The sequence below is a fragment of the Magnolia sinica genome, chromosome 16 (genome assembly GCF_029962835.1).
Source record: "Magnolia sinica isolate HGM2019 chromosome 16, MsV1, whole genome shotgun sequence".
NCBI lineage: Eukaryota > Viridiplantae > Streptophyta > Magnoliopsida > Magnoliales > Magnoliaceae > Magnolia > Magnolia sinica.
In genome coordinates this window covers 42,386,531-42,458,619 of record NC_080588.1, presented here as the reverse complement: position 1 = coordinate 42,458,619, position 72,089 = coordinate 42,386,531, and the positions used below count along the sequence as shown (strand labels likewise).

General features: G+C 40.1%; 2 non-coding genes across 2 annotated transcripts; one reads left to right on the top strand and one right to left on the bottom strand.

The window, feature by feature from the left end:
• Positions 1–28,122: 28,122 nt before the first annotated feature.
• LOC131229937 (small nucleolar RNA R71) lies at positions 28,123–28,229 on the top strand. The gene has a single exon (XR_009163672.1). It is a non-coding gene; the product is annotated as a small nucleolar RNA R71 (small nucleolar RNA).
• Positions 28,230–35,630: 7,401 nt separating this feature from the next.
• LOC131230109 (small nucleolar RNA R71) lies at positions 35,631–35,735 on the bottom strand. The gene has a single exon (XR_009163834.1). It is a non-coding gene; the product is annotated as a small nucleolar RNA R71 (small nucleolar RNA).
• Between the last annotated feature and the right edge of the window lie 36,354 nt (positions 35,736–72,089).

Sequence of the window (72,089 nt, the reverse complement as noted above, 5' to 3'; positions counted from 1 at the left end):
TGGATAGACCTTATACATTCACGGTGGGCCCAATAGAGTTTACTCAGTTTGATGAGAGTGTACTGAGTAACTTAGTACGCAATCACATTTCGCTGTGGGAAGAGTATTGCGTACTGAGCTAAGCGTACTGGGCAAACTATGTGGGGTCCACCATGATTTATGTATTTCATCAACTCCGTCCATCCATTTTAACATATAATTTTAGGACTTGAGCCTAGAAACGAAGCATATCTAAACCTCAAATGGATCACACCATAGGAAATAGTGTCAATTGAACATTTACTGTTGAAAACTTCTTGGGGACCGTGGAAGTTTTGGATCAAGCTTGTAGTTGTTTTTTCCCTTCATCCATGTATGTGTTATCTTCTGAACAGTTTGGATGAGAAATAAACATCATCGTGTGCCCTAGAAAGGTTTCAACGATGGAAGCCATTATTCCAACTGTTTCCTATGGTCTGGTTTACTTAATCTTTGGGTATGCTTACATTTTGGTATCAACCCCTAAAATAATATGTAAAAATGGTTGGACGGCATGGATAGACCAGATACATTCACGGTGGGCCTAAAAGAGTTTACTCAGTACAATAAGAGCGTACTGAGTAACTCAATACACAATCCGATTTCGCCCTGGGAAGAGGATTGCGTACTGGGTAACTCAGTACGCTAAGCGTACTGAGTAAAATATGTGGGGTCCACCGTGATTTATGTATTTTATCAACTCCGTGCATCCATTTTAACAGATAATTTTAGGACTTGAGCCAAAAAACGAAGTATATCTAAACCTCAAATGGATCACACCATAGGAAACAATGTCAATTAAACATTTACCGTTGAAAATTTCTTTGGGACCACGGAAGTTTTGGATCAAGCTTGTATTTGTTTTTTCCCTTCATCCATGTCTATGTGATCTTATAAAAAGTTTGGATGAGAAATAAACATCATCGTGGGCCCTAGAAAGGTTTCAACGGTGGAAGTCATTATTCTAACTGTTTCCTATGGTATGTTCTACTTGATCTTTGGGTATGCTTAAATTTTGGTCTCAACCGCTAAAATAATATGTAAAAATGGACGGACATCGTGGATAGACCAGATACATTCATTGTGGCCCCAGCAGAGTTTACTCAGTATGCAATCCGATTTCGCTGTGGGAAGAGGATTGCATACTAGCGTACTGAGTAAACTATGTGGGGTCCACCATGATTTATGTATTTTATCATCTCTGGCCATCCATTTTAACAGATAATTTTAGGACATGAGACTAAAATTGAAGCATATCTAAACCTCAAATGGATCACACCATAGGAAACAGTGTCAATTGAAAATTTACTGTTGAAAATAACTTGGGGGCCACGGAAGTTTTGGATCAAGCTTGCAGTATTTTTTTCCTTCATCCATGTCTGTGTTATCTTATAAACAGTTTGGATGAGAAATAAACATCATCGTGGGCCCTAGAAAGGTTTCAACGGTGGTAGTCATTATTCCAAATGTTTCCTGTGGCAAGGTCTACTTGATATTTGGGCTTAAATTTTGGTCGCAACCCCTAAAATAATATGTAAAAAGGGATGGACGGCGTGCATAGACTAGATACATTCACAGTGGGCTCAACAGAGTTTACTCAATACGATAAGAGCATACTGAGTAACTTAGTACGCAATACGATTTCGCAGTGCGAAGAGGTTTGCGTACCGAGTAACTAAGTATGCTAAGCGTACTGAGTAAACTATGTGGGGTCCACCATGATTTATGTATTCTATCAACTCCCTCCATCCATTTTAATAGATAATTTTAGGACTTAAGCCAAAAAACGAAGCATATCTAAACCTCAAATGGATCACACCATAGGAAACACTGTCAATTGAACATTTACCGTTGAAAATTTCTTGGGGGCCATGGAAGTTTTGGATCAAGCTTGTATTTGTTTTTTCCCTTCATCCATGTCTGTGTGATCTTATGAACAGTAAGGATGAGAAATAAACATCACCGAGGGTCCTAAAATGGTTTCAACGATGGAAGTCATTATTCCAACTATGTTATGGTCCACTTGATCTGTGTGTATGCTTAAATTTTGGTCTTAACCCCTAAAATAATATGTAAAAAAGGATGGACAGCGTGGATACACCAGATAGATTCACGGTGGGCCTAACATCGTTTGCAAAGTACGATAAGAGCGTACTGAGTAACACAGTACGCAATGCGATTTCGCTGTGGGGAGAGGATTGCGTACTAAGTATACTATGTGGGGTCCACCATGATTTATGTATTTTATGAACTCTGTCCATCCATTTTAATAGATAATTTTAGGACTTGAGCCTAAAAACCAAGCATATTTAAACCTCAAATGAAACACACCATAGGAAACAGTGTCAATTGAACATTTGCCGTTGAAAATTTCTTGGGGCCCACGGAAGTTTTGGATCAAGCTTATGTTTATTTTTTCCCTTCATACATGTCTGTGTGATCTTATGAACAGTTTGGATGAGAAATAAACATCCCTGTGGGCCCTGGAAAGGTTTGGACGGTGGAAGTCATTATTCCAACTATTTCCTATGGTATGGTCTACTTGATCTTTGGGTATGCTTAAATTTTGGTCTCAACCCATAAAATAATATGTAAAAACAGATGGACAGCATGGATAGACTAGATGCATTTACAGTGGGCCCAATAGAGTTTACTTAGTACGATAAGAGCGTACTGAGTAACTCAGTACCCAATTAGATTTCGCTGTGGGAAGAGGATTCCGTACTGAGTAACTCAGTACGCTAAGCGTACTGAGTAAACTATGTGGGGTCCACCATGATTTATGTATTTTATAAACTCCTTCCATCCATTTTAACAGATAATTTTAGGACTTGAGCCTAAAAACAAAGCATATATAAACCTCAAATGGATCACACCATAGGAAATAGTGTCAATTGAACATTTACCATTGAAAATTTCTTGGGGGCCACGAAAGTTTTGGATCAAGCTTGCAGTTGTTTTTTCCCTTCATCCATGTCTATGTGATCTTATGAACAGTTTGGATGAGAAATAAACATCATGGACCCTAGAAAGGTTTCAACGGTGGAAGTCATTATTCCAGCTGTTTCCTATGGGTATGCTTAAATTTTGGTCTCAACCCCTAAAATAATATGTAAAAATTGATGGACGATGTAGATAGACTAGATACATTCACGGTGGGCCCAATAGAGTTTACTCAGTACGATAAGAGCGTACAGAGTAACTTAGTATGCAATCGGGTCTTGGCACAAAATTTTCTGGGTCATTACAAAACTATGTGGGGTCCACCGTGATTTATGTATTTTACCAATTTCGTCCATCCTTTTTAATAGATAATTTTAGGACTTGAGCCTAAAAACGAAGCATATCTAAACCTCAAATGGATCACACCATAGGAAACAGTGTCAATTGAACATTTACTGTTGAAAATTTTTTAGGGGCCGCGGAACTTTTGGATAAAGCTTGTATTTGTTTTTTCCCTTCATCCATGCCTGTGTGATCTTATGAATAGTTTGGATGGTTAATAAACAACATCGTCGGCCCTAGAAAGGTTTCAACGGTGGAAGTCATTATTCCAACTGTTTCCTATGGTATGGTCTACTTGATCTTTGGGTATGTGTAAATTTTGGTCTAAACCCCTAAAATAATATGTAAAAATGGATGGACGGCGTGGATAGACCAGATACATTCACAGTGGGCACAAAAGAGTTTACTCAGTACGATAAGAGCGTACTGAGTAACTTAGTATGCAATCCGATTTCGCTGTGGGAAGATGATTGCGTCTTGAGTAACTCTGTACGCTAATCGTACTGAGTAAACAATGTAGGGTCCACCATGATTTATGTATTTTATGAACTCTGTCCATCCATTTTAACAGATAATTTTAGGACTTGGGCCTAAAAAGGAAACATATCTAAACCTCAAATGGATAACACCATAAGAAATAGTGTTAATTGAACATTTACCGTTGAAAATTTCTTGGGGGCCACGAAAGTTTTAGGTCAAGCTTGTATTTGTTTTTCCCCTTCATCCAAGTCTATGTGATCTTGTGAACAGTTTGGATGAGAAATACACATCATCTTAGGCCCTAGAAAGGTTTCAACAGTGGAAGTCATTATTCCAACTGTTTCATATGCTATGGTCTACTTGATCTTTGGGTATGCTTAAATTTTGGTCTCAACCGCTAAAATAATATGTAAAAACAGATGCACGGTGTGGATAGACCAGATACATTCATGGTGGGCTGAACAGAGTTTACTCAGTATGATAAGAGAGTACAAAATAACTCAGTACACAATCCGATTTTGCTGTGGGAAGAGAATTACGTACTGAGTAAACTCTGTGGGGTCCAGTGATTTATGTATTTTTTCAACTCCATCCATCCATTTTAACAGATAATTTTAGGACATGAGCGTAAAAACGAAGCATATCTAAACCTCAAATGGATCACACCATACGAAACAGTGTCAATTGAACATTTACCGTTGAAAATTTCTTGGGGGCCACGGAAGTTTTGGATCAAGCTTGTAGTTGTTTTTTCCTTTCATCCATATCTGTGTGATCTTACGAACAGTTTGGATGAGAAATAAACATCACTGGGCCGTAGAAAGGTTTCAACGGTGGAAGTCATTATTTCAACTGTTTTCAATGGTATGGTCTACTTGATCTTTGGGTGTGCTTATATTTTGGTCTCAACCCTAAAATAAGATGGAAAAATGGATGGATGGCATGAATAGACCAGAATCATGGTGGGCCCAACAGAGATTACTCAGTATGATAAGAGCGTACTGAGTAACTCAGTAAGCAATCCGATTTCGCTGTGGGAAGAGGATTGCGTACTGAGTAACTCAGTACGGTAAGCGTACTGAGTAAACTATGAGGAGTCCACCGTGATTTATGTATTTTATCAACTCTGTCCATCCATTTTAACAGATAATTTTAGGACTTGAGCCTAAAAATGAAGCATAGCTAAACCTCAAATGGATCACACCAAAGGAAACAGTGTCAATTGAACATGTACCGTTGAAAATTTCTTGGGGGCCACGAAAGTTTTGGATCAAGCTTGTATTTGTTTGTTTTCCCTTCATCTATGTCCGTGTGATCTTATGAACAGTTTGGATGAGAAATAAACATCACCGTGGGCGCTAGAAAGGTTTCAACGATAGAAGTCATTATTCCAATTTTTTCCTATGGTATGGTCTACATGATCTTTGGGTATGCTTAAATTTTGGTCTCAACCCCTAAAATAATATGTAAAAATGGATGGAAGGTGTGGATAGACCTTATACATTCACGGTGGGCCCAAAGAGTTTACTCAGTTTGATGAGAGCGTACTGAGTAACTCAGTACGCAATCACATTTCGCTGTGGGAAGAGTATTGCGTACTGAGCTAAGCGTACTGGGCAAACTATGTGGGGTCCACCATGATTTATGTATTTTATCAACTCCGTCCATCCATTTTAACATATAATTTTAGGACTTGAGCCTAGAAACGAAGTATATCTAAACCTCAAATGGATCACACCATAGGAAATAATGTCAATTGAACATTTACTGTTGAAAACTTCTTGGGGACCGTGGAAGTTTTGGATCAAGCTTGTAGTAGTTTTTTCCCTTTATCCATGTGTGTGTGATCTTATGAACAGTTTGGATGAGAAATAAACATCATCGTGGGCCCTAGAAAGGTTTCAACGGTGGAAGTCATTATTCTAACTGTTTCCTATGGTCTGGTCTACTTGATCTTTGGGTATGCTTAAATTTTGGTCTCAACCCCTAAAATAATATGTAAAAATGGATGGATAGCATGGATAGACCAGATACATTCATGGTGGGACCAACAGAGTTTACTCAGTACGATAAGCGCGTACTGAGTAACTCTATACGCAATCCGATTTCGCTGTGGGAAGAGGTTTGCGTACTGAGTAACTGAGTACGCTAAGCGTACAGAGTAAACTATGTGGGGACTTGAGCCTAAAAATGAAGTATATCTAAACCTTAAATGGATCACACCATAGGAAACAGTGTCAACTGAACATTTACCGTTGAAAATTTCTTTGGGGCCACGGAAGTTTTGGATCAAGCTTGTATTTGTTTTTTCCCTTCATCCATGTCTATGTGATCTTATAAAAAGTTTGGATGAGAAATAAACATCATCGTGGGCCCTAGAAAGGTTTCAACGGTGGAAGTCATTATTCCAACTGTTTCCTATGGTATGGTTTTCATGATCTTTGGGTATGCTTAAATTTTGGTCTCAACCCCTAAAATAATATGTAAAAATGGATAGACTGTATGGATAGACCAGATACATTCATGGTGGGCCCAATAGAGTTTACTCAGTATGATAAGAGCGTACTAAGTAACTCATTACGCAATCTAATTTCGCTGTGGAAAGAGGATTGCGTACTGAGTAAACTATGTGGGGTCCACCATGATTTATGTATTTTGTCAACTCCGTCTAGCCATTTTAACAGATAAGTTTAGGACTTGAGCCTAAAAGCGAAGCGTATCTAAACCTCAAATGGATCACACCATAGGAAACAATGTCAATGGAACATTTACTATTGAAAATTTCTTTGGGGCTGCGAAAGTTTTGGATCGAGCTTCTATTTGTTTTTTTCCCTTCATTCATGTTTATGTGATCTTATGAACAGTTTGAAATAGACATCATCATGGGCCCTAGAAAGGTTTCTACGGTGGAAGTCATTATTCCAACTGTTTCCTATGGTATGGTCTACTTGATCTATGGGTATGCTTAAATTTGGGTCTCAACCCCTAAAATAATATGTAAAAATGGATGGACGGCGTGGATAGACCAGATACATTCACGGGGGGCCCAACAGAGTTTACTCAGTACGATAAGAGCGTAATGAGTAACTGAGTAACTCGGTTCGCTAAGCGTACTGAGTAAACTATGTGGGGCCCACCGTGATTTATGTATTTTATCAACTCCGTCCATCCATTTTAACAGATAATTTTAGGACTTGAGCCTAGAAATGAAGCATATCTAAACCTCAAATGGATAACACCATAGGAAATAGTGTCAGTTGAACATTTACCGTTGAAAATTTCTTGGGGGCCATGAAAGTTTTGGATCAAGCTTGTATTTGTTTTTTCCCTTCATCCAAGTCTGTGCGATCTTATGAACAGTTTGGATGAGAAATAAACATCATCTTGGTCCCTAGAAAGGTTTCAACGATGGAAGTCATTATTCCAATTGTTTCCTATGCTATGGTCTACTTGATCTTTGGGTATGCTTAAATTTTGGTCTTAACCCGTAAAATAACATGTAAAAATGGATGGACAGCGTGGATAGACCAGATACATTCATGGTGGGCACAAAAGAGTTTGCTCAGTACGATAAGAGCGTACTGAGTAACTCAGTACACAATCCGATTTCGTTGTGGGAAGAGGATTGCGTACTGAGTAAACTATGTGGGGTCCACCGTGATTTATGTATTTTATCAACTCCGTCCAACCATTTTAACAGATAATTTAGGGACTTGAGCCTAAAAACGAAGCATATCTAAACCTTAAATGGATCACACCATAGGAAACAATGTCAATTGAACATTTACCGTTGAAACTTTCTTTGGGGCCATGGAACTTTTGGATCAAGCTTGGAGTTGTTTTTTCCATTCATCCATATCTATGTGATCTTATGAATAGTTTGGATGAGAAATAAACGTCATCGTGGGCCCTAGAAAGGTTTTAACGGAGGAAGTCATTATTCTAACTGTTTCCTATGGTATGTTCTACTTGATCTTTGGGTATGCTTAAATTTTGGTCTCAACCGCTAAAATAATATGTAAAAATGGACGGACATCGTGGATAGACCAGATACATTCATTGTGGCCCAACGAAGTTTACTTGGTACTTATACATAATATCTTTCTCATTATCCTATCCGTTTTGGTTTGTGGGGTCCACTGTGATTTATGTATTTTATCAACTCCATCCATCCATTTTATCAGAAAATTTTAGGACTTGAGCCTAAGAACGAAGCATATCTAAACCTCAAATGGATCACACCATAGGAAAAAGTGTTAATTCAACATTTACCGTTGAAAATTTCTTGGGGGCCATGGATGTTTTGGATCAAGCTTGTAGTAGTTTTTTCCCTTCATCCATGTGTGTGTTATCCTATGAACAGTTTGGATGAGAAATAAACATCATCGTGGGCCTTAGAAAGGTTTCAACGGTGGAAGTCATTATTCCAACTGCTTCCTATGGTACGGTCTACTTGATCTTTAGGTATGCTTAAATTTTGTTCTCAACCCCTAAAATAATATGTAAAAACGGATGGACGGCGTCGATAGACCATATACGTCCACGATGGGCCCAACAGGGTTTACTCAGTACAATAAGAGCGTACTGAGTAACTCAGTATGCAATCCGTTTTCGCAGTGGGTAGAGGTTTGCATACTGAGTAAACTATGTGGGGTCCACTGTGATTTATGTATTTTATCAACTCCATCCATCCATTTTAACAGATAATTTTAGGACATGAGTCTAAAAATGAAGCATATCTAAACATCAAATGGATCACACCATAGGAAACAGTGTCAATTGAATATTTACGTTGAAAATTACTTGGGGGCCAAAGAAGTTTTGGATCAAGCTTGTAGTTGTTTTTTCCCTTCATCGATGTCTGTGTTATCTTATGAACAGTTTGGATGAGAAATAAACATCATCGTGGGCCCTAGAAAGTTTCAACGGTGGAAGTCATTATTCCAAATGTTCCCTGTGGTAAGGTCTACTTGATCTTTGGGTATGCTTAAATTTTGGTCGCAACCCCTAAAATAAAATGTAAAAATGGATGGACGGCGTGGATAGACCAGATACATTCACGGGGGGCCCAACAGAGTTTACTCAGTACGATAAGAGCGTAATGAGTAACTCAGTACGCAATCCGATTTCACTGTGGGAAGAGGATCACTTACTGAGAAAACTGTGTGGGGTGGACCGTGATTTATGAATTTTATCAGCTCTGTCCATCCATTTTAACAGGTAATTTTAGGGTTTGAGCATAAAAATGAAGCATATCTAAAGCTCAAATGGATCACACCATAGGAAACACTGTCAATTGAACATTTACCGTTGAAAATTTCTTTGGGGCCACGGAAGTTTTGGATCAAGCTTATATTTGTTTTTCCCTTCATCCATGTCTGTGTGATCTTATGAACAGTTTGGATGAGAAATAAACATCATCGTGGGCCCTAGAAAGGTTTCAACGGTGGAAGTCATTATTCCAACTATTTCCTATGGTATGGTCTACTTGATCTTTGGGTATGCTTAAATTTTGGTCGCAACCCCTAAAATAATATGTAAAAATGGATGGACGGTGTGGATAGACCAGATACATTCACGGTGGGCCCAACAGAGTTTACTCAGTTTGATAAGAGCGTACTGAGTAACTCAGTACGCAATCTGATTTCGCTGTGGGAAGAGTATTGCGTACTAAGTAACTGAGTATGCTAAGCGTACTGAGTAAACTATGTGGGGTCCCCGTGATTTATGTATTTTTATCAACTCCGTCCATCCATTTTAATTGATAATTTTAGGACTTGAGCCTAAAAACGAAGCATATCTAAACCTCAAATGGATCAAACCATTGGAAATAGTGTCAATTGAACATTTACTGTTGAAAATTTCTTGAGGGACACAGAAGTTCTGGATCAAGCTTGTATTTGTTTTTTCCCTTCATTCTTGTCAGTGTGATCTAATGAATAGTTTGGATGAGAGAAAAACATCATTGTCGGCCCGTGAAGGATTTCAACGGTGGAAGTCATTATTCCAACTGTTTCCTATGGTACGGTCTACTTGATCTTTAGGTATGCTTAAATTTTGTTCTCAACCCCTAAAATAATATGTAAAAATGGATGGATGGCGTCGATAGACCATATATATTCACGATGGGACCAACAGAGTTTACTCAGTATGATAAGAGCGTACTGAGTAACTCAGTATGCTATCCGTTTTCGCTGTGGGAAGAGGTTTGCGTCTTAGCGTAACTTGAGTAAGTAAACTATGTGGGGTCCACCATGATTTATGTATTTTATCAACTCACCATCCATTTTAACAGATAATTTTAGGACTTGAGCCTAAAAGAAGCATATCTAAACCTCATGGATCACACCATAAACATTGAAAATTTGAATCATTTCTTCAAAATTGTTTTATCGATCAAGCTTGTTTTTGGTTTTTCCCTTCATCCAAGTCTGTGTGATCTTATGAACAGTTTGGATGAGAAATAAACATCATCTTGGGCCCTAGAAAGGTTTCAACGGTGGAAGTCATTATTCCAACTGTTTCCTATGGTATGGTCTACTTGATCTTTGGGTATGCTTAAATTTTGGTCTCAACCCCTAAAATAATATGTAAAAATGGATGGACGGCGTGGATAGACCAGATACATTCACGGTGGGCACAAAAGAGTTTACTCAGTATGATAAGAGCGTACTAAGTAACTCGGTACACAATCCGATTTCGCTGTGGGAAGAGGATTGCGTACTGAGTTAGCGTACTAAGTAAACTATGTGGGGTCCACCATGATTTATGCTTTTATCAACTCTGTCCATCCATTTTAACAGATAATTTTAGGACTTGAGCCTAAAAACGAAGCATATCTAAACCTCAAATGGATCACACCATAGGAAACAGAGTCAATTGGACATTTACCGTTGAAAATTTCTTGGGGGCCACGGAAGTTTTGGATCAAGCTTGTATTTGTTTTTTCCCTTCATCCATGTCTGTGTGATCTTATGAACAGTTTGGATGAGAAATAAACATCATCGTGGGCCCTAGAAAGGTTTCAACGGTGGAAGTCATTATTCCAACTGTTTCCTATGGTATGGTCTACTTGATCTTTGGGTATGCTTAAATTTTGGTCTCAACCCCTAAAATAATATGTAAAAATGGATGGACGGCATGGATAGACCAGATACATTCACGGTGGGCCCAAAAGAGTTTACTTAGTATGATAAGTGCGTACTGAGTAACTCAATACGCAATCCAATTTCGCTGGGGGAAGAGGATTGCGTACTGAGTAACTCAGTACGTTAAGCGGACTAAGTAAACTATGTGGGGTCCACCATGATTTATGTATTTTATCAACTCTGTCCATCCATTTTAACAGATAATTTTAGGACTTGAGCCTAAAAATGAAGTATATCTAAACCTTAAATGGATCACACCATAGGAAACAGTGTCAATTGAACATTTACCGTTGAAAATTTCTTTGGGGCCATGGAACTTTTGGATCAAGCTTGGATTTGTTTTTTCCATTCATCCATATCTATGTGATCTTATGAACAGTTTGGATGAGAAATAAACCTCATCGTGGGCCCTAGAAAGGTTTCAACGGTGGAAGTCATTATTCCAACTGTTTCCTATGGTATGGTCTACTTGATCTTTGGGTATGCTTAAATTTTGGTCTCAACCCCTAAAATAATATGTAAAAATGGATGGACTATAAGGATAGACCAAATACATTCATGGTGGGCCCAAAAGAGTTTACTCAGTATGATAAGTGTGTACTGAGTAACTAAGTACGCAATCTGATTTCGCAGTGGGAAAAGGATTGCGTACTAAGTAACTCAATACGCTAAGCGTACGGAGTAAACTATGTTGGGTCCACCATGATTTATGTATTTTATCAACTCTATCCATCCATTTTAACAGATAATTTTAAGACTTGAGCCTAAAAACGAAGCATAGCTAAACCTCAAATGCATCACACCAAAGGAAACAGTGTCAATTAAACATTTACCCTTGAAAATTTCTTGGGGGCCACGGAAGTTTTCGATCAAGCTTGTATTCGTTTTTTCCCTTCATCCATGTCTATGTGATCTTATGAACAGTTTGGATGAGAAATAAACATCATCGTTGGCCCTAGAAAGGTTTCAACGGTGGAAGTCATTATTCCAATTGTTTCCTATGGTATGGTCTACATGATCTTTGGGTATGCTTAAATTTTGGTCTCAACCCCTAAAATAATATGTAAAAATGGATGGAAGGTGTGGATAGACCAGATACATTCACGGTGGACCCAACAGAGTTTACTCAGTTTGATAAGAGCATACTGAGTAACTCAGTACGCATTCTGATTTCGCTATGGGAAGAGTATTGCGTACTGAGTAACTCAGTACGCTAAGCGTACTGAGCAAACTATGTGGGGTCCAATGTGATTTATTTGTTTTATCAAGTTCTTCCATCCATTTTGACAGATAATTTTAGGATTTAAGCCTAAAAACGAAGCATATCTAAACCTCAAATGGATCAGACCATAGGAAATAGTGTCAATTGAACATTTACCATTGAAAATTTCTTAGGGGCCATGAAAGTTTTGGATCAAGCTTGTATTTATGTATGTGTGATCTTATGAGCAGTTTGGATGAGAAATAAACATCATCGTGGGCCCTAAAGGTTTTGACGGTGGAAGTCATTATTCCAACTGTTTCCTATGGTACGATCTACTTGATCTTTAGGTATGCTTAGATTTTGTTCTCAACCCCTAAAATAATATGTAAAAATGGATGGACGGCGTCGATAGACCATATACATTCATGATGGGACCAACAGAGTTTACTCAGTACGATAAGAGCGTACTGAGTAACTCAGTATGCTATCCGTTTTCGCTGTGGGAAGAGGTTTGCGTACTGAGTTAACCATGTGGGGTGCACCATGATTTATGTATTTTTTTAACTCCGGCCATCCATTTTATCAGATAATTTTAGGACATGAGACTAAAATTGAAGCATATTTAAACCTCAAATGGATCACACCATAGGAAACACTGTTAATTGAAAATTGACCGTTGAAAATAACTTGGGGGCCACAGAAGTTTTGGATCAAGCTTGCAGTATTTTTTTCCCTTCATCCATGTCTGTGTTATCTTATAAACAGTTTGGATGAGAAATAAACATCATCGTGGGCCCTAGAAAGGTTTCAACGGTGGAAGTCATTATTCCAACTGTTTCCTATGGTATGGTTTTCATGATCTTTGGGTATGCTTAAATTTTGGTCTCAACCCCTAAAATAATATGTAAAAATAGATGGACGGCGTGGGTAGACCAGAAACATTCACAGTGGGCTCAACAGAGTTTACTCAATACGATAAGAGCATACTGAGTAACTCAGTACGCAATCCGATTTCGCAGTGGGAAGAGGATTGCGTACTGAGTAAACTGTGTGGGGTCCACCCTGTTTTTTGCATTTTATCAACACCGACCATCCATTTTAACAGAAAATTTTAGGACTTGAGCCTAAAAACGAAGTACATCTAAACCTCAAATGGATCACACCATATGAAACAGTGTCAATTATACATTTACCGTTGAAAATTTCTTGGGGGCCACGGCAGTTTTGGATCAAGCTTGTATTTGTTTTTTCCCATCACCCATGTCTGTGTGATCTTAGGAACAGTTTGGATGAGCAATAAACATCCCTGTGGGCCCTAGAAAGGTTTCAACGGTGGTAGTCATTATTCCAACTGTTTCCTAGGGTATGGTCTACTTGATCTTTGGGTATACTTAAATTTTGATTTCAACTCCTAAAATAATATGGAAAAATGGATGGACAACGTGGATAGACCAGATACATTCACGGTGGGCCCAACAGAGTTTACTCAGTACGATAAGAGCGTTACGAGTAACTCAGTACACAATCTGATTTCTAATAGATAATTTTAGGACTTGAGCCTAAAAATGAAGTATATCTAAACCTTAAATGGATCACACCATAGGAAACAGTGCCAACTGAACATTTACCGTTGAAAATTTCTTTGGGGCCACGGAAGTTTTGGATCAAGCTTGCAGTTGTCTTTTCCCTTCATCCATGTCTGTGTGATCTTATGAATAGTTTGGATGAGAAATAAACATCAACGGCCCTAGAAAGGTTTCAACGGTGGAAGTCATTATTCCAATTGTTTCCTATGATATGGTCTACTTGATCTTTGGGTATGCTTAAATTTTGGTCTCAACCCCTAAAATAATATGTAAAAATGGATGGACAGCATCGATAGACCAGATACATTCACGGTGGGCCCAACACAATTTACTCAGTACGATAAGAGCGTACTGAGTAACTTAGTAAGCAATCCGATTTCACTCTGGGAAGAGGTTTGCGTACTGAGTAACTCAGTACGATAAGCATACTGAGTAAACTATGTGGGATCCACCATGATTTATGTATTTTATCAACTCCGTCCATCCATTTTAACAGATAATTTTAGGACTTGAGCCTAAAACTGAAGCATATCTAAATCTCAAATGGATCACACCATAGGAAACAGTGTCAATTGAACATTTTCTGTTGAAAATTTCTTTGGGGCCACGGATCTTTCGGATCAAGCTTGTATTTGTTTTTTCCGTTCATCCATATCTATGTGATCTTATGAACAGTTTGGATGAGAAATAAACTTGATCGTGGGCCCTAGAAAGGTCTCAACGGTGGAAGTCATTATTCCAACTATTTCCTATGGTACGGTCTACTTGATGTTTGGGTATGCTTAAATTTTGGTCTCAACCCCTCAAATAATATGTAAAAATGGATGGACGGCATGGATAGACCAGATACATTCATTGTGGGCCCAACAGAGTTTACTCAGTATGATAAGAGCAAACTGAGTAACTCGGTAAGCAATCAGATTTCGCTGTGGGAAGAGGATTGCGTATGGTGTAACTCAGTACGCTAAGCATACTGAGTAAACTATGTGGGGTCCTCTGTGATTTATTTATTTTATCAACTTCATCCATCCATTTTCATAGATAATTTTAGGACTTGAGCCTAAAAATGAAGCATATCCAAACACCAAATGGATCACACCATAGGAAACAGTGTCAATTGAACATTTACAGTTGAAAATTTCTTGGGGGCCACGAAAGTTTTGGATCAAGCTTGTAGTTGTTTTTTCCCTTCATCCTTGTGTGTGTGATCTTATGAACAGTTTGGATGAGAAATAAACATCATCGTGGGCCCTAGAAAGGTTTGGAAGTCATTATTCTAACTGTTTCTGATGGTATGGTCTACTTGATCTTTGGGTATGCTTAAATTTTGGTCTCAACACCTAAAATAATATGTAAAATAGGATGGATGGCGTGGACAGACCAGATACATTCGCAGTGCACCCAACAAAGTTTGCTCAGTATGATAAGAGCGTACTGAGTAACTCAGTACGCAATCTGATTTCGCTATGGGAAGAGGATTGCGTAATGTGTAAACTATGTGGGGCCCACCATGATTTACGTATTTTATCAACTCTGTCCATCCATTTTAACAGATAATTTTGGACTTGAGCCTAAAAACGAAGCATATCTACACCTCAAATGGATCACACCATTGGAAATAGTGTCAATTGAACATTTACCGTTGAAAATTTCTTGAGGGACACAGAAGTTTTGGATCAAGCTTGTATTTATTTTTTCCCTTCATCCTTGTCTGTGTGATCTTATGAACTATTTGGATGAGAAATAAACATCATCGTCGTCCTTAGAAAGGTTTCAACGGTGGAAGTCATTATTCCAACTGTTTCCTATGGTATGGTCTACTTAATCTTTGCATATCCTTAAATTTTGGTCTCAACCCCTAAAATAATATGCAAAAATGGATGCACAGCGTGGATAGATTGATACATATACGGTGGGCCCAAAAGAGTTTACTCAGTACGATCAGAGCGTACTGAGTAACTCAATACACAATCCGATTTCGTTGTGGGAAGAGGTTTGCATATTGAGTAACTCAGTACGCTAAGCGTACTTAGTAAACTATGTGGGGTCTATCGTGATTTATATATTTTATCAACTCTGTCCATCCATTTTAACTGATAATTTTAGGACTTGAGCCTAAAAACGAAGCATATCTAAACCTCAAATGGATCACACCATAGGAAACAGTGTCTATTAAACATTTAAGGCTAAAAATTTCTTGGGGGCCACAGAAGTTTTGGATCAAGCTTTTATTTGTTTTTTCCCTTCATCCATGTCTATGTGATCTTATGAACAGTTTGGATGAGAAATAAACATCATCGTGGGCCCTAGAAAGTTTCAACGGTGGAAGTCATTATTCCAACTGTTTCATATGGTATGGTCTACTTGATCTTTCCGTATGCTTAAATTTTGTTCTCAACCCCTAAAATAATATGTAAAAATGGATGGACGGCGTGGATACACCATATACATTCACGGTGGGCCCAACAGAGTTTACTCAGTACGATAAGAGCGTACTGAGTAACTCAGATATGTATTTTATCAACTCTGTCCATCCATTTTAGCAGATAATTTTAGGACTTGAGCCTAAAAACGAAGCATATCTAAACCTCAAATGGATCACACCATAGGAAATAGTGTCAATTGATCATTTACCGTTGAAAATTTCTTAGGGGCCACGAAAGTTTTAGATCAAGCTTGCATTTGTTTTTTCACTTCATCCATGTCTGTGTGATCTTATGATTAGTTTGGATGAGAAATAAACATCATCGTGGGCCCAAGAAAGGTTTCTACAGTGGAAGTCATTATTCCAATTGTTTCCTATGGTATGGTGTACTTGATCTTTGGGTATGCTTAAATTTTGGTCTCAACCCCTAAAATAATATGTAAAAATAGATGGACAGCGTGGATAGACTAGATACATTCATGGTGGGGCCAACAGAGTTTACTCAGTACGATAAGAGCGTACTGAGTAAACTATGTGGGGTCCACCGTGATTTATGTATTTTATCAACTCCGTCCATCCATTTTAACAGATAATTTTAGGACTTGAGCCTAAACAAAGCATATCCAAACCTCAAATGGATCACACCATAGGAAACATTGTCAATTGAACATTTACCGTTGAAAATTTCTTAGGGGGCCATAGAAGTTTTGGATCAAGCTTGTATTTGTTTTTTCCCTTCATCCATATCTGTGTGATCCTATAAACAATTTGGATGAGAAATAAACATCATTGTGGGCCCTAAAAAGGTTTTAATGGTGGAAGTCATTATTCCAACTGTTTCCTATGGTGTGGTCTACTTGATCTTTGGGTATGCTTAAATTTTGGTCTCAACCCTTAAAAGAATATGTAATAATGGATGGATGGTGTGGATAGAACAGATACATTTATGGTGGGCTGAAGAGAGTTTACTCAGTACGATAAGAGCGTACTGAGTAACTCAGTACACAATTCGATTTCGCTGTGGGGAGAGGATTGCGTACTAAGTATACTATGTGGGGTCCACCATGATATATGTATTTAATCAACTCTGTCCATCCATTTTAACAAATAATTTTAGGACTGGAGCATAAAAGCGAAGCATATCTAAACCTCAAATGTATCACAGCATATGAAACAGTCTCAATTGGACATTTACCGTTGAAAATTTCTTGGGGGTTATGGAAGTTTTGGATCAAGCTTGTATTTGTTTTTTCCCTTCATCCATGTCTGTGTGATCTTATGAACAGTTTGGATAAGAAATAAACTTCATCGTGGGCCCTAGAAAGGTTTCAACGGTGGAAGTCATTATTCCAATGGTTTCTTGGTATGTTCTACTTGATCTTTGGGTATGCTTAAATTTTGGTCTCAACCGCTAAAATAATATGTAAAAATGGACGGACAGTGTGGATAGACCAGATACATTCATTGTGGCCCCAGTAGAGTTTACTCAGTACGCAATCCGATTTCGCTGTGGGAAGAGGATTCCGTACTGAGTAACTCAGTACGCTAAGCGTACTAAGTAAACACTGTGGGGTCCACGGTGATTTATGTATTTTATCAACTCCATCCATTCATTTTAACAGCTAATTTTAAGACTTGAGCCTAAAAACGAAGCATATCTAAACCTCAAATGGATCACACCATAGGAAACAGTGTCAATTAAACATTTACCGTTGAAAATTTCTTGGGGGCGATGGAAGTTTTGGATCAAGCTTGTAATTGTCTTTTCCCTTCATCCATGTCTGTGTGATCTTATGAATAGTTTGGATGCGAAATAAACAACATCGTCGGCCCAGAAAGGTTTCAAAGGTGGAAGTCATTATTCCAACTATTTTCTATGGTATGGTCTACTTGATCTTTGGGTATGCTTAAATTTTGGTCTTAACCCCTAAAATAAGATGGAAAAATGGATGGATGGTGTGAATAGACCAGATACATTCACGGTGGGCCTAACTGAGTTTACTTAGTACGATAAGAGCGTACTGAGTAACGCGGTACGCAATACAATTTCGCTGTGGGAGGAGGTTTGCGTACTGAGTAACTCAGTATGCTAAGCATACTGAGTAACCTATGCGGGGTCCACCATGAATTATGTATTCTTTCAACTCCATCCATCCATTTTAATAGATAATTTTAGGGCTTAAGCCTAAAAACAAAGCATATCTAAACCTCAAATGGATCACACCATAGGAAACAGTGTCAATTGACCGTTTACAGTTGAAAATTTCTTGGGGGCTACAGAAGTTTTGGATCAAGCTTGTATTTGCTTTTTCCCTTCATCTATGTCTGTGTGATCTTATGAACAGTTTGGATGAGAAATAAACATTATTGTGGGCCCTAGAAAGGTTTCAACAGTGGAAGTCATTATTCCAACTGTTTCCTATGGTATGGTCTGCTTAATCTTTTAGTATGCTTAAATTTTGGTCTCAACCCCTCACATGATATGAAAAAAAATGGATGGACAGCATGAATAGACCAGATACGTTCATCGTGGGCCCAACAGAGTTTACTCAGTACGATATGAGCATACTGATACTCAGTACGCAATCCGATTTCACAATTGAAGTGGATTGCGTAGTAAGTCACTCGGGTCCACCTTAATTTATGTATTTTATCAACTCCGTCCATCCATTTTAACAGATAATTTTAAAACTTGAGTCTAAAAACAAAGCATATCTAAACCTCAAATGGATCACACCATAGGAAACAGTGTCAATTGAACATTTACCGTTGAAAATTTCTTGGAGGCCAAGGAAGTTTTGGATCAAGCTTGTATTCTTTTTTTGCCTTCATCCATGTCTGTGTGATCTTATGAACAGTTTGGATGGGAAATAAACAACATCGTCCGCCCTAGAAAGGTTTCAACGATGGAAGTCATTATTCCAACATTTTCCTATGGTATGGTCTACTTGATCTTTGGGTATGCTTAAATTTTGGTCTCAACCCCTAAAATAATATGTAAAAATGGATGGACGGCATGGATAGACCAGATACATTCACAGTGGGCACAAAAGAGTTTACTCAGTACGATAAGAGCGTACTGAGTAACTCAGTACATAATCCAATTTCGCTGTGGGAAGAGGATTGCGTACAAAGTAACTCAGTAAGCTAAGCGTACTAAGTAAACTACGATGGGGTCCACTGTGATTTATGTATTTTATCAACTCCGTCCATCCATTTGAACAGATAATTTTAGGACTTTAGCCTAAAACTGAAGCATATCTAAATCTCAAATGGATCACACCATAGGAAACAGTGTCAATTGAAAATTTACTGTTGAAAATAACTTGGGGGCCACGGAAGTTTTGGATCAAGCTTGCAGTATTTTTTTCCTTCATCCATGTCTGTGTTATCTTATAAACAGTTTGGATGAGAAATAAACATCATCGTGGGCCCTAGAAAGGTTTCAACGGTGGTAGTCATTATTCCAAATGTTTCCTGTGGTAAGGTCTACTTGATCTTTGGGTATGCTTAAATTTTGGTCGCAACCCCTAAAATAATATGTAAAAATGGATGGACGGTGTGGATAGACCAGATACATTCACGGTGGGCCCAACAGAGTTTACTCAGTACGATAATAGCGTACTGAGTAACTCAGTGCGCAATCGGGTCTTGGCACAAAATTTTTCGGGTCATTACAAAACTATGTGGGGTCCACCATGATTTATGTATTTTATCAACTCCGTCCATCTATTTTAATAGATAATTTTAGGACTTGAGCCTAAAAACGAACCATATCTAAACTTCAAATGGATAACACCATAGGAAATAGTGTCAATTGAACATTTACTGTTGAAAATTTCTTGGGGGCCACGAAACTTTTGGATCAAGCTTGTATTTATTTTTTCCCATCATCCAAATATGTGTGATCTTATGAACAGTTTGGATGAGAAATAAACATCATCGTGGGCCTTAGAAAGGTTTCTACGGTGGAAGTCATTATACCAACTGTTTCCTATGGTATGGTCTACTTGATCTATGGGTATCTGTAAATTTTGGTCTCAACCCCTAAAATAATATGTAAAAATGGAGGGATGGCGTGGATAGACCAGATACATTTACGGTGGGCACAAAAGAGTTTACTCAGTATGATAAGAGCATACTGAGTAACTCAGTACGCAATCCGATTTCGCTGTGGGTGGAGGATTGTGTACTAAGTAACTCAGTACGCTAATCGTACTAAGTAAACTATGTGGGGTCCACCATGATTTATGTTTTTTATCAACTCTGTCCATCCATTTTAACAGATAATTTTAGGACTTGGGCCTAAAAAGGAAACATATCTAAACCTCAAATGGATAACACCATAAGAAATAGTGTCAATTAAACATTTACCGTTGAAAATTTCTTGGGGGCCACGAAAGTTTTGGGTCAAGCTTGTATTTGTTTTTTCCCTTCATCCAAGTCTGTGTGATCTTATGAATAATTTAGATGAGAAATAAACATCATCTTGGGCCCTAGAAAGGTTTCAACAGTGGAAGTCATTATTCCAAATGTTCCCTGTGGTAAGGTCTACTTGATCTTTGGGTATGCTTAAATTTTGGTCGCAACCCCTAAAATAAAATGTAAAAATGGATGGACGGCGTGGATAGACCAGATACATTCACGGTGGGCCCAACAGAGTTTACTCAGTATGATAAGTTCGTACTGAGTAACTCAGTACGCATTCCGATTTCGCTGTGGGAAGAGGATTGCGTAGTGAGTAACTCAGTACGTTAAGCGGACTGAGTAGACTATGTGGGGTCCACCGTGATTTATGTATTTTTTCAACTCCATCCATCCATTTTAACAGATAATTTTAGGACATGAGCATAAAAACGAAGCATATCTAAACCTCAAATGGATCACACCATACGAAACAGTGTCAATTGAACATTTACCGTTGAAAATTTCTTGGGGGCCACGGAAGTTTTGGATCAAGCTTGTAGTTGTTTTTTCCTTTCATCCATATCTGTGTGATCTTACGAACAGTTTGGATGAGAAATAAACATGATCAAGGGCCTTAGAAAGGTTTCAACGGTGGAAGACATTATTCCATCTGTTTCCTATGGTATGGTCTACTTTATCTTTGGGTATGCTTAAATTTTAGTCACAACCCCTAAAATAATATGTAAAAACGGATGGACGGCGTGGATAGACCAAATACATTCATGGTGGGCCGAACAGAGTTTACTCAGTACGATAAGAGCGTACTGAGTAAATGAGTAGGCAATTCGATTTCGCTGTGGGAAGAGGATTTTGTACCGAGTAAACTATGTGGGGTCCACCGTGATTTATGTATTTTATTAACTCTGTCCATCATCCATTTTAAGAGATAATTTTAGGACTTGAGCTAAAAAAACGAAGCATATCTAAACCTTAAATGGATCACACCATAAGAAATAGTGTCAATTGAACATTTACCGTTGAAAATTTCATGGGGGCCACAGAAGTTTTGGATCTAGCTTGTATTTGTTTTTTCCCTTCATCCATGTTTGTGTGATCTTATGAACAGTTTGGATGAGAAATAAACATTATCATGGGCCCTAGAAAGGTTTCAACGGTGGAAGTCATTATTCCAACTATTTCCTATGGTATGGTCTACTTGATCTTTGGGTATGCTTAAATTTTGGTCTCAACCCCTAAAGTAATATGTAAAAACATATGGACGATGTGGATAGACCAGATACAATCACGGTAGTCCCAACAGAGTTTACTCAATACGATAAGAGCATACTGAGTAACTCAGTACTCAATGCGATTTCGTTTTAAATGATTTTTAAACTCGCAAGTATACGAATCAGATGCACATACAGTACGTATTACGAGAACGTTCCCACGAGGACAGGTCGTCACAATTCAAATCTATCAGTCTCCTTAACTAATCCAACAAATAATCGAATGAATTACAAAGCACAATATTATGAAAAATAATTAATTAAGAACAGGGAAGAAAATTCAATTAGAGAGAGCACTAGGACTTTCGAATCCACCCTAATTATCCTAACCCTTGTTTTGTCTGTTGATTCACCTTGATCTAGATTGATACCACTTAAATAGAGAAAGCACAATCTGTGTCCTTAATCGGGCATACAGACTGTCTAATTCCTTTAAGCAATGCCATGAATGACATATCCCATATCCTTGGTTGGGCATAAGGGATGTACAATTCATTAAAGCATCCTGTTTCTTCCTCTATAGGAAACCTGTTCCTGATCAGACACAAGCACCTATAATAAGCATCCAAACAACATCCATATATATACTTTGGTCAAGTTCATAGATGGAGAAGTATAGAATTTAAACCCATAAAGCCCACTTAAAGAAAGAAACAAATTAATTGAAATTCAAAGTAAATCAACCAATACAAGAGCTAATCAAATTAGGGGCTTCATCTCAGCACCTGAGAGATTAGTGACCCATAAAATTCATGAAAAATATTAAATAAAATTCATAAAAATTAAACACCAAACCAATCGATCTCTCTTCTTTCTTCTCTTTATTCTCTTTCTTCTCTTCCTTGCTCCAGATCTGGAATCCCCTGGTTCTGAATGACTTTCCCACGTCCAAAACTCCCCTTCTATAGCTGATGGGGTCGGTGGCAGAGTCGTAGAAGGACTCGAAGTGCAATTTTTTGCAGCCGTGATCGGTGGGCCCCACAGAGGCATTTTCTGGAAAATCTACCCCGTCCATTGGATTCAGGACGAAATTTCAGTCAAGAATAGGTGGTTTTGAAGGTCCATTAGTGCGGCCCAGAGAAGAAAATACAAAAAGATCAGTTTTGAACGTCCCGGGGCAGTCTACTTTTGGCCTCTGCACCGCACACGTGTGTACGCATGGGCGAGGAATATCAACATGGTTTTGAAGCTCTCGACGCCCTCTACACGATGGACGGATCAGATCTTCCATTTGAACGAAGATGGTGGGCCACAACCGCCCGGAAGTCAGCTCTTCGCGGACGTGCGTAAGCCTTCGCACGTCCGGCGCTGTGATGCTCGGTGGGCCCCACATAAGCGTTTTCGGAGAAATCCACCCCGTCCATTGGATAGAGGACGCAATTTCGTTCAAAGATGGATGGTTTTGAACTTGCGTGGACGCGGCCCAAAGAAGGAATCATGCTGTTTTCATTCTGGACGTCAGGGAGCCCTTTTGTGGCCTCTGTACCGCACACGTGTGTCCGCATGGGAGTGGAATATCGCATGGTTTTGTAGTTCTCGAACCCATCTACACGATGGACGGCTCGGATCGGCCGTACGTGTTACCGGTGGGGCCCACAGCGGTCCGTAAAAAGCGGTCTTTCCGCCCATCCGTACGGGTGACGTACAGGGCCCACAATCCTTCACAAAAACGGCCAGCGGAAGACGCTACGCGGACGCGAAAACAACTTCCGTGGCAATGGTGGGACCCATTTTGATAATTATTTCAATAATCCACTCCGTCCATTGCATGGAGGATGAAACAACGGCTAGGAATGCCCAATTTCGAGTTAGAGTTGCGGTGGCCCACAGAGTTTTGAACTCACCGTCCATTCTATTTTTAAACAATTGAAAAACTAATAACGTGGTGTCTTCAAATTCCGTCAGCTAGGCACAGGTTGTGGCTGCCCCAGGGAACGAATGAACGGTCGAGATCAACCGTACGGACGATGGGTGGGGCCCACAACTGCAACCGATCAACGCGTTTGCGAACGCTATAACGGCAGTTGCCGTTTTTGCTGAAGACGGTCGGTCAAACCGACTTTGACGGGTTTTAGTGGTCGGGTGCGGCGCGGCTACGCGTGTCTTCAATACACACACCACCCATGCGGGGTCCACTACGATGCTGTAGTGAAATCTAATCCATCCATCCTGTTTCACATCTTATTCAAACCGTCTGGGTCAAAATTGATGTATATCCAGATTGTAACTAAAATTGGAGATTAATGGGCTAATCCAGTTGGCCCACTTCTCGAGATATCCAATGGTTGAAATTTAATATGTACGGTTTATTTATGGCATCCAGGCCATATATGAAGTTTCGAGTCAATCGGATGGCGGGAACCATGTGATCTTGCATTCTGGACCATTTTCGGGCCTTTTTAATGTGAACGGCTTGATTTCCTCGGTTCCTGGCATATAAATTCTTCAATCTTAGTTCTCTGGGGTGCGTGCCTTGCTCTGGAGACTTTGGATCATAAAATCCATGCCTTTAACATCAATTTTCAATACACACTCCTGATTTCATCCTGTAATAAAAACACGAGTAAAACACTCCATTAAGCCTCATCATGTACGTCAATTTAGGCAATTACTGGGGTCTGATATGCAATATTTGACCCTGATCACAACCCCCAACCAGCATTTTGCTAGTCCCGAGCAAAACATGCGAAAAATAATTTTAGAAATAAAAGATGATTCCTGTAACTCAAGTAACTTGTGAACAGACAGTTGAGATGTGAAAATTCTAAGATTCATGAATGGTAAGTAGAATTTTCTCCTGAAATCAAGCTCACAGTAGACTTCATAATCAAGTTCAACATATTAATCCATTAATTAGAACATTCCTAAACATTGAGTTCCACAGGTGTATAGTATAATCTCAGCTTACAGTCATTAAGAGTTCCAATAATGAATTTCCTGCTAAAATTGATAATTAACAACAGAATTCCTGACAACCAACACTAGCATTTTAGAAATTTTTTTTTTTTATTTTTTTTTATTTTTTTTTATTTTCTTTATGAACAGTACACCAAGGAAGGGAATCAAATTCTTACCTATAGGGAGCAAACCTATGGCGAAAACTCGTCGCCTCATTTTTTTATAAGTCAACTATGGAGAATCAAATCTACACCTATAGGGAGCAAACCTATGGTGAAGATTATGTGACTTAGCCTTTTAATTCTTCTTTTTACCAAGTTAATCATTCAGTTATCGAACCAAAACTTAATGTGCAAGCGAGATGTGATATGTGAAATCATGACTCAATCAATGTTTACAACGTCTAATCATGGATTAACAATTCAAAATTGACTGTGAAATCAAGCAGATGGCCAAATCTAAGAGTCATTAGTTACCAACATCATGTATCTTATAATGTTAAAATCACAACTATCCTTCAAAATCACTTTGAATTCAATAGAAATTCAGTAAAAATTTTAAAATTTTCACAAATTTTGCTCAAGACCAAGAAAATACTGATTAGGTAACCTAATCTCCCACCCCCAACCTAAAATCGACATTGTCCTCAATGTAAAAGAAATAAACAAGCAATGCACATGGGACAACGAGAATAAAAGAGGAGTGATGAAAAGATAATACCTGGATGGAGAATCAAGAAGCTTTCTCAAAATTTGTGAAAAATTTCAACGTAAAAGCGAGTTAGCACAAGAGAGAAATCAACATAAGCAAAAATAACAAAAAGAAAAACAAAAGAAGATCCTACCTATACCACTTTCGCAGGTGCTCTCGATTGCATTTAGCGCATGCAACAAGCCTTTAAACCCCTAGGTTACCCCTAGTGGACGAGTTGTAGTCTCGTGAGGGTTTGCAAATGTTACCCACAAACATTGAAGTAACTAACTAAGAAAAATGAAAATGAATGAAATAAAAAGCAATACAATAAAGCAAAAGGCTGGGTTGCCTCCCATGAGCGCTAAGTTTAACGTCTTCAGCCAGACAAGAACGGACCATGAATGAAATAATCTTTATAACCAGGGTCCGCCAAAGAAATTACCTTAACACTTTCATTAACCGATCCCAGACAAGTGATGTGAGTTCCCATGAACTGTGCTATCTGAAATAAGGCAACTGACACTGTCGTCAAATAATTTAAGGACTTCTGCTCGAACGACTTCTTCTATGTTAGGATCACGCTTCCTTTGCATGTTATGCGATATTACCACAGCATGATCCATCCATACAGTGGGGCATACTCCCTGGATTTTTTCTATCTTCCGTTCAATTGCCGCCTTATATGCTCTAAGAACATTAAGCAGCCTGCTCGCCTTTGTCTTCTCAGAGTTACAAACTATGCTGTCAGGAAGAGTCTCAGAGGGATGAAGAGGTTCCACTTTCGCTCTCCATTTTTCAGTCTCCAATATAGGAGTAGAGTCGAGCAATGCATTGACTTCATGGATGGGACTATCAATGTCAAAATCCATGCCCGATTGTGCTAAGCATGTCTCAAGAGGATCTTCAATAGTTGTACGGTAGGAGTCCTGCACAAGGCTCTCGATCATGTTGAATTCAATTATGTCATCCAATTCTGAGTGTTGTTGTACTTCATTAAAAACATTGAGTTTTATATTCTTGTTACCAAAGGACTTTTTCATAAATCCATTCCGCAATTGATAATAGCATTAGATGTGGCCAAAAATGGACGACCCAAAATGACTGGGATCTGACTATGAAGATTCTGGACAGGCTGAGTATCTATAACTATGAAATCCACTGGAAAATAAAATTTATCAACCTGGATTAACACATCTTCAATAACACCCTGGGGCACCTTGATAGATCTATCGGCTAGTTGTAATGTTACCTTAGTCGGTTTCAACTCACCAAGTCCTATGGTTCCCATCACGTGTATGGTAACAAATTGACGCTCGCCCCTAAATCAAGTAAGGCCTTCCCGATCTTATGATCTCCTATGCCGCAAGAAATGGTGGGAGCTCCTGGATCCCTAAATTTAGGAGGGGTGTTATGTTGAATCATGGAGTTGAGCTGCTCTGCAAGGAAGACTTTCTTATGAACATTTTGCTTACGCTTTTGAGTGCATAAATCTTTAAGAAACTTAGCGTAAGCAGGGACTTGCTTGATAGCGTCAAGCAACGGGATGTTGACTTGCACTTTTTGAAACACATCCAAGATTTCATCATAGTTATTTCTTTTCTTTATTGGTGCCAAGACGTTGAGGAAAGGGTGCTTTGGGCACATAAGGTGGCACATTAATGGCTCTTGGAGAGTCAGAGAGCTTTTGGACTTTGGATGCATTGGTATGGCTCTCTGCTTCAGATCTTCTGTTTTAGAATTTGATTCATCCCCAGGCATCTCTATTCTGTTATCAATCTGCTCGCTTGACCTAAGGGTAGTGATCGATTTGGCCTGTTCATGATATTGCCCTTGGTTGGAATTAGAGCCAATCTCATACTGTCCCTTTGGATTAGCCTCGGGTTGGCTAGGGAACTTGCCCTTCTCTCTCTCACTCAATGTGGCAGCTAGTTGACCCATTTGTACTTCTAGCTTGGCAATGGATTGTGCATTTGCATGTAAGCTTTCCTGGTTGGCCAGTAAGGTTTGTTCGGGTGTCTTTTTGGAATTGGAGAGAACTCCGCATGAAAAGATGGAGTGTATCCTCAAGAGATGGTTTCCTTGATTGTGTAGGCAATTGTTGATATTGTGGAAACTGTTGAGGTTGTTGACTGCCAACTTGGAGGTGCGGTTGCATGGGAGGATTTTCAGATGGTCCTCCTTGTTGTGGTCCTTTTGCCCAAGAGAAATTTGGATGTCTAGCCCACCCGGGGTTGTATGTGTTCGAGTAAGGATCATTCCCAGATTTTTGAAAAGTGTTCATAGCATGAACTTGTTCAGAGAGAAGTTCTGGGAATGCTGCACCAGATGGACAAGACTGCATAGGATGGGCAGGACTAGAACATGTGGCATATGCCTCGACTTGAGCGGTTTGTGGTGGTCCATTATTTAATACCAGAGCATCAACTTTCTTTGTCAGGTTATCACGCTTGGCGCTCAACTCTGGTATGACTCCTATCTCATATATACCACCTCTCTTTGGGGGTTGGGGACTTTTGTCACCTCTATTTGAATAATCCCATTTTGGGAATTTTCGCACAAGGTTTCAAAGAAGTTCCACGCTTCGACATCACTTTTGGTCATGAATGACCCTCCACTGGTGGCATCAACCATGCGACGGTTCTGTGGTGTCAGACCGTCATAGAAGTATTGAACTTGTTGCCATTTCTCAAAACCATGGTGAGGACATTTAAGAAGCAAGTCCTTCCATCTTTCCCAACATTCATGAAAGTGCTCGCCCTCTTTTTGTGTGAAGTTAGTAATTTCTCTACGGAGGGCATTGGTTTTATGAACGGGGAAGAACTTGTTTAAGAACTTCTTAGACAGTTGGTCCCATGTAGTGATAGATCCAACTTCTAGAGAATTCAACCATGCTTTCGCCTTATCCTTCAAAGAAAAAGGAAACAGGCGTAGGCGGATCGAATCGTCTGAGAAGTTTTGGAACTTAAAGGTGGAGCAAATGTTTAAGAATTCTTTCACATGATGATATGGGTCCTCCTTGTCCAATCCATAAAAGGATGGCAACAATTGTATGACTCCAGGTTTAAGTTCAAAGTGTGCTGCCGTAGTAGTTGGCAACACTATGCATGAAGGCGCATTAAATTGGACAGGAGCTGAATAATCTTTGAGAGCTTTAACTTCAGTCTCATTCGCCATTTCAACAGGATTATTTCTCAATCTTTCACGAATTGTTCTTTCAATCTCAGGATCAAACGGTGCTAGTTCTAAATTCAGAGACCTACGTCCTAGCATAAACTATGTTATTGCAATGTAAGAAAGAAAATTAAACAAAGAAGCAACCTAAGAGAAATAAAACTAGACCTAGAAACTATGAGATTCTAAAACAAGTTAAAACTATGTAAATAAGAATGGGAAGAAAGAACCCGGGAAAGGAGATGATTGATGTCTGAAGAATAGAGAGCTCCTCCTTTTGAAGACAATGTTAGCAGCTTCCTTCCTTAATTCCTGTAAACAAAAAGAAAACAAAAATAAATTAAATTCACTAAAATAATGCTAGAAAAAAAATCCTAAGCAATGGTTAATTTCTAAAAAAGAAAGTTTGTAATCTTAGAAATAAAAAAAACTAAGTTAGTTTCTAAAAAGGAAAAATTCCTAAAAAATAGGAAATTAGAAAATAAGAGAGAAACTTTCTAAAAATAAAAATAAAACCTAAAGACTCTTCTAAAAATAATAAAACCTAAACTAGAAGATAGAAAGTTACTTGAAAGAAGAATCAGAATCTAGAATTAGAAAATAGGAAATTTCTAAAAATAAAAAAAATAAAATAGCCTAGAAATAGAAACTTCCTAAAAAAATAAAAAATAAAACCTTAATTTTAAAAATAGATATTAGAAGAAAATAGAAAATTTGGAAAGAGATTACCAAATTAGTAGTTTATGTCAGGTCCCTACAAAACAGGAAATAGGTTAGTTTCTAAAAAAATTTAACCTAAAGTTAGTAAAAAAAAACCTAAGACTATGAATTATGATAAGAGAGAATCCTAAATCCAATTGGACCGAAACAGTCCCCGGCAGCGGCGCCAAAAACTTGATGTTTTATTTAAACCAACATGATTTAAATGATTTTTAAACTCGCAAGTATACGAATCAGATGTAGATACGGTACGTATTACGAGATCGTTCCCACGAGGACTGGTCGTCACAATTCAAATCTATGATTCTCCTTAACTAATCCAACAAATAATGGAATGAATTACTAAGCACAATTTTATGAAAAATAATTAATTAAGAACAGGGAAGAAAATTCAATCAGAGAGAGAGCACTAGGACTTTCGAATCCACCCCTAATTATCCTAACCCTTGTTTTGTCTGTTGATTCACCTTGATCTAGTTTGATACCACTTTAATAGAGAAAGCACAATCTGTGTCCTTAATTGGGCATACAAACTGTCTAATTCCTTTAAGCAATGCCATGAATGACATATCCCATATCCTTGGTCGGGCATAAGGGATGTACAATTCATTAAAGCATCCTGTTTCTTCCTCTATAGGAAACCTGTTCCTGATCAGACACAAGTACCTATAATAAGCATCCAAACAACATCCATATATATATACTTTGGTCAAGTTCATAGATGGAGAAGTATAGAATTTAAACCCATAAAGCCCACTTAAAGAAAGAAACAAATTAATTGAAATTCAAAGTAAATCAACCAATACAAGAGCTAATCAAATTAGGGGCTTCATCTCAGCCCTAGTTGAGAGATTAGTGACCCATAAAATTCATGAAAAATATTAAATAAAATTCATAAAAATTAAACACCAAACCAATCGATCTCTCTCTTCTTTCTTCTCTTTCTTCTCTTTCTTCTCTTCCTTGCTCCAGATCTGGAATCCCCTGGTTCTGAATGACTTTCCCACGTCCAAAACTCCCCTTCTATAGCTGCTGGATGGCTGGGGTCGGTGGCAGAGTCGTAGAAGGACTCGAAGTGCAATTTTTCGCAGCCGTGATCGGTGGGCCCCACAGAGGCATTTTCTGAAAGATCTACCCCGTCCATTGGATTCAGGACGAAATTTCAGTCAAGAATAGGTGGTTTTGAAGGTCCATTAGTGCGGCCCAGAGAAGAAAATACAAAAAGATCAGTTTTGAACGTCCCGGGGCAGTCTACTTTTGGCCTCTGCACCGCACACGTGTGTACGCATGGGCGAGGAATATCAACATGGTTTTGAAGCTCTCGACACCCTCTACACGATGGACGGATCAGATCTTCCATCTGTTCGAAGATGGTGGGCCACAACCGCCCGGAAGTCAGCTCTTCGCGGACGTGCGTAAGCCTTCGCACGTCCGGCGCCGCGATGCTCGGTGGGCCCCACATCAGCGTTTTCGTGGAAATCTACCCCGTCCATTGGATAGAGGACGAAATTTCGTTCAAAGATGGATGGTTTTGAACTTGCGTGGACGCGGCCCAAAGAAGGAATCATGTTGTTTTCATTCTGGACGTCATGGGGCCTCTGTACCGCACACGTGTGTCCGCATGGGAGTGGAATATCGCATGGTTTTGTAGTTCTCGAACCCATCTACATGATGGACGGCTCGGATCGGCCGTACGTGTTACCGGTGGGGCCCACAGCGGTCCGTAAAAAACGCCTTTAAGCCCGTTGCGGCGCTACCCATCTACACGATGGATGACTCGGATCGGCCGTATGGGTGACGTACAGGGCCCACAATCCTTCGCAAAAACGGCCAGCGGAAGACGCTACGCGGACGCGAAAACAACTTCCGTGGCAATGGTGGGACCCATTTTGATAATTATTTCAATAATCCACTCCGTCCATTGCATGGAGGATGAAAAAATGGCTAGGAATGCCCAATTTCGAGTTAGAGTTGCGGTGGCCCACAGAGTTTTGAACTCACCGTCCATTCTGCGTTTTTCAGCAGTCAACGTCCGTACACATGCATGGAACCAAACGGACATCTAGGTGATGATAATATCGCGGGATCAACCGTACGGACGATGGGTGGGGCCCACAACTGCAACCGATCAACGCCTATGCGAACGCTGTAACGGCAGTTGCCGTTTTTGCTGAAGACGGTCGGTCAAACCGACTTTGACGGGTTTTAGTGGTCGGGTGCGGCGCGGCTACACGTGTCTTCAATACACACGCCACCCATGCGGGGTCCACTACGATGCTGTAGAGAAATCTAATCCATCCATCCTGTTTCACATCTTATTCAAACCGTCTGGGTCAATTTTGAAGTATATACAGATTGTAAGCGGACCTAAAATTGGAGATTAATGGGCTGATCTGTCCGTTGGCCCACTTCTCGAGATATCCAATGGTTGAAATTTAATATGTACGGTTTATTTATGGCATCCAGGCTATATATGAAGTTTCGAGTCAATCGGATGGCGGGAACCATGTGATCTTGCATTCTGGACCATTTTCGGGCCTTTTTAATGTGAACGGCTTGATTTCCTCGGGTCCCTGGCATATAAATTCTTCAATCTTAGTTCTCTGGGGTGCGTGCCTTGCTCTGGAGACTTTGGATCATAAAATCCATGCCTTTAACATCAATTTTCAATACACACTCCTGATTTCATCCTGTAATAAAAACACGAGTAAAACACTCTATTAAGCCTCATCATGTACGTCAATTTAGGCAATTACTGGGGTCTGATATGCAATATTTGACCCTGATCACAAATCAGTACTCAATCCGATTTCGTTGTGGGAAGAGGATTGCGTATTGAGTAACTCGGTACGCTAAGCATACTAAGTAAACTATGTGGGGTCCCCCGTGATTTATGTATTTAAACAACTCCGTCCATCCATTTTAACAGATAATTTAAGGACTTGAGCCTAAAAATGAAGCATATCTAAACCTCAAATGGATCACACCATAGGAAACAGTGTCAATTGTACATTTACCATTGAAAATTTCTTAGGGGCCATGGAAGTTTTGGATGACGCTTGTATTTGTTTTTTCCCTTCATCCATGTCTTGTGATCTTATGAACAGTTTGGATGAAAAATAAACAACCTCGTCGACCCTAGAAAGGTTTCAACAGTGGAAGTCATTATTCCAACTGTTTCCTATGGTATGGTTTACTTGATCTTTAGGTATGCTAAATTTTGGTCTAAACCCCTGAAATAATATGTAAAATAATTTTAGGCCCATGAGCTAGGCACAATGGATGGAGAGTGCATGTAACACATATATAAAAGTGGGTCCCGAACAATCACAATGGGCCTTGAAAAATCGCAATGGACCTCGTATAAAGGCCTAAACTAAGAGTTAAAACAAATATCACATTGATCCAGAACCTCTGTGATCCCTAAAGGACGGAGTGGTGGACGTTCAACCCACCACTGATTTTTGCAGTGTGGTCCACTTGATAAATAAATCTGTCTTATTTTTAGTCTCAAGCCGTAAGATGGGCTCACCATATGATGGACGGTTTGGATGGAGCACATCCATCATGTGGGTCACACTTGTCCAGATGGATGGCGTGGAATAAAAAACATACATCACAGTGGGTTTCCACATATGGATGGACGGTGTGATAAACATAAACATCAAGATGGGCCACTGCACGGATGGTGCATATACAACACTACGTCATGGTGGGGCTATACATGGCACCATCCAAGATGGACGGTGCTGATGAAGCACATACATATAAGGTGGGCCCACGGAACTTGCTGACGTCTCACGTCAGCTGAATAGGTGGTGTGAGATACACCAGCCAATCCACTTCTCTCAACAAGTGGGTCCCATGTGGGGCCCACCAGATATATATATATATATATATATATATGTATATAGTGTGTGTGTGTGTGTATCATGTATTATATACTATATTATATTATTATTTTATTTTTTTAATTTTATATAAAAGACCTCCAGCATCCAGGCCTTAGACGTCCTGGACGTAAAACACATAGATTAAGGTGGTCCCCATCATTTGGATGGACGGTTTGGATGTAACATATACATCAAGGTGGGTCCCACCCACACGTGTGGGGTGAGCCCACGTCCATGACAAATGGATGGCTAGGATATATAGATACATCACGGTTGGCCCCAACAGCATCTACTGGAATAAATCCAGAAGCCTTGAGCTGCGTGGAATCCACCGTCTGGATGGACGGTGTTGATAAAACACATACACCATGGTGGAGTCCACCGTCCCTGCTGGACGGTGCTGGACCCCACACGTGTATGTGGGTCCCAACGTCCAGTAAGGTAGATGGTGTAGATGAAACATATACATCATGTAAGCTGGGGCCCACAAACTTGCTGACATTTGCGGTAACCAGCTCCTCTAACAGATGGGTCCCACGTTGTATCAAGCTGATATTTATGTTTCCCTTCATTTGGGTCGTCCAGACGGACCGGCAGCAAGGTGAGCCTCACAATCGGATGGTTAGGATCATCTTGCATTGTAGTGGGCCACAAGACATCACAAAAAGAGAGAGAGAGAATTGTGAAGGGGAGGGACCCCGCCACTATTGGGCCCTCCCTTATACAATGCATACATCAAGTGGGTGCCACGATAAGTGGGCCCTTAAAATAAAAATTAACGACGGATCACCCACCTATTGCAAAGCTTCTTGGCTCCTTGGACTCCTTGGCTCCTATGCTCAACCTTTGACGGTGGATGATGAAGATTGGATGGTGGAGATGAGAGATTGGGGTGGGAAAGTGGGCCACACTTGGGTTAATTGGGAAGCTTGGACATTGGATGCTCTCTCTTGGGAGTTGCTTGGAATGAGAGAGAGAGAGAGAGAGAGAGGAGTGATGTAAGGAGAGAGGGATGAGTGTGTAAGAAGAGGGATGGGCTTGGTTGAATTTTGGTTGAGAGAGGGATGGGTGGAGAGAGAGAGAGAGAGTTGAATTTGGATAAAGTTGTGTGAGAGAGGGATGGGTTGGGTTGATTGTACTTGATTGATTGATTGATCGATGAGATATGTTGTAGAGATTCTCTCGGAATTCGCACTCGCGGTGTTTTTCTCGAAATGAAAGCGGGCCCACATCTTCTGGCCTGGGTATCTCATCGACGCGTGAGACGTGGCATTGAAACTGTGGCGATGGTGCGGTCGCTAGGATACAAGTTTCGAGTCGAGCTGATATAGATCTTCGGGATGCGACTTAAGGTCACGCACAATCACCGATTATAGGTCGTGGATCACCGAAATTCGATCGGGAGGGCCGTGGAAGCCTACGGAACGGTACAGACTATAATACAGACCTTACACACATTTTTGTATAGGTTAATTAGTTTGAGGCTTCGGAAAACATGTTTCTGAAATGGGTATTAAGCTAGCTTTGGATGTGTATTGATTAGGCATCCACTTACAATTTTTTTTCTAAACACTTCAATGAGAAAAGCTGACGGCTAAAACTGTCAACCTTACTCGTCAAAAAAGCCAATGGCTTTAGCCATCGTAAATGCCGACGGATTTAAACCATCGGCGAGCAATACCGACGCCCCCTTTCTCGACGGCCTGTCCGGCGGTTAAAATCCGTTGGGGAAGGTCAATGATGATGGTTTTTAGCCATCAGCATTGCCCTATTTATTAGTTGTGAAGTTTAGTCCCTATGTATTCGACCTCAGTCTTATCGAGTTATTACTACATCACGACCCTACACTTGGGGTTGTGAACATGTGTAGGGGTTAGTTGGCTTAAGTAGGTCCTCCTACCCCCAAAATCATATATAATATGTCGAAAAACTCATCCCAATTTGCGAGATAGGGTTGATTTAAGGTTATGACAGTCCATATCGTTTTCGCCTCTAATCGGGCTTTCTCCATCTGTCATAAAAGCATTTGTGATCCCTTCGACATAAGTCCCCTCCACTTCAAATAACTCGACCTCTAGTTCTCATCTAGCTTCGGTTTATGATACTCGTTTAGGTCCGAAATGTTGAAAGCAGGAACTATGGGTGTTAAACTAGGGGTGATTCAACTCCTTCCTAAGTTTCATGGACTAGAATCTGAAAGTTCATACTTGCAAATAAAAGAGTTTGATGAGATAATATCTACATTACACTTTCCAAATGTGTCTGAGGACATGGTAAGACTGAAGTTATTTTCTTTCTCTTTGAAATAAAAGGCTAAGTTGTGGTTACATTCCTTAAGACCACGGTCCATTTACACATGGGCTGAGATGACAAAGGAGTTCCTTAAAAAGTTCTTCCCATATGACAAAACGAATACCTTAAGGAAAGAAATCATGAATTTTAAGCAAAAAGAAGATGAGTCCTTCCAATGTTAGGAGCGATTTAAGGATCTCATAAATTCATGTTCACAACATGGCTACGAAACGTGGCATATAATAAGCCTTTTGTATGAGAGATTGACCTCATCCATGCGCCAATTTTTGGATATGATGTGTAATGGGGAATTCATGAATAAGGAAATCGATGATGCGTGGGATTATTTTGATAAAATTGCTGAAAACGCGCAATCATGGGATATCTCCTTAAGAACTACCACTTCTAAGCCTACTCAATCAAAGGAAATGAGAGAAATTTATGTCTTAAAAGAGGAAGATGATGTAAATGCAAGATTGGCCAAACTCACAAGAAAAGTCGAGGCCATGGAACTTAAGAAGGCTGACACTTGGGTTTTTGGAAAACAAGTCGTATACTCGAGTTTCAAAAATCGAGGCATTACACGTTGTCTTCAATATTCACTTCAAGTTTGCTAGTCCTCAGATCCACTTCATGTTGCTGGGCCTTGAGATCAGAAATCTGCTGCCTGAAGACTCAATATCTTCTCACTTATGACTGCTGAAGAATACTTAGAAGCCTTCAACTGTTCTTGAAGAGAGTTGAATTCCTTCCTATACCCAGAAATCGCAGTCATTGCCCTTGAAAATTTATCTTCAAGTTGTGACAACTCTTTTTGACTGGCAAGTATTTTAGGAGCAATAGTCATGTCCCAAGCAGCTTCTAGTTTGCAGAGTGTGGCGCAAAAATGAGAGAGAGATTCGCATAGAGGAGAAATATTAATCTTAGCCATTCTTGCAGCATTATCCAAAGACGCCAATGTTATATCTAAATCGGACCACTGTGTCAGATCCTTGAAAATGCATATTGCCACCAATGGAGAACCTTTGAACAGGATTAATGCATAAGGGGGAATCTTTTCTAGAGATATCATGTTTGAAATAGTGGCGACAGAATTTGAGCTCGCAGAACTGCTTAAAGATGGACTAACTATAGTAAAAGATGAGAGGAATATGAATTTGAATGAAACTTACGAAATATCTTTGTAAAACAAAATATTAAGTCAACATACCTGCAACTGAAGCAACTGGAACTGAAACTGGCACTTTAGTAGATTGTACTCTCTTAGGAGGGGATGAAGGACAAGGCATATCTAGAACCATGTCTGCAAAAGAAAGAGCCCTGATCTCAGTACTCGAAATGACTACTGTCAGAGTTGTAGTGTTAATTGGCTCCATTGGAAAGATTATCTCACACGCTACAGTACTGGGTCTAACTATAGGTGTAAGAGATACTCTAATCGCCCTAGTAGAATGCAGATCAGAAGCAGGAGCAGCCGCCTCATTCTGAACTACGTCTATAGTAGAAGGAAGTGTCTTTAAAGCCGTTAAAGTACCAGATATCGGACCAGAGAATATTCTACGCGGAAGAGGAGAATAGTTATTGCTAAATAACATAGTCAAATCAACTTCCAGTACATCCTTGTACTCTCCGTAGTCCAGAGGCTCTTCCTCTTCGCCGGCTTCTGTAATCATTGTCTGAGGGACTGTAGCATCCTGAGGCACTTCTTCATCCACCACAGCAGTTGCAGTGACACGCTCCTCTTCACCAATATCGACTTCCCCTTCTTCTTCCTCATCCATATTCAGTTCTCCTTCTTCTTTCGAATCATTGTAGGATGAATCATTTTTAATAGAAGAAGTACTACCAGAAGAGGATTCTCCATCTTCATCCTCTGATGATGATGATGACGATGATGATGAATTCAAAACTGGTTCTTCAACAACCACTTGTTTCCCTTTCTTCAAAGATTTTATCTCATCAACGGGAACAAGTTCTTCTACAGTAACAGTTGCAGGAGAAACAGAGGATCTAGCTTGAGTATGTGATCTTGTGACTGGAGATGATGGACCTCTATGAGCGGACAATGGTTGAGGAGGAATAGCTGGAGATATCTCTTGAGGCTTAGAAGGCCCCGCAGCTTCTGAAGTCAAGGATGGAACAGTAGAAACATGGGTTTGAAGAGCTTCTGTAGTGTCAGCAACATCTTCTTGGCCAGTATGCTTCCTTCGAATTCTCAGATGCTATAGAGGGAATCCATGGGCTATCCAACCTTTAAGAGTATTTGCTAGTTTAATTTAGCAAATCGGTTCTTCCAAAGAAATCTTCACACAAGCTTCATCGGGGGTAGGGGCATGATCTTGCTCAACGGTATGCCCTACTCCTTGCACAAGGTCTTGTTTCCTTAACCTAGGAGGAGGTACCCATATTAGAGAATCCACTTCCATACAACAACGAACCAGGAGAGATTGGCATGCCCACCATCTCACCCAGGTGTATGTAGTGTGAACAAAACACTTGAAACCAGGAATGATGACCTTGAAATTGATGCGCATAGCAGCAATTGCTTCTTGACCAACCCCTAGTTGTAAGGACCTACACCATAACTTCTCATAATGTGGGTCACTGCTTCAGGATGTTCAGGTACTGTCTGGTCATAGCCGAACTAACGGGCGAATCTGCTCGAGTAATATGGTTCTCTCCAAAACTCACTATCTTCCGTCAACGACAAACTATTAGATTGATTGACATGAAGAAGGCTCGTTCAGTTGGAGGAAGATTGTCATTGTCTGTCACTTCATAATCGTCAGCATATTTAGACAATGAGAATTGATAAAAATCGGTGGCATTTGTTGATTCGATTTTATTAGTTATCCATTCATATGTTCTCTTCAACAAATGAATGGATAGGCTTCTTCATGTCAATCAATCGAATGTCCAATGGAAGCTGCAAAGGATTATAGGCTTTCTCTGGGTCGTCGTATGTCCAAGGGAAATAAACACCAAGCCACCTTGAAAAGTAATGCCATGATGCGAAAGAAGAGCTGGCCGCAGCAGATGGACTTTGACAATGAGTTGTTACATCGTCAAAAGCCCTATATAACGAGCAGAGAACATGAGGTGCCAATGAATATTTTCAGCCTTTTGCTAACCCTCCTATGATGGCAAAAACAGTTGGCCTGATTGCATCAACCCATTTAAAGCTTGGAAGTACCACTATACTGAGCCAATACACAAGAAAGGCGTCAAGTTTGCCCTTGGAGGTGTACTTTGGAGCATCCCTTATTCTCTGTTGTGCTTTCTCTAAGTCACTGGAGTGACTATTTTTGAAGCCGTGACAAAAAGAATGAAGAGAGTAAATAAGGTGAGTACTGATAAAGTTTATGCATACACAATACAGTTAGTTGGAAATTATACTGCTATCCTTGGGAGAAATGAGCTAGCCAAAGAAAGTGAGGAATCTTTTGGATGTTGGGGAACTTGGACATTTTCCTAAATAGTTCAACTGAGGCATCTGATACTAATGCTTGCCTCTTAGAAGGTGAGAAGTGAGAAAACTCTGCATTAGTGGGCATGTATTCATCATAGAAACGACCCGTTATTGGAAGCCCCACCATTCTGTATAGGTCCCAAAGAGTGATGCTGACTTCATCCAGTGGTAAGTGGAAAGAGTTGGTGATTGGACACCAATAGCTAAGAAAACCCTTGAAAACCATAGGGTCTCTATGGAAATACTCAGAAGTGACCTCGATAGCACCATAAAGGCCATCTTCTATCAACATAACAAAATGTTTGCCCAGAATTACCTTCGCCCAGTCAGTTTAATAATTGAGCGAGGACAAGAAACCGCGTGTACAGAACTCCTCATTTCCCCACAAATAATCTCTATCGCTGAAGCGCCGTCAAATTATTTAGTAAAAAGCCATGGGAAACAATTCATGGGGATTATAGAAAGGGATGAGGAATCATATGGGATGAATACCGCCAATCTGTTTCTTCAATCCCCTCTTTGTTAGAATGACTTCCAACTTTCTTCGTTATTTCATAGACCAGTTGGGTGTATACATTAGCCTGCTTTGAGTCATTCTATCCATAGGTTCACTCTGAAGAATGGACTAATGGCGACGTATATTCAACGGAATGACTATCACCGTATCCCTAAAAGGGCTATTGAATTTTATAATAACCTCCTGGAATTTCATAGTATCTCAGGTATCCTGAGGCTTCTCTTCTTATGTTCTTTGATCTTCTCCTGAAGTTCTTAGTTCTTGGACTTGGTGTGCTTCTTTTTTGGAGGAGGGTGAAAAGGTTGAGCTATTAAGTCCTTTGGGAGGGGGGGGGGGAGGGGATTCAATAGGACTAAGCCAAATTAAAAATTAATAGCGGAATTTAGTCAAATATAAACACTAATAGCAATAAACAATCTCACAATGCTGAAATTAAATACAACCTCAAATGTACGAGTATTGAGAGATTGAAACAGATGCTGTTATAAGGATAACCTTATACCAAAAACCAAAGGTTTATGGTAGGACAACCTGATTTCTAGAAAGGTCTGTGTATCAAAAACTCAAACTGATACAGAGGAATAAAGAAATAAATAGCAAGGAAAGAAATCTAAGCTATTATAACATTCCCACACTTGCATAAAAGAAATTACAACATTCTCCACAAATGCAAGAAGGGAAATTACAACATCCACAAAAAGAAATAAATAATCAATCCACAAGACCAGAAATTATAGTGGTTCGCTTGTGTATACCAACTGTTTAGAAAAATAGCCATACAACTACTCCACTCCTAATATCCTCACACAGTGGATATTAGCGTTCACTATGAAAATAGGTTTTTCAAGGTTCACTTAAAGCCCTCACATTTGTGTCTTTCAAATCGGCTTACACAATTCAAAAAACCCCACACTCTGAGTTTTTTAGATCACCTCAAACAAACCAAAACAGAGAGATTTTTCTAGCACAATCTCAATGAAACCAAAAGATCGAAATTTACAATAATGTAAAATACCTGGATATTCTCCTTTAGATGCAGCCCGAAAGAACCAAATCGGAGTAGAAGTTCAATGTCCACACTCACTTATGAAATGGTTTTAAGGTCTAGATAGATTTTAGATTTAAAGCACCTTGGGCTAACTCGATTTGATTTTGATTCCAAGAAATGTGAATACTTCAATTCCTCTTTCAAATATAATTGGAATGCAGAATGCAAAATCAAATACAAAGAAAGCTAATAAAAGAGAATATAGAATGAGCACTAGATAGCTTAAGAATATCACTAACTTATCTTTTAGAGCGACGTATTGATTTAGCTTGAATTAAATATCAAACTCTGAAATTTGTGTTCTATTTATAGATGCAGAAATCGTACACTCGACTGGTCCTGAGGTTAGCACAACTGGTCGTAGGACCAACAGATTTTTAAAATTTTGAGCGCGATAGGATAAAGTTGTTTCACAACTGATCGTAGGCTCTGCTCGACTGGTCGTGTGGCCTCCACGACTGGTCGAGACCTGTCCACGACTGGTCATGTGGAACCATTTTTAGTTGCTGGACTTTGAGTCGAGGCTACAGGATTGGTCGAGCACTGTTCATACGACTGTTCGAGCAGTCTTTAGGACTGGTCGAGGCTTTAACAAAAATTTTCAAAAATCAGTAACAAACTTAGGACTGGTCAAGGAATTCATGTACTGGTCGAGCCAGTGCTAGGACTAGCCGAACATAGTCCAAGACTAGTCAAGAAACAGACAATGCACTTATAAAGTGATTCAAATTTAAATTATATATACAAAATGACCTACCCTTTGGTCAATCTAGGGTCATTCATACCTTATACATGATGTATGAACATTGAAACTTCTTTTCCTTCAGTTAATAGATGTTCTTTGAAGTTCACAATGCTTCAAATCTTGTCATTCATAGAAGCTTGAACTCGAGACTTCTGAAGCTTGAATTTGTGACATATTGAAGCTTGAGCTTGAGGATTAAAGTATAGCAACTTTTTCTTAACTTGTACAAAGCCTTGAAAAACTTGAACTTTTGAAGTTTGAAAGCTTAAATTCACACTTGATGTTGTACTTGAACAAGTAATCTTGCATTTGAAGATCTTGAAGTAAAGACCATTGTCTTTGCATTGTCTTGAATATATTGATGCACTACACAAGACACAGATTCCAAAATATTTTGGTACTATAAAATTTAACAATTATAGGAGCTAGAAACCATAACACTTACAATCTCCCCCTTTGTCAAATTTGTGACATAACACACTTCATAATAACATAAGCATTATACGCACAAAGAATCATGCACCAGTTATCAAAAGAAACCAAAACCAGTGACAATTTGGTTAAAGAATCATGCACCAGTTAATAAACAGGTCGCATTAATTAATTCGCATTAATGCTTCCAACAATACTACTCCCCCCTACTTACTCCTCCCCCTTATACAAAGAAGGCTACATGTCCACAATCCACATGCCATATATCAAGCATGACAAAATTCTCTCCCTTTTTGTCACAATATGACAAAGGAAGAAACCCTATATATGAAACAGGACATAGATAAACAATGGCATGAAGAATCCGAACCATGAACGTAGTGAGTTCGGTTTTGTTACCAGAACGAGGATAAACATTGGAAATGAATATCCTGTGAAGAACTTTGTATCTGGGTAACAAATACTTTGAAGCAAGCATATTTTCATTAGTACTCCACTATGCATCTATCTTTTCTAATTCAGATAGTTTAGCAACTAAAGTGTTAATAGGAATACCTTCGTCATTAATAAGTATGTCCATTAGATTAAAGATCAAATGTCAGTCTATTTCAACTGGACCTTCTCTAGTAGCAATAATAAATATTAAATTTTCAGTTGAAAAATCAGAAATACATGCATATACAGCTTGCGCAATGGACCAGTATGTTGGCCCACCCAATGTAGAATGTTATCCCATCCTACAGATTGGAGAAGATGAAGGATTTCAAATAGAGCAAGATGTTCAATATGAATAGGTCGTTCAACTATAACATTACACAACCGTATATCCCACACATAGGAGGGATCATCTTCGGGTGACCGAAGGTGGCGCACTGTGATAGGTGACAATCTAAAAGATGAAGGACCACGAGAACTTTTCTTTTTGCCTCTACCATCCATTTGCAACTAAGAAATCAAGGAACCAAGTGGTTGTAAAAGAAGTAGAGTGGGTTTTCTCAAGATCAAATTTTGGAGAAGAAAACCCCAAAAACCTCAATGAAATAAGAAATAAATCACACCAAAGATGGAAAAGGAGTGATATGAACTTGAATCTATAAGGAAAATGGAAATAAAGCACTAACCTTGAAGAACTAGGAGATGAGTTCGACCGGTCGACCTAGGAGCCGTTGGAGAAGAAGCACAAAATGAGGAAAAAGGGAATTTTCTCCCAAATAAAGGCTAAACTCGCGATCACGACTGGTCAAGTATGTACTCGACTGGTCGTGCACAGCAAAAAATGAGCAATTTTCATGAAATTTGAGATTTTAAACATATAAAATAACAAGTATATATATATATATATATACACACACATTATGATACAGAAATGCATGAATAATCAATTCAAATTGTACATTCCAAGATCAAATTTCAATTTAGAAAACCTACTTTTGTCGAGCGGTTTTGTGAATATGTCTGCAAGTTTTGATAATGTGTTTATCTTTAGGTCTTAGAACTAAGTACCAAACATCATTTCTAACAAATTGATTAAGCTTTTCCTGCATCGCAACTATCCAGTTTTCGTCAATAAGAGCTTCTTTTACGTTAGCCGGTTCTATCTGAGATGTAAAGCATACATAATTACACATATCTTCTAGTTGTCTACGAGTGCTCACACAGGTGAGAGGGTTTCCAAGAATCTGATTAGTTGGATGATTTTTAACAGTCCTCAGTTTAGAGTTTTTTTGACTTGATGAAGTATTTGGTTTATCAATTAGAAATACTTTATCATTTTCTGAACTTGAAACAAGTATATTCAAGTGATCGTCAATAACCACATTAATCAACTCTTGAATAACACCAGTCCTCTTATTAAGAACCCGATACGCTCGACTATTTGGAGTATACCCTAAAAATATTCCTTCATCACTTTTGGTGTCAAACTTACCTAGATTTTCTTGGTCACGTAAAATGTAGCACTTACTATCAAAAACTCAAAAGTATTTGACAGTAAGCTTCTTATCAAACCATAATTCTTATCAAACCACAATTCGTAAGCTGTTTTACTATTTGATTTTCTAGTATAAACACAGTTAATTATATAACACATAGTATTTACGGCTTCAGCCCATAGATTTTTAGGGAGCTTCATACTGTTTAACATTACATATGCCATTTCTTGAAGCACTATTTTTCCTTTCTACTATACCATTTTGTTGTGGTGTTTTGGTCGTAGAGAATTCATGTGATATTCCCTGATCACTGCAAAACTTCTCAAAACTGCTATTCTCAAATTCTTATCCGTGATCACTATGGATCTTACAAACTTGAGACTCTTTTTTAGTTTGGATACGTCTAAGTATCCTTTTTACTTCATCGAGAGTTTCTGATTTGTCTCTTAAGAAGACTACCCATGTATATCTGGTAACGTCATCAACAATTACTAGTATGTACTTTTTGCCACCTCGACTGTCCATTCTAGTTGGTCCAATAAGATCCATATGGATGAGTTCGAGCAGCTTAGATGTGGCATTGGAGTCCACCTTTTTGTGAGAACTCCTAGTTTGCTTGCCAATTTAGCACTCACCACATATTTTATCTATTTTTTGTATTTTGGGTAAGCCTCTTACTAACTCTTTTTTGCTCAATCTATACAAGTTGCGGTAGTGTACATGTCCAAAACGTTTATGTCATGACTCGGTCTCATTGGTATGGACCATGTAATACGATAGATTAGATGAGCTAGAATCACTTACAATGTAGCAGTTTTCAGAAGTTCTACAACCAGTTAATATTACAGAACCATTCTTATTTAAAATTTCACACACTAAGTTGGTAAATTTTACGCTATGATTATTATCACATATTTGAGAAATACTTAATAAGTTGTGTTTTAACCCTTCTACATATAAAATATTCTCAAATAAAGGAATGTTAAAGAGTTAAATCGTACTTTGGCAAATAATCCTGCAGTTGCTACCATCACAATATTCTCAAATAAAGAAAGGTTAAAGAGTTAAATCGTACTTTGGCAAATAATCCTGCAGTTGCTACCATCACCGAATGTGACTGAACCATCAGTCATATTTTTAAGATTGGTAAACAAACCCTTATCGCCTGTCATATGTCTAGAGCAACCAGTGTCTAGGTACCACTTTGAATGGCTTGAAGCTTTGAAAGCAGTGTGGGCAACCAAACAAGTAACTTTAGGAACCCATTTCATTACAGTCTTGGGTTTAGGAGTATAGTTAGTCTTCTTATTTTTGAAGTTGTTATAAGATCTACCCATTGAGTTAGATTTTAACAGCTCCTTAAGTAAATCAACAATTTTCTTAGCTAAAGGATTATGATTATGATTTTTATAGTTGATATGGTTGCTTTTAGGTTTTAAGGATTGAAAAGTTTTAGCATTTTTAGGATAATTAGGCTTTTCCCTTTTGAGTTTGAAGAATCTCCTTTCACAAACTTAGGAGTATTCTTATGTTTGGGAGGAATACTATTGTCGTAGCCCAATCCAGATCGGTCGCCACCATTTCTGAATCCGGATAATAGTTTTTCTAACTTATGATCACCTTGGGCATACCTCCATGTGTCTTTTAAACTCAAAAGTGAAGAGACTTCAAGTTTTAGATTTTCATTTTCAGATTTTAGATTTTTAAATTGAGAGTTTTTGAAATCTAAGTCGCACTTAGTTTTTACAAAATAATTTGAAATGTGAGATTTTTCTAAAACAAGAGTATCAAAATTTTCTTTAAGTTTCGAAAACTTTTCTTTGTAAAGTTTTAGTTTTACGGCAATTTTACAATTGTCCTTGTAAAGGGGATTATAAGCATCTTAAAGATCTTCTTCATTCTCATGATCACTATTCAGATTTTCTTCACTAGTTGAATCACCATGATTTGAAAAAGTGAACTTGGCTAGTTTCATAAGGGCTTTGACTTCATTACCTGACTCGGTTTCAGAATCTTCTGATTCAAAAGAGGCTTCAGAGCCAGAAGATTCATCCCAAGTAGCCAACATACCTTTTTTTTTAGGTTTGTCCTTTTTAGGACACTTGTTTGCTAAATGCCCATATTCTTGGCAGTTGTAACATTGACTGTCTTTTAAAGATTTTCAAGTTTTAGATTTAGATCTTTTCTTTTCATTAGGTTTTGAAAATCAACTCTCTTTTTAGTTTTGAAAATCTTTTAAAACTTTTTAGCTAAAAGGGCCATATCATCTTCAGAATTTTCTAAATCAGAATTACTACTATTTTCTTGAGAAATACATTTAGAAGATTTAAGGGTGATAGATTTACCTTTAGGAGCTTTAAAAGTTAACTCATATGTTTGTAAGGAACCAACTAATTCTTCTATCCTCATATTATCCATATCACAAAGTTCCTGGATTGCCGTCACCTTTGAATTGAATTGTTCAGGCAGTGAGCGTAGTATCTTTGCACAGACTTTACTTTCTGGGATTTTATCACCGAGACCCTACATAGAGTTCACAATGTCATTCAATCTTGTATAGAAGTCCATGAAGGTTTCATTTTCTTCCATACGTATTTCCTCAAATTTGGTTGTGAGGATTTAGACTTTAGATTTCTTGACGATTGTTGTTCCCTCTTGTGTCATTTCTAAAATATCTCAGGCTTGCTTTACAGTATCACATGATATAATTCTTTTGAATTCATCTGGTGATAGTGCACAAGTTATGGCATTTAAAGCCTTTGCATTGGCACTACTCTCATTTTTCTAAAGAGTGGACCAAGAAAAATAAGGTGTGACTTTCATAGATTTGGATCCATCGATACCAATTACTTCAGTGGTAGGAGGGGTCCATTCAGTCACTGTGGCTTACCACATGCTCTCATCCATGGATTTTAAGAAAATTCTCATTCTGGCTTTCCAATAGGCATAGTTGGAGCCATCAAATGGTGGAGGCCTAGTGACTGAATGGCTATCAAAATTTGACATCTTACAAAGCTCAGATCGATTAGCTCAGGAAATTAATCCAAAAGTAATAACAATTAAAACGAGCTATTTGGCTCTGATACCAGTTGAAAAGGTTGAGCTATTAAGTCCTCGACTAGTCCTGCAGCTGGACTTTGAGTTGAGGCTGCAGGACTGGTCGAGCACTGTTCATACGACCGGTCGAGCAGTCTCCAGGACTGGTCGAGGCGTTAACAAAATTTTTTAAAAATCAGTAACAAACTTAGGACTGGTCAAGGAATTCTTGGACTGGTCAAGCCAGTGTTAGGACTAGTCGAACATAGTCCAAGAGTAGTTGAGAAACAGGCAATGCACTTATAAAGTGACTCAATTTAAATTATGTATATAAAATGACCTACCTTATGGTCAATCTAGGGTCATTCATACCTTATACATGATGTATGAACATTAAAACTTCTTTTCCTTCAGTTGATAGATGTTCTTTGAAGTTCACGATGTTTGAGATCTTGTCATTCATAGAAGCTTGAACTCGAGACTTCTGAAGCTTGAATTTATGACATATTGAAGCTTGAGCTTGAGGATCAAAGTATAGCAACTTTTTCTTAACTTGTACGAAGCCTTGAAAAACTTGAACTTTTGAAGTTTGAAAGCTTGAATTCACACTTGATGTTGTACTTGAACAAGTAATCTTGCATTTGAAGATCTTGAAGTAAAGACCATTGTCCTTGCACTGTCTTGAATATATTGATGTGCTACACAAGACACAGATTCGAAGATGTTTTGGCACTACAAAATTTGACAATTATAGGAGTTAGAAACCATAACACTTATAGATGGAGGCAATGTGTCTTCTCTGAGAGGTGAGTGTGTGAGGTCAGTACGAAGATTGGTTGTTGATTTTAGCCATGTCTCCCAATCAATCTCTCGACCTTGTTTTGGAGGTCCTTCTATATCTCCTGCAATGATAGCTTTGCATATCGGCCAAGATAACATACTGATTCTATTAGAGAAATAAAAGACAGGCAGAACTAGCTCCTTGATATAATTCAGGCGTTGCTTAGTCTCTTTGATCCTCTTTTTTAGATGATCTTCATGGACAAGGGGAGAAGAAGAGGGTTTAGGGATTTGAGAAGGGGTTGGAGAAGATGGAAGTTTAGTATGGGAAGGTTGATCAGTTGGTGGGTCCATGACATGATAGGTTCTCTTTGTTCAGGCCATCTTGAGAAAGTTGAAAGAACTTGGCTAAGTCTTGAAGGTCGGAGAAAATTGGCTAAAGTCTGGAAGATTGAAAGAATTTGGCTAAGTGTGGGAACTTGGAAAATTTTGGTAGAGGTTCAGATTGGGCAGAAATCGTACTAAGTACAAAGGAGTTATGTGGGCTACACAGGTTGTGCGGGTGCACGAGTTGTGCGGGAAACGATAGTTGCGCGAGGTGTAAGTTGTGCAACAATGAGTTGTGCGGGTGAGATAGTTACACGAGCAACAAGTTGCGTGGGTTAGAGAGTTGCGCGAAAAAGAGGTGTTATGCACACATTTTTGGAAATGTGTAAAATGACTGAAGGACTAGCATTTATAACCATTAGGACTCGAGAAGAGTTGCGTGGGACCCGATTCACGGGTGTTGCTTGCTCCCCAAGGAGAGAAAGTTTGATCCTTCATTTGATTTGATGATCAATCAAATATTGGATCAAGGGGGCATCTGTTGAAGCATAAAAAAATTGATTAAAGAAGAAAGAAATTGAAGAAAAAAGATGAAGAATAAACAAGTTACATGAGTAGTAGAGTTGTGCAGGACCACACAACTCATCACAATTGCGTGGGTTTGCACAACTCATGATTGTGGTATTTGTGAAGTTGCGCGCAGTAAATGTGAAGTGGGTCCCATGACAGGAGGTTCAAAGGTTTGTATGTGCGCCTATAAATACTCCCCCACCCCTTCATTTTAGGGATGGGATTGGCTGAAGAGAAGACTCCGATACCTCTGACAGGTATTAGAGAGAGCGAGGAGAGAAGATAAGGGTAGGATCGCGCAATTGGGACAAGTTGTGTGGGCCCATGCAACTCAATAAGGAGTTGCACAGATAGCCTAAAGAGAAGCACATATGCCATTTCATTTTCATAATATTGTAGTTTTCTGAAGAATTTCGATATTCATTTACACCATTAATGGAGGAATATGCATCAAAGAAGTTCCACACAACTCTTCTCTTATGAAGACTTGAATAATACGAGCCGAAATGCTGCCGAAATCGACATTACATTAAGCTCATTCAATATTTGTATTCTTTGACCATAAGTATTTTATCTTAGAATCAAAGGATGAGAATGATTTAAATGAACTCAGAATGAATAAAATGTGATGATTGTTCTCTTTACTCTTTCTGTGTTATTGTTTAGTAAGATAATCCTTAAATCAAATACCTTTTGTTTCTTGTTGAAACACTCACACTCTTTCAGACTCATCTAATAAGGGCGGTTGTGCAAGCCAGCCCCACGGATGAGGTTTATGTGATGTTGGATGTCTCGCATGGGGGGCAATCCATCGGGTAAATCTTCGGCTCAGATTTCTTTGAATTCATTTAGTAATGACCTTAAACTTAGAGGAATCTCTAAGAGCTCCAATTCCTCACCCTTCACCATCATAGCATAAACCTCGCTAGTTTCCTTGAACTCCTCCACGAAATCCTGAATGGTCAGGAGGGAGCTTCCCTCCACTTTAAAAGTTTCGAGGTGGTTCTTTAGTGCTTAGAGGCATGGATCGTCTTGCGACCGTCCTTAAAAAAGATGTAGACTTTGTCTCATCCTAAGTGGGTTGTATCACGGTCCAATTGCCATGGTCAATTAAGCAACATATGGCATACTTCCATGTCGACTATGTCACAAAGTACTTAATCTTTATAATTCCTACTAATTGAAAATGAGATAGTTCATTATTCGGTTACCTTGGTCTCGTTTACCTTTTTTAACTAGCTAATCGATTAAAGTGAAGAATGATTTGTCACAGGTAGTTGCAACTTATCCACCATCACCTTCAAGATGATATTCTCATTACTGCCACCCTCTATGATTATATTACAAACCTTTTATTTAGGCATTCGGTGGATAGATGTCCAAACTTTCGACAGGTATAGCATTGTGGTTCCTTGGTCTTTTTACCAGATTTACCTATAGAATGTTTGTTGTCCAGCTGTCTTCCTTTAAATGGTCGGCCACGATTTCTATGAAAGAATTTTTTGAATCATTGAGCCAATAAAGCCACGTCATCATCTTTATTCTCCCTTTCACTTTCATCTTCCTCATTTAGAGTATTCTTTGAAGTTTTGAGGACAGTATTTTTGAATTTAGGAGTTTGTTTGAAATGTAGTTTAAATGTTTATAGGGAACCTACAAGTTCTTCAACTTTCATTTCATCCATGTTTCTACATTCTTCAATGGTTGTTACTTTTGAATTGAATCATTCCGGTAGTGATCTTAGTATTTTTCTGCAGATTGTTGGAGCCGGAACGTTTTCTCCTAATCCACCCATGGAGTTACAAATGATGTTCAATTTTGTGAAAAACTCCATGAAGGTCTCATGCTCTTCCATTCTGAGACTTTCAAATTGTGGTGTTAGGAGTTGTAGTTTGGATCTTTTCACTATGCTGGTTCCCTCATGGGTTGTTTCCAACAAGTCCTATGCTTCTTTGGTTGTTCCACACATACTGATTTGATTGAAGACTTCTTGGGACACAGCACAATAGATAGCATTCATTGCTTTAGCTTCAGAGGTTTGTTTTTCTTTAAGTTTATGCCCCACATAGGAGCAAGGGTCAACACACAGCACCTAACTTTTAGGCCACACAGGCTAAGGATCCATACATGGAACCTACCAGTTTATGCCCCCATAAGTAAGGGTCAACACACAACACCCAGGTTTTAGACCATACAGGTCAAGGACCTACACAAGGACCTAAGTTTATGCTCTCCATAGAGCAAGGGTCAACACAAAGCACCCACCACGTACACTCCCGTCGGAGGCCTCCTATGAGGACTTGAAAGGGGTGAGAAGTACCTTTGACCCAATCCTACAAAAGGAATGATCACAAGGGTTCTCTGAACTCTAATGACTTACAGAGAAGTAGATGAGCCCCATTAAGCACATTGATGAAGATCTCCTCCTTTGATGACGAAGAATCTTTAGCTCCATTAAACTGCAACTCAAATGATGTACCAATGTAAGGCAACGGGTTGGGTCAAGGTTATGATGGAATCTTACTCTATTAAATGTTTTCTTATAAAGGAGACAAAGCGATTCCAATCATCTATGCATTCAAGACATCCCAGCTTAATGATTTACCATTAAGATGGTAGCTGTAGGATCCTTGAATGTGGAAGTTCATTCCCCAATCCACTCTATTGAATGTCAATGATGAGGGTGGATTGGAGGAGGAACTCCCATGAGAGAAAAGGCTTAGGATATGATCTAGGTTTAAACACTTAAAAACATTCTCTATTTTCTCTACAAACAACCAAGGGCAAGCTCTCATTAAATAGGCAAAAGGTTCCAACGGATATAAAACGGTCATATTTTTGACAGAGTTCGATATCATCGAGCGTATACTCTCAATAGCATCGACTGACTGCTCGATGATACGAACTCAAACTGTCAAATGCTTTTGAAAGTTTTTGCCAACTAGTTGAGGAAATCGAACGCACATCGATGTCATCGGATTTCGAACTCCGATTTCATCGACATTGAGTTCGATTCCTCGACATTTGAAAATGTGAGAGCACTTGCCTTTGAAACATATCAGGTATAAGATATGATCGAGCATCACTGGATATCATCAGAATTTGAATGTCGATGATATTGATGATAGTGTTGATTCATCGATAATTCCAAGAAATTTTCCTATAAGCTTACTGACAGTTTATGTCCTATTTCGATGACATCAACCTAGCCTCGATATGATCGATATTTGAATATCAATTTTATCGAGTGGTCCTCAATTCAAGAAAGATTAGCCTAAAAACTTGCTGGATAGATTTTTGTCCCAATTCGATATCATCGAAGGACTTCCGATATCATCGAGATTTGAATTTCAAGGATATCGATGAGCCCTTTGATATATCGAGAATTACATGATTTGCCTTAGTAGTATTTTAGACACAACTGACCAGATGTTGATTTTGTCAAGTCGACTTGATGGACTCGAGATTCAAAATTCGATGATATCAAACAGTTCATTGATTCATCGATAATTCAGTCCAGAGTTCTTTGTGGTTGCTGGACATCTGAATTCCTCAATTTGATAATATCAAGTGAGCTTCGAGGACATCAATAACAGGGTTCGATTTCATCGAGCTATGTATCGATAAATCGACAAAGGTAGAAAACTTAAATATTTTTCAGATTTTACAAATTATTTTTCTCACCTAAAACCCTAGGATGTTCTATTCAATTTTAAAGGTTTTTATATACCTGGTGTTTTGGGACATGGGATGTGAGGCTAAGGTTTGCCTTTGGCAAGTTTGGGCACACATCCTATTGAGGCAGACACTTGAACGATCTTCCTATGGGGCTCCTTTGCCTTGTTGACTCAACACTCATGCTAATTGACAAACTAGGGCACTTTCACTAAGGTGGGTGTTTTCTAGGATTAAATTTATAATTTTTGCTTGGATTTGATGATTTGAGGGCCCACTTGTGGTGGGACCCATCTTGATGTAAGATTTGTATCAAAGAGGGGCCCATAGTGGCGGGGTCCCTCCACTATTCCGATCTCTCTCTCTACCTCTTTTCCATGAAGAATGGCCCACCTTGATGTAGGATCTATACCATCCGATTACGGCATCCACCTTGCTGCCCGTCCATTTAGACAGGCCTGAATGTAGGAAAAACACAAATATTAGTTTGGTCCAAACTCCGGTGGGCCACCGCATGGACCCGCCCTAACGTGTGTGTGCTGGACGCACTATGATGTGTGTACCACATCCACCACCGTCCATCCATTTTGGCTGGATCGCGGGCCTACCTTGATGACTGTAATCCTGACCGTCCAAGCATTGAACGTTTAGCAGCAGTTGCTATTGGATTGTTTGAAATGAAGAGAGAAGGCAGCTCCTTCCAAGAGCTGGTGGGTCCCATAGTGTGGACCCACCTTATATATATATGTGTGTGTGTGTGTGTGTGTCATCCACATCGTCCATATGCCGGATGGGTGGGGCCCACCTTGTTTATATTGTGTCTGCACTATCCTGACATTTGAACGGTGCTATGGCACCATGATTTATGTGTTTTATCTCCACCGTCTAGATTGTTGGACGGTGGGATTACACCATGATGCAAGTGTTTTATCTGTGTCATCCATCCGTGCAGGATCCACATGACATATATGCTTCATCTATACCGTCCTAAAGGTGGGACCCACCTGCTGTGATGTCATCAGCAAGTTGTGTGGGTTTGATCCACACTGTCCATCTGTATGGATCCCACATGCTGTGTGGGGCTTGCCTTGATGTATGGGTCCTATCTGCACCATCCAGTAGCTGTTGGACAGTGGGGCCCACTCTAATAAATGTGTGTTTTATCTCAACCGTCCATCACATGGACACGCTGATGTATGTGTTACATCCAAACTGTCTGTCTAATTGGCAAGCTCATCTCATGGCCTGAGACTAAAAAATGAGGCAGATCTATCAAGTGGACCACACTGTAGAAATCAGTGGGGATTGATCATCCACCATTGAAACTCTTTAGGAGTAAAGAAGTTTTGGATCAAAATGACATTTGGTTTTTCCTCTTTAACTAGGATGGAAAATAAACATTATGGTGGCCCTGTAGGATTTTAACGGTGGAAATCATTATCTCCACTGCGACTTATAGTATGGTCCAGATGATCTTTTGATATGATTCATTTTTGGAAAATGTGTGCGGCCCACTTGATGTATATGAGGCCCATTGGTATGACCCATTGATGCGGCCCACTTGATGTATACGAGGCCCATGTGATATATTTGAGGCCTATGTACAGGGCCCACCTATTGTGCATTTGAAACCCATGTGATGAGGCCCATCATGATGTATTTGAGGCCCATGGGTTAGGGCCCATAGTGACGCATTGGAGGCCCATTGTTGCCCCCCATGTGTTGTGCCCCATTATGATGTATTTGTAGCTCAAGCATGAGGCCCACTGTAATGTATATGCAGCCCAAATATCAGGCCCAACGTGATATTTATATGGCCCATGAATGAGGCCCATTGTGATGTATATTAGGCCCTTTCTGTGAGGCCCATTATGTTATGTATAGGGCCCTTGTGTGAGGCCATGGGCCCACTATACGTTTGGCTCTATGTGGGCCACTCCTTAGGAGCAATGATGGTTAAATATCCACATTGATGGGCGATGATGGTTAAATGTCCACATTGTGACCTTCCCTTAGGCCCTTTATTAGGCCGATTCTGATTGTCGAGGCCGATTATCGAAGCCAATTGTCGAGGTCGATTTTGATTGTCGAGGCCGATTTCGATTATCGAGGCTGATTATCGAGGCCGATTACGATTGTTGAGGCCGATTATCAAGGCCAATTGTCAAGGTCGATTATCAAGGCTGATTGTCAAGGCCGATTCCGATTATCGAGGCCGATTGTAGAGGTTGATTATCGAGGCTAATGCTAATTATCAAGGCCGATTGTCGAGGCCGATTCTGATTGTTGAGGCTAATTGTCGAGGCCGATTATCAAGGTCAATTATCAAGGCTGATTGTTAAGGCCGATTCCGATTATCGAGGCCGATTGTCGAGGCTGATTATCGAGGCTGATGCTAATTATCAAGGTCGATTATCGAGGCCGATTTCGATTGTCGAGGCCGGGCCAATTCTGATTGTTGAGGCCGATTATCTGTATGTGACAACATAACATTACGATACATGCCCATACGCATCATCTGTATATTTGTTATGAGATGTGATTGACCATTGCATATTCCATAAGGCAGGTTGTTTATGGGACTCCTTGATAGGCGTAGTCGTCCCACATGAGCACACAGTATGCACAGGATTGATGTATGATGGATTGTATGACTCATGCATCACGCATTTTATGATATGACTACTATACGCCCTAGTGATATTAAGGTCGTAGCCTCCACAGGCATATCATGGATGGCCAAATGAGACAATGGAAATGTTTGATTCTAGCATACGGGCACCACAGATGTCCCTAGGTGAAAATTTCTAAACCTCTGTGGCCGGGAGACGCCCCAACATCTAGATCGAGTGGATATATATGAGTGCATGAGGGCCGTATACCAGTAGGCCGCGTCTCCCACTTTGTCATGGTCGGTTAGGAGGGGGTGTGACCTTACCCACCTGAGTGAGGGGGCAATATCTAGGTTGAGTTTGACCAGCTTGAGAAATGAGTCCGCTATCGACGAGCTGAGCCCAATATTAGCAAGCGGATAGTGAGGTCTCTTCCACTTACCTAGTTGTGCGCTCGAATAGGGGTGGCAAGCTAGCGTAGAGTGTAATAGACCCTGGTGATGATCCCAGAGATATACAATACTGATATGTGGACTTATTGAGCAGGTGTTGCATACTCATTAATTCATTCATTCACTATCCACTCGGGCTGGTGGTGCGTAACTATTTGTTACGTGTACCTTCGCAATGACTAGGATTTCGGTTGGGGCACGCGACTAACCTAAGATCAGGAGTTTACCATATTGAATTTGACTATATAAATTTAGGTATGTGATTGGTTTGGATATAAGCCTCTTGTGGTAGACCCTGTAGCCTATGATACCACCTACTATCATCCCGACTTCACAATCCAGTTTGGTCATTTTATTTGCATCGCATATTGCATTACATCTGTGACATATGGTATTTTGGGTTGATACCTTTTTGCATCCTCAACACATAGTACTTGGTTTACTGTGCTTCTATATTGCATAACCTGATTAAGGTTGGTGGTATTTGTGGACTCAGTATCTGATATTTGGCTTACTATGTCTCCGCATTGCATAATCGATCTACATTGCTTCCTCACTATATGATATTGGCTTATTATGTTTTTGCATCGCATAGCCTAGATGAGGTTGATGATATTTATGGACTTACCAGTATTTCCACTTACTTTGATATTTATATGCTTGGCACGTGCATCGCACACACTTACACCACCCTCTAAGGTTTCTATAAGCTTATGCACGATAAATGCGGTAGGTGGCGTTAGGTCACAATAGTATTGAGCTTGGAGAATGCAGTCATCTTTTGGAGCTTTGATTTTCGATATATGTATTTCCCTTTCAACACTGTATTCAAATATTTATATTAGTGGATATGTGATGATTATGTTGCCCTTTGTGATTTGGGTAAACTTGTAGTTATGCTTCTTACGAGATAAATGTATGTTGGAAAAAAAAATCCTTCTTGTAGGATCCCAGGATCGGAATCTGGCGTATAAGCTCTGGGAGCAGAGAATGGGGTACTACGGAGGCTATTGGCACCGGATTCGGCGATCGAAAATTTTGTGAGCCCGGTTTTTGAGTTTGGGGCGTGATAAAGACTCTTTAAAGATGAAGGCACATACTCATGCTCAATAAGTAAACTATAGCCTCAGTAACCCACAACAAAGCCCAACAGGTATATGCCCCTACAAAAACCGAACTTACCCTACAATCTATTTCAAAAACATATCCTGGTAAATTTGAGTTAAAGTGCACCTTGAGTATTATTGGAAGAAAGAAACAAAAAAATAAAAATCACAAGTCCTTGTCGAGTGCATCAAATTGGAATCAAGGACATCTTCGATGCCATCGAACAGTGTTTAATTGCATCGAATTCAAGTCCATACTGTCTAGCAACAAAATGAAATAAATGCTAGAATTATCGATTGCTCGAACGCTATTCGATGCCATCGACACCTATGTTTCGATGACATCGAATGGCATTCGATTGCATCAACCTTAGACTTCTTCCCAAATCCAAAATACTCTAAGTGCACCTTTATGACATCGAACCCTTCTCGATGGTATCAAGAGTAAATTATCAATGGCATCAAAGTCTATTCGATGGTATTGAAACTAAATCCAGTTTGTCCAACAAGTTTTTAAAGAAAATTTTCTTTTCTTCGAGCTCATCGAAGACCATTCGATGGCATCGAACAATAGACAAAACTATCTCACAACCTTTGCGTATTTTTTAAAAGAAATCTCGATGGCATCGAAGTGCATGTCAATGACCTTGAAGCATGTTTGATTAGAACGATCGGACTCTGACCAACACCAATTTGAAAACCAAGTGTAGGAAGTTGATGCAATCGAAGAAGGTTTGATTGAATCAAAATTCAAATTTTGATGACATCGAATACCCTTCGATGGCATCGACAATGTCAGATTTCTACCAATTTTTTGACCATTGCGATTTCAACTTTATGAATACACTAGTGTTGCTTCTTGTAAAATGAGCTAGAATTTAAGAGAGTTTGAGAGAGTTGTTTCAAAGAGATTATATCCTCTTCCTTATTCCTTCTTTCCCATTAGAGTTCATGATTCAATCTTGGCATAAGCATTATCTCATTATCTTCACTGTTTAAGTTGAATTATGAACTCTAACATTCACTGAATCTCTAACTGACCTCTTAGGTAAACCCTAGTATTGGAACCCTTGAATGCATAGTTCATGGGAACCTTCTCTATGTGTATTTAAGATCATATCATATAAATAGAAAAGAACAAAAACCTTAAACCTCACAACCTCGGAGCATTCAACGAATCATCAAAAGCAGTTACAGTTCAAGGGAGTTAAAGATTCGTTGTCATCATCAAGATCTTCAGATTGTGCAAGAAAGGGGCTCACTCACTTAATTGTAAGTATATAGAGTCTGTCGAGTCTAAAGCCCTTTCCTTATGTAGGATTGAGATTTAGAGTTTGAGTGACAAACTCACCAAGACTTATTTATAGGCCTCCGACGGGAGAATACGTGGTCCTGTGTAGGACAAGTCGCCTTGTATGGGCATGGGTTGCCTTGTGTAGGCTCCCAAGTATTGTCTTTGTGTAGGACTAAGTCACCTTGTGTAGGTACCTTAGTTAACCTTACGTTGTGAAGGTTTATGGTTAACCTAATTTAAAACCATTAAATAGTGAAATCCGGTACACTTTAGGAAAGAGTGCGTCCGCCGGGATTGGAGTAGGCAAATAGCTGAACCACTATATATGATTGTGTTTGAGATTGCTTTTTATGCATTATTCTAATTATGCTTATGATTATCGAATGGTTTTATGATGCATGATTTTTTTAATGTATAAGTACTATTAGAGAACACATCTCACACACTATTATATACACTATTCCAAATAGGCTTGTTCATTATATATATAAATCTTGTATAAGCCTAGGTGATTTGAACCCTCTATTGGCTTGGAAGCTATAGAGTTACTTTTCCTTACTCTTTCGATTGAAGATGGGCATTGTTTGTTTTTAGTAGAAAATAATTTTGAAAAAGTCCTATTCACCCCCCTCTAAGACATTTGGACATACTTCATACTTCAGTAATAGCGGTTCTACCATAATTTTAGAAACAATTGCTTAAGTTTTAGGGCAGGAAAGTGAACCAGTGGATGATTCATAAGGGCTATGGTCCTATCTTGATGAAGACAAGTTGAATATATTAAATCACTAACATATCTAGATAAACTTGGGTTATTCCTTTAATTATGTATTTAAACAAATTTTAAGTTGAGCATCTAAAAGTTATGAATAATACTTAAAGCTTTTGTTAATAAATGATTTAATAGAGCCCCAAATGGGTAGGTTGTGGTACCATGCTTAACTTATGTGAATGTTATCAATATGTCGATTGAATGCCCATATACGATCATGATATATGTATATATGATTAAAATAAATGAATGTGAGATGTTTTTATGAAGGTTTGAGTTTGAAAACTTAGTGTACATTTTAATTAACCCTCTGAAAAATAATATGAAAGAATGGTTTTAGTACACATGGTGTACAAGTCATGTGCCATCACTCGGGTCTGAGGGTACACACTCTGTATCTAACTTTCGGGGCGTGACATGCTTTACATCACTTAGAGGCCCCTCTTGTACCAAGCTTTGGGACTGAGTGAAGCTATAAGGGCCCAATCATAATATTTGTGCTTTATCCATCCTATGCATATATTTTACCCGCTCATTTTAGAGCATCATCCCTAAAACAAGGCATATTCAAATTCGAGTGGAATAGACCACAAGAAACAATGAAGATTGAATGCCTACTATTAAAAAGGTTGGATAACAAATAAACATCATGGTGGGCCCAAGGAAGGTTTCAATGGTGGGTATTCAATCCTAATTTCTTCCTAATATATGGCTCACTTGAGTTTTAGATTTGCCTTATTTTTAAGCTCATACCTTAAAATGAACTTGCAGGATGAATGAACCGCGTCGATAAAAGCTATATATCATGATGGAGCCTAGAAAACTTTTCAAGTACCGACCAGTACAAGCTTGGTACCAGAGGGGTCACATTGAATCCGAGTTCATGCGGCACTTGGCCATGGGGCCAACTTGATGTATGTATTCTACATCTACCGCCATCAGTCCATTTTTCTAGATCATTTCAGGGCATGAGCCTAAACATAAGTAGGGTCCCGAGAGGATCATGCCAAAGGAAATAGTGATTAATGAACCTTAAACTTTTTGTGGGCAACAAATTTTTTTAGATCATTTTAATATTTTCCTTTTCCCTTTATCTAAGTTTGTGCGATCTTACCAATAGGTTGAATGAAAAATAAATATTAGGAAACATTATGGTGGGCTTAGGAAGTTTTTGTTGGTGATGCATTCAATCACCACTATTTCCTATGCATGATTCACCTAAGATTTGGTCCATTTTTTGGGGTGAAATGGATGGACGAAGGGGATGTAGATTATATATATCAAGGTGGATGTAACGCCCCGAATTTCGAGGGTCAAGCAAAGCTTTACTCTCGAGATCCAGCACATCACTTATGCAATATGGATAATGAAGTTCAGATTTCGTCCATATTAATGAGTTAAACATGAGTGAGATTATACTAAAACAACATATCATAATCCGGATATAATTAAACTAAGTAAGCGGAAGTCTGAAGCATATATATTTAAGTGTGTAAGTGTTTCACAACCTCCAGATAACGAGTATGTAACCAGGCTGAATATATACATATATTGTTTCAAAATATACAAAAGGAGGAAATGTAAGGTGTCCAACTAAGATAAGTATCCCAGTGTTCCCGGCGAATCAGTATGAGGTCTACATAGGCCCACCCGAGAGGTAAAAGTAGGAGAAATCTTCTTCCTCATCCATGAAGTCCTTCTCCATCGCATAGACTTCATCAACACATGCATCTAAACCAAAGTCTGGTAGGTGTTTTAAAATAGTCCCAGGGTGGGAGTGAGTGATCAACTCAGTGGTATTATAAGACAAAGGTTAACATGTTATCAAGTCAATCAAGCAGTAATGATAAAGCAACTTAATAATCACTTCCTAACTACTCTTGTTAATGCAGGAATAGAGTGCAGGCAATGATGTATGCCCTCGCATCAAAGCTCCCTCAAAAAGTTACTCCGACAACCAATTTCGCATTTGACAACACTCCCTTAAAAACAGCGCAACTTCATCACCTTAAAAGCACATCCTAACTAATGCAGTGCGATGTATGGTCGTGTTAGCCAACTACTTAATTAAGCTTATTCATACAATAGGTTTGGGAAGTTAAAGTACCTCCCTTTATATCATTAACCCGACCCGAGAGATCCATTTAGGGTTGTCAATCCTAGTTAAGCACATATGATAGGCAAGTTATAGGGTATCACTCCTAATAAAAAGCAGTCGATAGGCAAATTTAAAAGTTTATACTCGTGGTTACTACGGGGAGGTTCATCACCTCAGCGTAGGCCGACAGCACGAACCCGGTGTCACATACCACCATGTCCGTCTCACGAGTCTTAGTTGCTCATTGGTCACTATGGGGAGGCTCGTCACCCCAGCGCAGGTCGACAACTTGAATACGGTGTCCCATACCACCATGCCTAGCTCATGAGTCTTATCGGATCATGGTACCATGGTTAAAGTGGGCCTTTACGTTAGTGAGGGGTACCTTAGATTCAAGCAGTGGTGTCCATACATGGTAAATACACAATAGGCCAATCGGTTTGTTAGGTAAGTTCGATTGGTATGGGCACACGCTGACTTAGGTGACATGGGGCGCATAAGCACCCCTTGTGGCCTAACCACTATCGACAGTCGTCGTGCGACCGGGATTCGTCGAGTTTACCCGATGTGGTGAGACTAATTCGGCCACCCGAACAAGGTCTGTTACTGATTGCCTAGACTACGTTGTAGTCCCAATCTTACTCAAATGCAGTAAGTAAACACATGTGATAATCACTTCAGCATTTAACAAACAATTCAAGTGAATTCCTCATTTGAGCATTTTATCAAACTTATTGATTATGTTACCAAACACTTGCATTTTATCCATAAATTGCATAGCGGCAAATATGATTACATGAAAGAAACAATACATATGAATAAGGCAATTAAGAATCCTATCTTAATACTCTTAATAAATATAAATCATCAACAATTTCTCATTTAAGAAATTTATCAAACACTTAGACTACACTTCATCAAATATATAGATTACGTTAGTTACAACGTATATTTCAGCAAATCTTTATACAGAGAGGTCAGCATGCATATGACAATGATGAATCCTAGATTAGTAGTCATGACAAGCACAAATCATATTTACATGTTCATTCAAATATTTCAACAAACACATGAGATGCATCTTTTGTTCAACATAGCTCATACGTGTATATTACATCAAAAATGGCGTATCTAAGACAATATGGTAGCAATCAAGTCAAACATAAATCATTAGCTGACATTGAAAGCATTGCTAACCATAACCTAAATGTTTATAGTCCACACCTTTTGTCGAAATACTCGATTTGGACTCGGTTCGAATTCTACGTTCCTGAAAACCGAACGTCGGGCACCTACATAATGAAATAGGTTAGCTAGTTTGACGATTAATCAATCTGGATCTCTACAACGATACTAGGGTTAGGTTTTCTTACCCAAATCGTAGCTGAAACAGATTGTGTAGCTAACAGGGAGGTGATTCGGTGCGTGGAGTCGTGGGAAAGAATCACTGCAACGATCATCAAAGATCCTTCTTCTCTCTTTCCCCTTTTCTCTTCTCTCTCTCTCTCTCTCTCTTAGGGTTTTGGAGAAATTCGTATATGAGAGAGGTGGGGTGGTATAAGGGCTATTTATAAGCCCGAAAGTAATGCAAATGGCCTTAGGGCCACTATATACATGGGTTATACCCTTTGGCCAACTGTTTTTGACAAACAAGGCTCATAGAGAGGCCCACTACTCACTTATGTCATAGGGTATGCTCTCTGAAAATGGATCTATGCCAGGATATGATTTCGGTGCGATCAGATAAGCTAATCGACCGTGGAGGACCTGTGTTAGATCAACGGTCATACTTACTCGATCGGGGCCATAGTTATACGGATATGTGCAGGGAAATTTTCTTTTCCCATGGGTGAAGTTTGGTTAGAAACTGACAGTCCAAAATCCTCAATTTTGCTTGTGAGCGAATGGCCCAATTCACTTAAGTTTCATTACGTTTTTTAAAGATATTCGCATTTCTCAAACACTTCACTTAGGGCTCAAGTTGTGCATTTCTGGATGCAATCTGGGATCGATTCCCGTGATGATTGTCAAGCCGAGTAGGACGGACTTAATCCTATAGTTTCGCAGTCATCGGACTCTCGATGTGCGGTCTAGGTTCGATACGGAGTTTCAATATACTCCTGAGAGCAACAGGCTCTTGGGATTTCTCCTAGGTCTTTATGTAGTATTGAGTCACTGGTATTAATGATTTTAGGCCTTCTCATTTGTGGAAATGGCAGCGCATGCTTAATCCACTGATTATTTAGTTTAGTACTTAACTAAATTCCGCCTTAATTATAACAGGATACGGTCCTTAGGTGATTCTGCCTAAGGTGGTACTCGGGTCTTTGTACGGATTTTTTTGAGACATTACAGTGGATCCTAGGGCCACACCTAATTTCCTCCTGACATCGCAATCATAACGTGCAGTGTTTAATGTTTTTTTTTTAAAAAAAATTTAAAGAAAGTTTGTATTTCATATCAGATTAGAACATGTGTATGGAATGGACATTTTGGGCACCCCCAGACAAAAAGAGACGGGGGTGCGTATCATAAAGGAAGCTTGGAAAGCCAAAGAAAATAAAAACCACACTAGAGCCCTGTTAGGGAGGTCCTAAGAGCTCCAATCCCAACTTTGTTTAAGAGGATCATCCCCCTCACCTCTAATTGGAGATCTTTTGCCTGAACGTGGAAGGATTTGGACTGGGAAAGGCTCCCCACCCTAGCCATGTAGTCGGTCGGGCCATTTCCTTCTCTCTTGATATGGTTGAAGGAGAAGGCTACCCTATCCTTTAAAGTGGAGATCCTAGAGACCTAAGGTCTCCAATGAGAGGTGATGTTTGAGATCCCTGACAAGAGGTCAATTGCCACGTCTGAATCTGATTCCATCTCCACGCTCATCAGCCCAATGTTTAGGCACATCACGAGGCCATCATGAATCACTTGAAGTTCAACGCAGTTGTTAGAGCCCACTCCGTAGCTAATAGAGAACACAAAGATAAGGTTCCCATCTTCATGGCTACATACACCACCACCTCCAGACAATCTGGGGTTGCCCCTAGCTGACCCATGCACATTGAGTTTGGCCCAGCCCTTAGGCGGTTTAACCCACTTGATAATCTCTTCGTGATTGGTCTGGTGGGGAGGGTGCGAGATACCCAGCCTGTCCCAGGGCTGAAAAGGAGGGGGAATGACTAAATATTTGGCGATGGTCAGTGTATTGGCACTATTTTTAATACGGACTATGGTGCTTGTAACCTTCATCAGAGAAGAATCAAACCTCGGAGCGTTTATGGCTTTCCAAACCTCCCATAAGATCAACATAGGGAGCATCTTCAGATAGTAGGAGGAATAGTAGTAGGGGCCGCGGCTCGACGCCATTGTGATAATCTGTCAATCTGAGATTGCTGCTGGACTATGGGTATACTAAATAATGCGCTGAAGTGGCGCCAAATACTGGAGGTGTGCTGCCCATACAGGAAGAGATGCTGAACGTATTCACACTGAGGGTGATCAGAAGGTCCATCTTCACAGCAGTTACATCTGGGAGCAATCTGAACCCCCTTTGACTGGATTCTAGAGTCAACAGTAATAGCGCCCTAAAGGAGTTTCCATGTGAAAATGTGGATCTTAGGTGGTAATGATTTGGGCCAAATCCACTTCGACCAAACTGGGGTAGGCTGCTTGTCCCTGAGAAGGTCCCACACCGATTTGACAAAAAATGATTCGAACTTGTCATGCGGCCAAAAGCAGGTTGGATCGCCCTCCGACGTGGCAAATCCACCATTGAAGATGAAGTTGGTAACTTCCTGTGGTAAGAAGGAAGAAATGGGGGGGGGGGGGGGGGGGGGGACTGGCATGGCCAAGGAAGTTGTTCACCTTGAGGGCTAGCAGGGCCTGAGGAATGGGGTAGACGGTGAGGTGCTGGAGTGGGCCCAGGCTATCCAGTTGTCCTTCCAGAGGTCCAGGTCCCTGTTACCTACATTCCATTGAACGTGATCCCGGAGGACCGGTAGAAACCTCCTGATCTTTTTCCAGACGATCGAGCCACGGGTTGACATGCTGCTCCCATCCACACTGTGCAGATCTACGTGGTGTCTGGCCCTTATAAGATCGGCCCATGGCCCTACATTCTTGCCAAATTTGACCGCCAAGGCCATCTTCATCCGGAAGGCCGCCATTATATCCTTAAGACTTCTAACACTCAGGCCTCCTTCGATTGCTAAGGGGGTAATTTTCTTCTAAGCAATCCAATGCATTTTTCTTTTATCGTCAGCTCTGCCCCAAAAGAATTGCGTGAACCTCTTCTACAGGTAGTTTAGAATTTTCCCAAGGACATGAGCTGCAGCGAGAACGTGGAGCGAAATGCTCCCGAGCACATGCTTGATCAGCGTCGCTCGTCTTACCTGAGAAATGTACCTAGAGTTCCACCCACAAATCTTTCTATCTACCTTGTCAACGAGGAATAAAAAATCAGCCTACTTGATTCGGCCTTTGGTTAAAGGCACTCCTGAGTACTGGACCACTACTCTGGCTTTAGTGATGCCCAGAATACGCTCTATGGATTTGATTCTACCAGTGGACAGATTTGCTAAATAGAGGAAATAGCTCTTGGAGTAGTTAATTTTCTGACCTGTCGAGTCTTGGAAGGATTTAAGGAACTTTTTAATGGTGAGCAACAAATTCTGGCTTCCGTTAAGGAATAATAACGTGTCGTCCGCGTACAAAAGATGAGAGATTAATGGGCTTTTGAGTTGGAGCTTGAAAGGCTGGCACTAACCATGCACTACCAATTGCTTGAAGCTCCTATAGAATGCCTCAACTGCTCAAATGAACAGATCAGGGGACAGCAGGTCCCCTTGCCATAATCCTCTCGAAGACCAGAAGAAACCCGATGCCTCCCCATTAACGAGGACAGAAAACCAATTAGTACCCCAGCAGGTTTTCGTTAAGATGATCCATTTAACATTGAAACCAAACTTGGACAATACTTGCTTGAGAAAATTCCAGATGATCCTATCATAGGCTTTCTCTAAGTCCAGCTTCAAAATGATATTCCCTCCTTGGGTCTTTTTGTCCAGCTCTCTCATTGCTTCTTGGGCTAGGGCGATGTTCTCTATAATAGATCTACCTTTCACAAATGCCCCTTACTCAAGGGCTATTAGCTTGGGGAGGATGGTGCTTAGTCTAGACACCAAGATTTTGGAGAAGATTTTGTATATCGCATTGCACAGGCTGATGGGACAGTAATCTGAAATTTTGGATGTTGCAGGAGATTTGTGAATAAGACAGATGAGGGACAATGAAAAGGCTCTAGGGAGAGCGTCCCCTTCAAACAAGGATAAGGCAACCACATGAATATCATCCCCCACAATATGCTAACATTCCGAGAAGAATGCCACTGAAAAACCGTCGGGACCCGGTGCACCATTTTTGGGGATAACAAAGGCAGCTTTTCTTACTTCTTCTAGCATGGGGGCAATGTGAGCTCATCGTTATCTTATCTACAAAGCATCTAGGGAATCTTCGAGATCAGCATGTAGGAAATGATGGAGGATTCTTCTTTGAAAAGGCCCTCATAGAAGGAGATCACTGCCACTTTGATGTCTTCCTAGCTTGAGATGGTGTTGCCGGTGGCGTCTTTGATCTCAGTTATTGTCGACTGTCTAATTTTTTTAGTAGTTGAAGAGTGAAAATTTTTCGTGTTTCCATCTCCTTCATCTAGCCAGGAGATCCTCGCTTTTTGTTTCCAGAACACTTCCTCCATGAGTTCAAGGTGGGCTAAGCGCTTTCTGACAGTTGAGCTTTCCTGTAGCAGGTCCTTATCTGTTGCTACCTGCATTTTCTGTTCAATGGCTACCAAGTCTTCTTTAGCTCATTTGAGTTGGTGGAAAACATTACCACTAACTTCTTTATTCCAAACTTTCAATAGTTGCCTAGTTTTCTTCAGCTTTAACTGGACGTTTATCATAGGCTAGAATGAGAATCTACCTTCCCACGCCTTCTTGATGACTTGCTGAAAACTGTCCTAAAGCATCCACATTCTAAGGAACCGAAATGGTTTGGGCTTGTGCTGGAACTGGTTGGGGAAGGATAGGAGCAGGGGTGCATGATCGGAGTTCACGTGGGACAGGTGCTCCACTCTGAAGGTTGGAAAAGAGGCAACCCATTAGTTATTAATGAGGACTCTATTAAGTCTAGCCCACACACTTGCCTGGACTGACCGGTTGTTACTCTAGGTGAATTGATTGCCCACACATCCTGCATCTATAAGGTTGGAGTTCTGCACCGAATCAGCGAATTCAGATATGTTGGATTTGTCAGGATCTCTGCTACTTGCTCTTTTAGTTGATGAGAGTACATCATTGAAATCCCCACCTACGGCCCACGGGCCCCGGGTGTTTCTGCTCATGGCTTCCATCTCACTCTAGAGGACTCTTCAAAGTATTTTTCCGTAGCGAGGGTAGACTATGGATAAGAGAATAAAATCCCTAACATTCTGTAAGCACATAGTTAGAGTGATCATTTGGTTAGAGGATGATATAACATTAAGGTGTTGTTGGGCAAATATCCAGATTTTACCCCCAACCTCCCCATTGGAGACCGACGTGTGAAATCCAAGCTTCAAGCCTATGGCTACTCGCCTATCTTCTCTCAACATAGGCTCAAGGATTGCCAGAAAGCGCGGATTATATTCCCTGATTAGCCTCCGAATGGATCGAATGGTGGGTGTATTCCCCATCCCACAGACATTCAAGATATGGATGCTAACCATCAGTAACACAACCTGAATTCATGGCCCTTCTTTTTAGCTTTCAAAGTCTGAAGTACCATTCCCCTTCTTCACATTAGTGAGTTGTTTTCTTTCCTTGGAGTTTTCTTCTTCTCCCTTTAGCCACTCTAAGAGTAGAGTTAGTTGTGGGTTGGACCGTCTCAACCCCTGTGCCGAGCTCTGCCAGAGGTTCTAGAGGGATTTGAACTTGGGAATTAAGAGCCTCAATTAGCTCCAGGGGATCAGGCCTGTGCGGAGGTTCTAATAGAACTAATGTTGCTTCAACAATATGGCCCCCTTGCATGTACACTTCCAGGGGTTCTTGGACAAAATAGGGGGTCAAATCTACTGCTAGGTGGCCCAAGTCTGCTCTCTGATTCTTCAAAGGGGCGAGGGGATGAGGTTGCCGGTGGCTTATGCATCTCGCCAGCTCAAGGTCCATGAGCTGAACTACCCCACGCATGATTTGGAGCCGGCAGCAGTTGTCTTCGCACTGAAGGTGTGAAGGTACTATCTTTATGGGGTGAGGTTCGAGCTCTTCTCCGACCACAAGAGCTTGAAGTATCTATTCTCGTAGTCCGAGCTGAACATGAGGCAGAGGCATTGGATGGAGCTCTTGAAGGACTATGATTTTGATCTTCAGTACCACCCGGGCAAGACGAACGTGGTGGCGGATGCCCTTAGCTGTCAACAACGAGGCCTGGTGGCCCACATGATGATTCAGGAGTGGAAGATGCTTGAGCATGTGTCAGCATTTGACTTCGAGATTGGCTTCTAGTATTCTATTATACAATTATCGAGCTTGTCAATTTAACCCTCTCTTGTCACAAGGGTGATCGAGGCTCAGCAGGTAGATGAGTCAGTGCTGAGTTATCTGGCAGAGACAGCATCTAAGAGTCAGTCAAATTAGTAGATTGGTTCTGATGGTGACTTCACTTCAGAGGCCGATTATGTATCCAGGATATTCTTGAGTTGCACAGAGATTTTTATGATCGGGGTACATAGATCGCGGTTCTCTAAACACCTTAGCTCGACGAAGATGTATCGCGATTTGAGGCGTCAGTATTTTTAGGCGGGGATAAAGTGTCAGATAGCCAGTTTTGTGGCCGAGTGTGGTACGTGCCAGCGTATCAAGGCCGATCATCAGAGACCCGTGGGTCCCTTGCAGCCATTGAGCATTCCGTTGTGGAAATGGGAGCACGTATCCACTGATTTTATCAAGGGTTTGCCGAGGACTAAGCGCGGTCACGATGCCATCTAGGTGGTCGTCGATCGGCTGACGAAGTCAGTGCATTTTCTTATGATTCGTGCGACTTGGACTTTGGACTGGCTTGCCAGGTTATTCATCGAGGAGATTGTGAGACTGCATGACATTCTAGTTTCGATCGTTTTTTACTGAGACTCGAGATTCACGTCTTAGTTTTGGAGGAGCTTCCAGACGATGCTGGAGTCTGTCATGTACCTCAGCACCGCGTATCATCTACAGAACGATGGGCAGACCGAGAGGGTCAACCAAATCCTTGAGGATATGCTTCGGGCTTGCATGATCGATTTCTTGGGTAGCTTGGACAAGCACCTGTGTTTGGCTGAGTTCGCGTACAACAACAGCTATCAGATGACTATTAGCATGACTCCTTTAGAGGCATTATATGACAGACCGTGTAGATCTCCGAGTTGTTGGACCGAGGTTGGAGAGCGGCGTCTCCTAAGTCCCGAGTTTGTGCAACAGACATCAGAGGTCATCGACATCATCAGGCAGAGGATGCGCACAACTCAGAGCCAGAAGAAGAATTTTGTTGATCGTCGGTGTCGTCCCTTAGAGTTTGTCGTTGGGGACCATATATATCTTAAGGTCTCACCCATGAAGGGTGTGGTTCATTTTGGAGAAAAGGGCAAGCTTGCCCTAGGATTCATAAGACCTTTGAGATCACCGGGCGTGTTGGCGTCGTGGCCTATCGGCTTACCTTGCCATCTCAGTTGTTTAGCATCCACAACATTTTCCATGTCTCTATGTTGAGGAAGTGTGGGTCAGACATCGTTCCTGTCATTGATTGACAGCCATTGGAGGTTCGTGAGGATGCTTCTTACATTGAGCAACCAGTTCGTATCCTCGATCGGAAGGAGCAGGTCCTCCGGACCAAGGTCATTCCCTTGGTAAAGGTGCAGTGGGGCCATCATAGTGTAGATAAGGCATCTTGGGAACGCGAGGCGGAGATTCGAGAGTGTTATCTCCATCTTTTTGATGTTTGATTATATGTTGTATTGTGTTTTGATCATATATGATGTTATATTTTCTATTCCCTTATGAGTTATGTTTAGTTATGATGGTAGTATAAATTTTGAGGATAAAATTTTTATTAGGTGGGGAGAGCTGTAAGGCCCATATTCTAATCCGTACCATTCAATAGACTCCCCTGATCATTCCCGTTGAATTCTAGCAACCTGCAGCATATAATCAATGTTTGCGTATGACCCTAAGTCGTATCCCATAGATCTGAGTCGGCTTAATCCGAGACTTGTACTATTGTGATTGCACTGTCATTGCAGTTCCAAGCCATGTCTTGCACACCGATCCGATACCCTGGACAGGAGTTGTGGGCCCGCGTTTATCTTGAGAAAAACACCACACGTTGTAATCCCAAGAGAATCTCTATAGCATGTCTCATCAATTAAGTGCACATCAATCACCTCATGTCAAGTACAAGAGCAACCCCATAGTCAACTCTCTCTCTTACACACCCATACATGTCAAGTACATACCCATCACCCATCACTCACTCCCCATCAATCCATTACTCACAACCATCACCTCTCTCTAACAACCACTCTCTCTCTCTCTTTCTCTTCACATTTTCCAAGCAACCAAAGAAGTGTACGTCCAAGCACTCCAAAGAGAGAAAAGTGTGTTGTGCGTGGCCCACTTTTTATTCCAAGATTCATCATCCTAGCCCTTCAATTCTCATCATCTTCCATTAAAGTGAGACACAAGTAGTTTGGCGTTCCATCGGACTAAGAAGATCGAACGGTGGGTGTTTTATAGGCCTAGATTTTTACATTTTGATAATGGACCAAGTGGGGCCTACTGATTGATGGTATGAATCTCACTTTGGACCCTAGATGTGTCCGATGGCCCACTATGATCCACATGATCATTCCATGATGAGGCTAACTTCCATGGACCCCATCATGATGTTTACTTTCCTAGTTGAATGAGAGTTATCTAGATCTTTCAGTTTGGTGGAGAAGGAATCTCCACTATTAATTTTGATTTGGTGGGCCCTCATGTAAAGGGACCCACATGATGAATGTTGTGTGCATGGAAGGGAGGGCCCATAGTGTCGGGGTCCCTCCATCGCACGTGTCTCTTTCTCTCTCTCTCTCTCTTCCTCTCTTTTTTTATTTTTTTGTGTGATGGTGTGGCTATGTGGCCCACTCGGATGGACCCCACCTTGATATGTGTCTTATCCACACCATCCAGCCATTTGGTGGCCCATCTAGGCAGCACGTCTGTAGGTGGGGCCCACCTTAAAACCGTCCAGCGTCCCTGATGTGGCCATGCAATGACGTGTGAACTGACAGTGTGGTGTACTGACTAGCAAACAACAAAAATATTAGCTTGGTTCAAAGTTTTGGGTGGGCTGCTCATGCAGGCCCCACCTTGATGTATGGATTTAATCCACACTGTCCATCCTATCTCTCAACTCATTTTAGGCGTTGAGCCAAAAAATGAAGCTAATCCGATTATCTGGTGGGCCATAGTATAGAAAATAGTGATTCTTACCTTTTAAATCTGTTAGGGCCCACCTTGATGTTTCTACACACCAAAACATGCTGAATATTGGGCTTGTTTGGTCCGTCATGAGCCATAGAATCCAATGGGTGGAGTGGATTCTCCTGATGTGGGCCCCACCTAGGAAAAACCACAGAAAAACTTATTTTTAATATATATATATAGAGTCATGCTCCCCTGCGCACCTACGCACATGTGTACCTTTGCACACGTGTCATAGGTGTCTAATCTGAACGGTCCATGTGATGCGGAATCCCGTGAAACCTCATATGAATAATTTTCACCCCGATCTAAAATTCTTCCGGGCCATAGCAAAGAGAAATGCAAATCAAGGGAGGAAACTGTTTTCATCATTCATGGCCCATCAAAGTTTTAGATCGAAGTAAAACTTGGGCCCGAGGGGTTTCACGAGGTGCTGCTTCACATGAACGGTTCAGATTTTGGATCCACATCACGTATGATGGGTTCCACAACTTAGATAAGCCACACCACATAACTTTTTGAGGTAACTTTACATCGTGTGTGTGTGTGTGTGTGTGTATATATATATATATATATATATATATATATATATATATATATATAACAAGCAGCAGACGCTGCTACTGCTGGACGTCCAGAGGACGCTACAGCAGCGTCTTGCAACACCGTCAGACATAGGCAGGGATGTGGGTCCTAGCCATGGCCCCCACCGTGATGTGTTGAACATCATACTGTGCATTTGATGGGGCCCCTTCTAGTTGTGGGCCACCCCAAAAATCAGCCGTGCAAGGAACTCAGGTGGCCCACACTACAAGGAATAATGGGATTGAACGTCTACCATTGAAACCCTTTTTAGGTCACAGAAGTTTTGAATCGTCATGAAATTTGTTTTTCCTCTTTATTCTGGTCTTTGTGACCTTATTAACAGATTGGATGGAAGATAAACGTTATGGTGGGCCCCACATGGGATCCACTTGCCAGAGGATTAGCTGGTGTACGCATACAGTAGCATAATAGCTGCTGTTTGATGTCCCAAGCCATGTGGACCCCACGCGCGAGGTATGTGCTTATCTATGCCGTCCATCCGTTTTTCCAACTGAATCGTCCACCCATGTGGACCCTACCATGATGTATGCTTTGTGCAGCCACACCGTCTAGACCTTGGACTATGGGACCCACCATAATGCTTGTGT